Source organism: Arvicola amphibius, chromosome X (assembly GCF_903992535.2).
Source record: "Arvicola amphibius chromosome X, mArvAmp1.2, whole genome shotgun sequence".
Taxonomy (NCBI): Eukaryota; Metazoa; Chordata; class Mammalia; order Rodentia; family Cricetidae; genus Arvicola; species Arvicola amphibius.
In genome coordinates this window covers 24,115,999-24,175,120 of record NC_052065.1, presented here as the reverse complement: position 1 = coordinate 24,175,120, position 59,122 = coordinate 24,115,999, and the positions used below count along the sequence as shown (strand labels likewise).

General features: G+C 40.3%; 1 protein-coding gene across 2 annotated transcripts; it reads left to right on the top strand.

Moving 5' to 3' along the window:
• Positions 1–1,879: 1,879 nt before the first annotated feature.
• Rpgr (retinitis pigmentosa GTPase regulator) lies at positions 1,880–51,212 on the top strand. 2 transcript variants are annotated; one of them, XM_038316882.1, is made up of 18 exons: positions 1,880–2,027; positions 4,315–4,440; positions 5,155–5,247; positions 6,832–6,894; positions 7,796–7,954; positions 9,874–10,023; positions 12,197–12,355; positions 14,982–15,137; positions 17,780–17,904; positions 20,416–20,598; positions 21,658–21,814; positions 23,836–23,933; positions 30,042–30,107; positions 31,529–32,395; positions 43,550–43,765; positions 45,233–45,290; positions 47,349–47,425; positions 50,566–51,212. In XM_038316882.1, exons 1-18 carry the CDS (start codon positions 1,886–1,888, stop codon positions 50,770–50,772), a joined length of 3,102 nt encoding a protein of 1,033 aa, XP_038172810.1. In that variant the 5' UTR covers positions 1,880–1,885; the 3' UTR covers positions 50,773–51,212. The 2 variants fall into 2 exon arrangements, with proteins under 2 accessions (XP_038172810.1, XP_038172811.1); XM_038316883.1 differs by lacking the exon at positions 31,529–32,395.
• The last annotated feature ends 7,910 nt before the right edge of the window (positions 51,213–59,122 follow it).

Sequence of the window (59,122 nt, the reverse complement as noted above, 5' to 3'; positions counted from 1 at the left end):
CACCTCCATCAGTAGCCCAGGCTTCCGTGTGACCCAGTGAAATATGTGTAGTCATTGAGTCATGCTGGGTGTGTAGTGGGAATCAAAATGAAACATTTGCGCTATCATAGAGATGTGAGTGTTGTTTTTATAATGACACAGACAGCCTGGGTTTCCGGAGAGCATAGCCAACTTTGTTTTGTTGCTAATATCTAATAGTATTAAGGGCTACTTGATTCCAGGCACTCAAGTACCAGTTTATCATTCATTACCTAATACCTCTATGAGATTTTCCGAACTAGAGAATATTAACAGATAATATAGAATATGTATGATCTAAGGCACCGTCAGAACTATATATGTGTGTGGTACTATATATATATACATATATATATATGTATATATATATCATAGACTATATATGTGTGTGTGCATGTTTGTGTATTTATAGTATGGTATATAGATATAAGCTACATATATAGATGAATCACAAATATCAGTCATATATTGTATGCCAAAACACCTGACTCTAAGCTGCCTGACCACTTTTGTATGTAAATACCTGTAATAATCTTTAATTCTCTCATTGCTCAGATTTCCATGGCAGGCAGAATGACTTCAAGAACACACAAAACTGATCTTTCTCTATCACTGCACTGCTTACAGCTCCGTCATGATTTCCTGTGGTCTTTAGAATAAAAATTCAGAATCTGGCCTGGCCTTGGTGGCGCACGCCTTTAATCCCAGCACTCGGGAGGCAGAGACAGGCGGATCTCTGTGAGTTCGAGGCCAGCCTGGTCTACAAGAGCTAGTTCCAGGACAGGCTCCAAAGCTGGAGAGAAACCTTGTCTCAAAAAAAAAAAAAAAAATCCGGAATCTGGAACATGCCCCAAATCCTGCCATCTCGAGTCAGCCTCATCAAGCTGCTGGAAAGAGCAAGCTCCCCGAGAATCTGCATACAACTGGCTTTGTCCAGAGTGCTCTAATCTGTTTTAGTTTCTTTTTCTTCAGTCTTAACATTTACCATGTTTTCATTTGACAAGAGTTTGTTTCTCGTAAACGCCTGTTCCAGGCCTGTGCTCCTAGTTCCATTTTCTATTGGCACCTCACCCTCAATTTTAGCTTCTATACAAATGATTGGGTTCGATTCCTTCTTTCCATTTTAATAAAAATGCCCCGAGGAAATGTAGAAATACTCTCTAAGAGTCATTCAAGGAGCCTTAAATCCAGTTCTGCTTGGTTAAGACCAACTGCCACAGGTATATTTCTCATCCTGGAAACCAAGGTTTAGCCAGAAATACATAATGTTTCACAGGGAATTATATGTATCTTCTATAGGAGACACAGGCAGACTGCTCAGAGTTCAGGATTGACTACTTGAAATGGGCCTCCCTTCCCATGTATAATCGGGCATAAATCTAAAAACAGGAGTGACATTGCCCATCTTACATGATGGTAAACAGCATTCATTCATTTAGTAATGTTCTAATGTGTGTATCTAGTTTTATTTCTGGGAATACAAACGACATTTCGGACATAAAACACTTAGTGGCTAGCTCTGTGGCAGATTATCACTTATTTGTGCTTGCAAAGCTGGGCGTTGACGTTTGCTTGTGTCACAGAAGTTATGCTGTCACTATCCCCTCTAGGTCCCTGCATGGCCAATATCTCTGCAGAAGCACGGGCGCTCTCAACACCTCGCAGTGTGCGGCGTGGCCGCGCTTCCAATCACGACCGCTAGAGGGCGCGCGGACACCTACGGCCACGGCTTCCGCACTAGCGCCACAGTGACATCGCTTCCTCCTCCCACCTTCCAACCGCCTTTCGCCCCGCCCCGCGTCTCAATGCCCCGCCTCCGTTGCCCCTAGCGTCTGTTTGTTGACTTCCGGGAGCACAGAAGTGGTCGATGCCAAGAGGGTCGCAATGGGGCCCCCGGGGGCTAGGGCAGTACCTTAGGCCCAATCGAGTCGCCCCTGCTGTCTTTCCGAAGCAGGGACAGATTCCCTTCACAATTTTCGGCATGGCGGAGCCTGAGTCGCTGGTGCCGGGTGAGTCGCGTCCGGATGGCGGCGGCTAGCCGGGAGGGAGGGAGGGAGGGTCGGCGGGCGGGCGGAAGGCCAAGCCCCGCCTCCAGGCTGGCCCTGGCAGAGTGCAGGCCGCAATCTGATCCGTGGTTAGAAGGCAGCTCTTACCTTGCCGCTGCGAATTAGAGCCTTGTTGGGACCCGGAGGAAGGGACAGGGAACGAGGGGAAGAGGGTCCTTGTGTTTTTAGTAAGCTTTCCGTGACTTTTCTCGGAGGCTGCCGCAGCCATTAGTCTCTCGCTAAGCTTTCCAAGGTCTCTACTTAACAACCGCCGAGCGAACGAGATGCCCCTAGGACCCACTTAGGTACTGAGTTCAGTAAGGAGTGAGTGAACCTGGAGTGAGAGGTTAAAAAGAATGGAAGAAACGAACTGGACAAGGCCTTAAGCGAATTTTTTTTTCTTAAGCGCTGGTTTGACGTAAGTTAAAATTATGACCTAGTACGGCTTCCGTACCGCGTAGTACAGGTAGCCATTTCCTGAAGTAGCACTTAACTACAACTATTTGAAACGTAATCTGTTAAAATGGTGGTCATAGTGCACTGAATTGATTTTCACATACAGTCTAATGAGTTCCGATTAACACTTTGAGAAATAGCCACAGTATTAGAGCAGAATTATACATTTAAATATATATTGCACTTTCTGCCATGCTCTTGCCTCAAAGGGGTTTTGAGTTTATGCCTTCTGGAGTTCATACCTTAGTGAGAATACAGGAAAATAACGTGACGATAGGCTTGACATTAGAAGCCAGAGGATAGAATGGAGCCACCAAATCCTGGTTTTGGTTCGGGCGGGGGGAGGGCTGTCTGGAGAGGCTTTCTGGCTAGCCAGAATAAAACAGTTAAATGATTCCTTGTAGGGAAGTCTTGAGTCCTTTCTAGGCCCTGACCTCTCAAGGCTCAGTTATTAAATTGGAACTGATTTGCCTCACAGTCGTTCTTAAGTGGCTTAGACCCTCGCACGTCCACTATGCTATCTCTGAAAATTTCCCAGAACCTGGGTCTGGCTTTCTATTTGGGGTGTGTGGGGGCGGGTGGCGGGGGGGAGGTTAAATAGTTACGGGGAACTGGGAACTGTTAATGGACTTTTTAGTCTTTTGAAAATGGTCCTGGTCTGTCTTTCTGTTTGGGGTGTGTGTGTGTTTAGTTACTGGGAACTGTTCATGGATTTTTAGTCTTTTGAAAATGGTGCTGGTCCAAAAAAGCCATTAACTACTCCTCAGATCAAGTGATGGCAATTTGAGAATGTCAAATCTCAGCATCCACCTGCAGTCTCCGTGGCCTGATCTAGAAATCACAGTCTCATTCTCCTCAGTAGGAATAGGAGAGCTGAAGTGTTCAAGTGTTAAAGCCTGGGTGATATGCTGCCTTTCATACTAAAAGAATTAAAATCTGCTTGACTTTCTAGGCACCATTATAGTGACGTGAAGACAGTCATAGTGTAGAAGGGAACTTTTCTGTGTGAAAATTAGAACCAACTTCAATGTAACTGGTGTTTATTAGAGGAGCACCCTGTGCAATGGGTATAAGTAGTAATATAGTTGAGAAAAGAAAATACCCATCAATAAACATTTGGGTAATCATTTGAGAGATTGCTTTGTGGCGCATAATTGATTTTTAAAGCCTTATATGGCCATGGTGCAAGTAAGACAGTAGGAAAACAATGTGTTTATTTCTGCCCTGCCCTAGTTTTAATGATAGTCACTGGCATTTTCAACAGTTTGACATTTTTAGTACCATTCCTTCCTTGAATGCAAACACTGGCAGTTCCTTGGAAGAACTCAAGAAAATCCAAATTCACTTGAAGAGGTACTCTGCACAAATTTTCTCTGATACTAAGGGAAAAAACACAATGCTGTTTTGGTTCTGACTGGAAAAAGATCCCCAGTCAGAGACCAGACTATGAGGCCTTAGCCAGAGGGAGTAGAAGGCAGAAATTGTACCAGCTCATTCGGGACCTGGCTGTCTATCCAGGGACAGCAGAAGAATGAGTAATGGATGGTGGCTTTCCTTGTCATTGTGTCCATTTACCTCAGCTCACTGAATGACTTACCAGCCGTCACAGGTGACACAAAGTGAAGGTTGAGGAATAGGACTGAGTTAAGGTGAGAGAAGGAAGGCTGAAATGAGGTTCAGTCAGAGTCAAAGCTGTCGTGGGGGAAACGGTTTATATACACGCAATAGGAAAATGTGTTTTCATAACAGGCAGCATGGTTCAATTTGTAAAATGAAAAGTGTTTTAAATTTGCAGATACGGGTGCTGTGTTTACATTTGGAAAAACTAAATTTGCTGAAAATATCCCTAGCAAATTCTGGTTTAAGAATGACGTACCTATATGTCTTTCATGTGGAGATGAACATACTGCTATTGTTACAGGTTAGTATTACAATCCTAGATGACGAGAGTAATTCTTAGAGAATACTAAATGTTATAAGTGTGATGTTAATAAAAGTTGTTGTTGCCTGATGTTAGGAACTCTTTATGCTTAATAGAATCTGCTCATATATAGAAGGACAAGGTAACCTGCTTCAAAACTGACAGATACATTTTAAACATCTATTTTTATTGCCTATAATAGATTTGTTTTGTGACTAAAAATGTCATTGATTTGGAACCCAGGAAACTCAAAGGGAGTGATGATCTTATAGCATTACATTTGACCATATTTTTGCTTTTTTAAAAAAAATGACTTAAATGTTACTGTTTTGGTATGTGGAAAGAACAGGCTTTATCATGTTTTAAACATATTGAAAATGTATAGAAAGTGCTTTATATTTGTCAGAAAATTCTTTATGCATCAAGAGTCTTTTCAGTTTTAAGTTACTTTAATAAACGTTAATGTTTTTCTACATGTGAAACTTCTTTGGAATCTATTCATTGCAATAAAAAAATTGTTAACATATAATCTTAAAAACTCTTTACACCGAATGGGATGTGCCCATACATGGACAGAAAAGGTAACCCACTCCTATTTCTTGTTTTTTGATATTTTTAAAAATGTATGTTTTTTTGTTTCCTTGTGATTCATTCATATATTGTTATCTATGTGAAGATCGCTTTAATTTGCTATTTCTTTTTCCCTCCCACTAGGAAATAATAAACTTTATATGTTTGGCAGTAACAACTGGGGTCAGTTAGGATTAGGATCAAAGTCAGCTATCAACAAACCAACATGTATCAAAGGTTTGGAGCCTTTTCTTCTTTATATTATTTATATTCTTTTTTAATATTTTCCAGATTATGTTAAATAACTTTAGTACTGATTCTTTGACACTTTAATATCATAAATAAAATTCTTAAATGTTTTTATTTTATAAAATTTACTTGACTATTATTAATACCTACTCTTCTTCTTTCTGTGAAACTCAGAAATACTTTTATGGTGGAATCAAAAAAATTTCTTTGACTCGAAACCCAAGGACCACTAAGGAAGGAAAGATCCTCTAGTATTTAGTTTGACTTTCAAACAATTATTTGTTTGCAAACTGGTTTAAATATTACTGCTATTATATATGAGGGAATCAGGCTTTATAATGTGCTATAATTTGGAGTTCTGTCTTTTCACAGTTATATGTAGTTATTGGTTATTAAAATTCTACAATGCTGAGTAATGAACTAATCAAGACATCAAGGCTAGTGGTTAATGAATAGAATACCAACAGAGCAAAGTATTTGACACGAGTGTTGTCTCAAGAGTATATGCATATATATCACTAGAAAATTTTCTCACTGTCTTATGAAAACTTCTAGGTGTAGCTTATGAACATTAAATTAAAAAGATGGTGTAGAGTCCTGGGGGTGTGGTAAGAACAGTGTTCTCTAGCTTCAGGGCCCAAATTGAAATTTCAGGTTAAAATTTCAGTGTGATTTTGTTATAACCATGCTATTTGTAGGCATTATTATGGATCCTTTAATGTTATGATTAGAAAGTATTTAATTGGGCACATACTACGAAACACTTCATATTCCTAGTGACATGACCTTCCAAATACCTGATAGAACATTATCACAGCCTGTGAGAACCATGGAAGCAGAGACTCATAGCCAGCTGTGCAGATGCTTTGCCAGTTGTTTAGGAGGTATTTCTAAGTGTTAAAAATATGCAGATGAAGCCAGGTGGTGGTGGTACACAGTTTTAACCCCAGCACTCAGGAGGCAGAGGCAGGTGGATCTCTTGAGTTTGAGACCAGCCTGGTCTACAGATCAAGTTCCAGAACAACTAGGGCTACACAGAGAAACCCTATCTCGAAAAACTATAAATATTTGTAGATGAACAACTTCAACCCATGTATGTGCCTATAATTATTAGTTTTAGGGTTTTTGTTTAGTACCTTAGAAGTTTGTGGCAGGCTCAGTAATAGATAAAGTTGATGAGATACAACATAACAAAATTACTAGCTCTTGGTGTATTAATTTTCTATAGGTTTTTAAAAATTGGATGCCTTGGCCCTGCCTTTGACTCCACATCTCACTGTTTGCCACCCTCCACTGGTTTTTATGATGCACTGTGAATAAACTTCTGGATTAGTAATTAGTAATTAGTTGATTTGGAGTCACATATACCAGGTTTATCCTAGGTTTTAAATTCCATCCTGGGTTACAGATGTTTCAGAGTACATGCTTAACATGCTAAAAGTCCTCGATTCCATCCCCTGCAGGACAGTCAAGAAAGACATTTCAGTTTTCCCACTTACTTACCATTTAGCCTGGATTATTTATTATTTTCATACCCATAAAATATTGTAATTGTCATATTCTCATGTCTAGCTCTTAAGCCTGAAAAAGTGAAGCTTGCTGCCTGTGGAAGGAACCACACCCTAGTTTCAACAGGTACAGTGTTCACCCATGCGCCTTCTGTCCAGCCTTGAGAACTGGTGTCCCACTTCAGCAGTATTTGTGGCTTGGTAAAATTGCTAGGCACGATCCTTTGGTGGTAGTTAGAATAAACTTTTATCAGTATAAGTGTGTCATGCATGCATTTGCCATTGGGAATATACAAATTATTGCTGAGTAGCTACAGATTAAGGGCTAGCATCTTTTTCGCTGGGAGCACGCCTGGGGCTGCTTCCTCCTGTTTCTTGCTCTTCCTTCTTTGCTACAGAGATTGAGCGGAAGCCGCAGGAAACGCCCCTGATAGGAGTCACGTCAGTTTCAATCAGAATCTAACTAGGCAATAGAATGTGTCTAGAAGTTGATAAAGTAATTCTGAAATTTATATAGAAAATCAAAGGAGAGCCACAATAGTCAGAACAGTTTTAAAAAAGCTAGCAGTTTTCTGTTTCTAGTCCCTATCAAAAAGTTACAGTAATTCTGGTAATGTAGTATTGACAAGGGGTAGATAAAGTTTAATGAAATAAAGTAGTGTCAAGAAGCAGGCCAACACATGTATGTGTGGCTGATTTCTGCTTTCAGGGTCTCTCCTACTGAACTGTAGCCCCAGCGGCTGATTTCTAACACGGGTTTGAAGACTGTTCAGTGGAGGAAAGTGTATTTTTACCACACGCTGCTAAAGAGCTAGCAGTGGCATCTTTCCTGGTCCCTCCCGTTCCCTATTCTCCCCATCACTCTTGTCTCCCAGCTCTTCTCCCTGCCTCAGCAACTCTATGCCACGCTCACTTTGCGCATCCTTTTTTTTTTCATTGTTCATTTAAGCAGTGTCTGCTGTTTTCCAGCATGTCTCAGAAGCAGGGTGACTACAGTATGTTAATTGACATTTTTTGTTTGTGTACAGATAAAGGCGGTGTGTATGCAGCTGGAGGAAATAATGAAGGACAGTTGGGGCTTGGTGACACTGATGACAGAGACACTTTCCATCAAATTTGCTTCTTTACATGTAAGGATTCCATTAAACAGCTCTCTGCTGGTGCTAATACATCAGCTGCTTTAACCGGTAAGACTTGTTTGTGCTTCTTTCTGGACACGTCTTTTCTATTACGGATATATGAACTCAGTAAATATGTGACAGTATTAGCGTTTGTGTACCTTCAGAAGACTTTAGAAATAGAACTTTAAATCTGTATGTATATGTTGAGTGGGAGATAAATACATTAGAGAAGATGATTGATAAATAAATTCTCGGCTCTGCTAGCTAGCTATTCTTTTAGCTGTTCTTTTATTTTCGTTTTGTTTTTGTTTGTTTTGGGTTTTTTTGAGACAGGTTTTAACTGTGTTGTGTAGCCCTGGCTGTCCTGGATCTCACTCTGTGACCACGCTGGCCTTGAACTCAAAGTTCTCCCTGCCTCTGCCTCCTGAGTTCAAGGATTAAAGGAGTGCGCCACCATCACCTGGCTAGATATTCTTAAATGTTATCTTCATTGCATATTCTGAAAGGTACACTTAAGGACTTTAATTAAAGTTGCTACCGGAAGTATTGATAGAAATCAGTTGGGATGTATGTTATTAAAGTGTGGGTTATAATGATCATTAAATATCTCTGTCTTCCTTCTCAAAGTAGATCTGAGAACTTTTGTTTAAACGTCAGAGCCATGATCCATGTAACTCTCTGAAGCTGCTAGCTTGCAGCTTTCTTCAGAGAAGAGATAAAAGTGTAGTTTTATCACTTATGTTGTTGATTATTCAGTGTCACTCCTTCGGTTTTTATTTTCAGTTTTAATTTTGACTTTTTATTAAACCCTGGAAGATCGATTTTTTAATTCACTAAGAGAAGTTGATGGGTATTGTCCCACTGTTAATCTCCGTAACTTCAAGGTCAGAGGCATGGTGGTCATGAGTTCATGGCTAGCCTATGCTACACAGTTAAGATGCTTTTTCAGGAAAAAAAAAGAAGTAAACAAGTATTGATAAAGCCTGAAATACTTATCCTGCATTTAGCTTAACTATTCCCAACACTGAAACCTTATCAGAAACGACATAAGTTAATGGTGTATGCTAATATGGCTCATTCTCTGAAGCTAGGAAGACTGTATTTTCAGATATATAGTAATAAAAAAAAGAATAGTGAGTCATTGTATGTTTTGTTATGTTTTCTTATTCCTTTGAAACGTTTCCATGGTGTCCCCCAGAGCAAGGTTTTTTTAATTTGGGAACTTGCTCTTTACATCTGGAGATATGTAGGTGCTTTCTGTGATCTCTCAGTTTGGTGGTAGACAGACTACCTGGAGGGAGGGGACCATTTCTGTGTGGAGACATTAAAAGGGCAAAAAGTGAATGTAGGAAATGGCATCGTGAGTTTACTGTTGAGGTAAAGATCTGGGCATAACTTAAGGGATTGAGCATCCACTCATTCTCCACGCTTCATCCTTATAGAGCGTATGAGAATAGAAGTTGAATTCCCGGATGGAGCTAATGGCTTGGCACTCTTATGGCACACCATTTTCAGTGCGGAGTTAGAGTTTATAAGGAGGAATATCATAATGTTTTGTGTTACTTTTTATCATTTTTGTTTGTTTTGAGACAGTCTTACTTTGTAAACCTAGCTGGCCTTTTGTGTATTATAACTTCATTCACAGCAATCCCCCTGCCACTTCTCCCTGAGCTCTGGGGCATGAGCACATGGCTGCATTGTTCATTTCTAAGCGGCTGGCAGAGAGTTTGAGTGCTCTCAATCCAACGAAAGGATAAATGTTTAAAATGCTAGATAAATCACTCTGAGTTTGTTATTACATGCTATATGTGCATTTTAAATATCATGTTGCATTCCATAAATATCTACAGTTATTATGTATCAATAGAGAATAAAATAAGACTAAAAGATACAGGCCAGAAAACAAATGATAGTCTGTAAGAAATGTCAGCTTGAGAGCCCGTCTAGGCCTTTAAAGACCTTTCTCCCTTGTGCTTTCTTTGTAGAGGATGGAAAACTTTTTATGTGGGGTGACAATTCTGAAGGGCAGATTGGTTTAAAAAATAAAAGTAATGTGTGTGTCCCTCATGAAGTGACCGTTGGGAAGCCAATCTCATGGATCTCTTGTGGATATTACCATTCAGCTTTTGTAACAAGTAAGATGGATGTTTTGATTCATTACATTATCTCTCATTTCTCAATCACTACCGCCAGTAAAATGAGTTATAGTTCACATGGTTGCTCAGCTACTAAAGTAGTGTATGTTTTACCGACTATAGAAATGATCACTGAAAGTATAGTCTTTCATGTATGTTTTAATTCAGAACATTTCTCCATTTCTATATTGACAGTTTATAATTTCAAATTTTCTCGGTCAACTTTTTATAAAGTGAGTATTAGGTCTGTTATAAAAATTACATTAGTATTTTACAAACCTTTCTAAATTTTGGTTCTCAAACTTGTTAGCCTCAGCCACTCTCCCCTGGAATCATTTGCTTCCATGCTTTGGCCTGCTCTATTCCTCCTGTCCTAGTAATTCTTTTTTATTTTTTCAAATAAGTGAGTCACAGAGTATGCTTGTGAGAAGCAGGATGAAGATTAGATGGAGAAGGATTAGCCTTAGTCCTGTGGTCAGTATCTGCAGCCTAAAGTTTCTGGGTTCATTAGCAGTCTCTGCTTGGAAGTGTCAAACTGTTGGAGTCTGCGTCTACGCTGACGTCTACATTCGACAGCTCCGCGAGAACCAATGGAAGGATGGTTGTGATTTTCTTTCTAACTGACCATTTAGTAATCAGATGTCCAGATGAAAGTTTAGTGGATTCTCTTAGAACAGCAGTTAATTCAGAGACCCAAAAACAGGCAAAGTGCTGAGCCAACATGATTGCGGAGTGCTCAGCTCTAAGCAGGATGCCTATCCATATCACCCCCTCAAAAACGTACGGAACATCCCAGAAAACAGGAGGAAAAATGCAAGAGCTGGAAGATATGGAGGAGTATTTGAAGTGCTGTCTTCTGGCCATGAAGTGACTGCTGTACACATGATGTCACAGTACTGTGGTTACTCACACAAGACCTGCACAAGATGGGGTACCCATCGTGGATGGGGGCTCAAGAGGCCCCACCCCCTAGGCTTGTTAATGGTTACAGAGGGAGGGGAGCCCTGGTTTTTCAGTAGAATAGCCACTTGTAGGTTGTTACTACTCCAGTAGATACCCTCTACCAGGGCTCATGCAAGAGGCCGCAATTAGTGGACCACAGAACGTGAAACAATTGATTGAGTGCAGGGTGGAGCAGAGAAAGGTTTGATGGGAGGGCTGTGAGAGGAGGTCATACAGCCATGCAGTTGTCAGAAGACTAAACGTGTTTAAGAGTGTTTTGTAGAAAGGTACGTTGATAAAGGCATAGCACTTCTCTTTTAGAAGTCTATAGCTCTAAGATAATAATAATAAAGGCATTTTGAACTACAAAGGCATTTTCTTTACTCTCCTAACAACTGTGGTGGAGAGCTGTTCTCTCTGTGATTTCATGTACTAGTCAGAACCAAGGTGATGCTGCATCTGAGTCAGAGACCCACTTTCCAAACCCTGGTTGATATTTGGACACCTTAGCCACACCCAGGAAGAGGAAGGTGTAACAGCAATGTGTAATCAATAGGCACTGCCTGTGTGTCCTGGGCACGTCTCTAGTCACTGTGTTGTTTCTTTGTATGGAGCAACAACCTCATGATGTGGCAGGCTTCCTCCAATCCCATAGCAGCACTGATTACTAGTGGCTTCAGCAAGTAAGTTGTGGGATTACAGATAAGAATATGAAAGTCTCTGCTTTCAAGAAACTCACAGTGTTAGTGTGGACAAGGTGGAAATAGTTTATAGTGCCATCTAACCAAAATGTTATCTTCACAGCAATTCAACTTACGCATTGCATACATAACCGAGATTTCTAGAGCAAGGTTTTTTTTTTGTTTTTTGTTTTTTTTTTTTTTGAGGCCCTAGACTTAATCACTGGTACCATGAACGCATATGCACACACATGCATGACATAAAGGTATAAAGAATGTGTAAGACAGTTTTTGCTGTATTTTCTGGAAAAGCTAAAGTGATTGTTTAGTTCTTTAGTCATGAATTCTTGGTAAAGGGTACGAGATGAAATAGCTGAGAGGGAAAAACATCCAGCTTTGTTTTCTTACCTTGTAGTGAAACATACCCGAAGAAAGGTCAGATTTACTTCATTACTGGCTGAGCGTTTAGAGAGCATGAGAACATGTGCCAGAGGACCAATAGTCTGTTTACATTTATGTCCCCATTAATCTTTCTCCTTTTCTTCTGACAGCGGACGGGGAACTGTACACGTTTGGAGAACCTGAGAATGGGAAGTTGGGTCTTCCCGACCAGCTGCTGATCAATCACAGATCACCCCAGCGAGTGCTAGGGATTCCTGAGAAGGTGCTTCAAGTAGCCTGCGGTGGAGGGCACACTGTGGTTCTCACAGGTATGTGTGGAGCCTGCTGTACTCTTCTCTGTACTCGCTAGTAGCTAATGCCACTCTCACGGTCCTTTTTATTGGGGTAGGATAAGAATACTTGGGGCTGGAGAGGTGGCTCAGTGGTGTCGGATCACCTGGAGCTGGAGATGCAGATGGCTGGTAGCTGCAGTGTGGGTTCTGGGAATTGAACCCAGGTCCTCTGGAAGAGCATCCAGTGCTCTTAACCACTGAGCCATCTCTCCAGCCTTCAGGCATTCTATTAGAGAGAAAAATGTAAAATATGTGGCAATAGTTGAGTATTCTTTGGTACCCTTCATTCTCAGATGAGCTAAATAGACTCTTTTCAGAAAATGAATTCTTTACAACTGAATGTTTTTAAAATTGCCTGGATGGATTTCTTTAGGATTTATTAGGTAAGGTATTAACATCAGATGATGTGAGGAATTTGCCACCTGGCTGCAGTTAAGGATGAGAAAATTCATATCTGCCTTTAAAGAGGGATTCCTGCTCTCCTTCCTAAGACTCCACAGAAGACAGTAATGTGACCAGCATGTCACTCAGTACAGTGATGAGCCACATTGTCACCAACTTGTCTCTCAGTACACAGACCAGCAATGTTGTCACCAGGGTATCTCTCAGTACACAGACCAGCCACATTGTCACCTGCATGTCTCTCAGTACACAGACCAGACACAATGTCACCAGCATGTCACTCAGTACACAGACCAACCACATTTGTCACCAGGGTATTTCTCAGTACACAGACCAGCTAAGTTGTCACCAGCATGTCACTCAGTACACAGACCAGACACAATGTCACCAGCATGTCTCCCAGTACACAGACCAACCACATTTGTCACCAGGGTATTTCTCAGTACACAGACCAGCTAAGTTGTCACCAGCATGTCACTCAGTACACAGACCAGACACAATGTCACCAGCATGTCTCCCAGTACACAGACCAACCACATTTGTCACCAGGGTATTTCTCAGTACACAGACCAGCTAAGTTGTCACCAGCATGTCTCCTAGTATAGGGACCAGACAATTGTCACCAGGGTATCTCTCAGTACACAGACAAGCCACATTGTCACCAATGTGTTTCTCAGTACACAGATCAACCGCGTTGTGTTCCTCAGTACACAGACTAGCCACATTGTCACCAGTGTGTCTCTTACTACACAGATCAGCCACGTTGTCACTAGATTGTTCCTTGGTACACAGACCAGCCACGTTGACACCAGCATGTCTTTCAATACAGAGACCAGGCACGTTCTCCCAATGTGTCTCTCAGTACATCTACCAGCCATGTTGTCAGGAATGTGCCTCTCACTACAACGACCAGCCACGTTGACACATAGTACACACCAGCCACGTTGTCCCCACTGTGTCTCTCAGTACACAGACCAGCCACATTGTCAGCGGTATGTCTCTCGGTACACTGACAAGCCACGCTGACACACAGACCAGCTATGTTGTCTCCAGCGTGTCTCTCAGTACAGCGACCTGTGTCATTGTCACCAGCATGTCTCTAAGAACACAGACCAGCCACGTTGTCACCATTTTGCCTTTTAGTACACAGACCAGCCACATTGTCACCAGTGTGTCTCTCAGTACACAGACCAGCCACATTGTGACCAGCGTCTCTTTCAGTAGAGACAAGCCACATTGGCATGTAGTACACAGACCATCCATGTTGTCACCAGCGTGTCTCTCAGTACACAGACCAGCCATGTTGTCACAAGTGTGTCTCTCAGTCAGCGACCTGAGACATTGTCACCAGTGTGTCTCTCAGTACACAGACCAGCCACATTGTCACCAGTGTGTCTCTCAGTACACAGCCAAGCCACATTGTCACCAGCATGTTCTCAGTACACAGAGCAGCCACATTGTTTCTACAGTAACTCTTTTGTAGTCAGCCATGTTTTATGCTTCTCAGCTTCCCATCTCTAGATGATAAATGATCTCAAATTTCCTAAGTATTTATTGAAAGGGCTTTGGTGACTCTAAAGGTCACCTAAATCATCATATAATGGGAGGCCTCCTGTATTGTAAAGAAAATTTGCTTATGAATACATTAACATATCTACTATAATTTTTCATTCTTTTGAAAATTATATTCTGGATTAGGTGTGTGTGTGTGCCACTGTGTTTTACAGTGAGATTCTCTGGCTTGTGCATGCCAGGCAAGTGCTGTACCTCCTGTTCATAAATTGTATTTTGTAAAATAGTTTTATTGAACTACTTTTAAAGGGGGATATCTTTGTAGAATTTTTTTTAATTGTGGCAGTGGATGGAAATTGTTTAGTAACATTTGCGACTTTCTGAGATGATGTAATTATAAATATATGTCAGGGAGTTCTCTGAATTATTCATCTTTTAACATACCTAATGATTGCAATAAGTCCTTTTATGGATATTCATAAAAGGCAAATCAAACACAGATAGTTATTTTGTAACACCCAATTTTTCTCTTCTTTTGTCTCTGAAAGTTTGCACTTCATGTCAGTATTTTTCTGACAGCTCTGTCACAGACAATTCATGTCCATTTTAAAAGTTGAATGTTGCAATTATTTCAGCTATGATGCATCTCCATGCAGCTCTCTTCATGTATGTGTTCATTTCCTTACAGAGAATGTTGTATATGCCTTTGGACTGGGACAGTTTGGCCAACTGGGCCTTGGCACTTTTCTTTTTGAAACATCAGAACCCAGAGTCATTGAGCGTATTAAGGATCAGAGAATAAGTTATATTTCCTGTGGAGAAAATCATACAGCTTTGATGACGGGTATGAGATAATTTTTCTGATTTCTCAATATATATATATATATATATATATATATATATATATATATATATACTATTATCCTTTATAAAATGAATGTTATGTGGGATAAATGTATCTAACATCTATGGAATTTAATATTCTAAATACAAAGTTATAAATTAGTTTAAAAGTATAATTCCGATGAAAACAAATGTGGGGACTGGGTATAACTCAGGGGGAATACATGTTCCTAGGCTTATGAGGCCTTGAGTTCAGTTCTAGCCTTAAACAAAAATGATCCACGTTTCGAATCTTAAATTAGACCTTTGGAGAAGAGTAAGATATTAAAATCTTTTCCAACTTGTATCAAAACTCTCCTCAAGCCAGAGAGAAAAATCACACAGGAAAAACTTATCTTTACCTACTCAGTATGGAAGAGCTGTCTTCATGCTGAGGGACATTTTAGGATGCTTTGACCACCAGGGGGCGTTTCACCACTTACTCCTTCCTTCCCTTTGCAAAGTAGTTGAGAGAAAGGTGCAGCGATGACCACCAGGGAGCGTTTCAGGACTGACTGACTCCTTCCTTTCCTTGAAGGCCACCACAAAAACCACTGAGCAAATTCATCTCTTTGTTGCCTCTGCATTGCACAAGGAGATGTTCTGTTGGCCTGTTTACTTTTTAGTCTTATAAACTAGATGCTGTTGATAATGTAAGACTTAATAAAATTATCCCTTGAAGTGACTTAGCCATTCACTGTAGGGAATTTATATCTTTGAAAACTTACATGCTTTGTAACAAAATGCTTCATCTAAAAACAAAGTAAAACATGGAAAAGTCAGAAATAATTCTAGTATATTTGAATAATTCAGATTCTTGTATTTGTTTTCCTTCCTTCTATCCAAAACAGCTCCAAAAAGAGCAGAGCTCATGCAGTGGTATCTATTTAGAGAAGTAGAACTTAGAAAATGTGAGCTACTACCACAAATAGTTCCGTCTTTCCCACAGACCCTTCGAGAAAAACGAAGTACTGATGTTCTCCTTTGCGTAGCATGTAACAACACTATGTCCCATAGGAGACACTATGGAGCTGTTGATATGTGTCCCGTACTGTGCTGCCCTAATACTGGCTTCTCTGTTCATAGTGCCGTTTCTCATCAACCCTAAATTGTCCCTGATGGTGAATGTACGTTTTCTGAATGGTGAACCTTCTCATAGATTGTTCAGTTGTTTGCATAGTACTTTTTCTACCTGATGAAAAGTTATGCCACTAATAACTGAATATTAAGTTTGTTTGACTTTTTGCTCATCTATCCTCCCGAAGGAACAAGTTTTACAGATTTTTTTCTCTCTCTAGTTTATCTAGTACAATGACATATATTGAGTTTTCTTAAGATCTTGCCAGTTCCCTATCAATAGCTCATATTTCTAAATGTTCTTTGAGCTTGGAAGTTCAATCAAGCAAATGAGATAAGGGTTACTTTCTCAAGCAAAAGAAAATCATCTTGGAAAAGCACGCATTAAAGGAATTTGCTCACTTTTGTAAATTAGAACAGTAACTTAGCATCTTCCTGAATTCTCTTCTATTACTTAAGTCAGTCTCCAGTCAGGAGATTCCCTCAGTGTGCAGCCGCTTTGTCTTCTTCAGTCAGAAACCGCAGATATAAGCTAATCATTTTCCAGCCTAAAGCCATTCACTTAAAAGGCTTGCTGCTCTTCAAATAGAATTAAAAATGTACAATCTAAACAAATTTCATCCTCCTTAGTGCTCTTGCCTTCCTGCTTTAGATTCTGATCTCTCCGAGTTCTCCATATTCGGCTTGCTGATGACTTTCTGGTCTTTTGCCTGGCCTGTTCTTGTACAAGCTTTCCCTTGTACTGCTGATTCTGCATGGAGGGTGCTTTATTTCCTTCTTGGAACTAAATTCTATCTTTTAGGGTTGACTTTGAAAGCCTTCTTTAATGCCCTGACTAGAGGGAATGTCCGCTCGTCTGTGCCCTGATTGGCCTCTGCTTCTGTGGCACTCACCACGCGCCTTTTAAATGCAGGGTATGAAGGAGGGGCTTGCAAAGAAGCGCAGAAGTTAAATGCAACTGTGGTGTCAGTGTGTGACGGTGGGGGTTAGAAGTGGCAGTATCGCTCATCATCATGTGCTAATCAAGATATGACCCAGATATTGCTATGGGGATTGGTCGGAATGCTTGATTGACTCCAGCCATTGGTTTGGCAGTGTCCCACATCCCAGGAGCCAAAGTAATAAAAGAGACGACTGTATTCTAAGTATGTAGTTCTCTACCAGTGACAAATTTACACCCCTGCGAGAGACAGATGATATCTGGAGACATTTTTCATTCTCACTGCTTCAGAAAGGGATTCTCCTGGCATGTAGTAGACAGAGGCCAGTGATGGTCCTAAATAGACTGCAATGCGTAACAGACACACACGACTTTGACCACCAAGCTTTAGTGTTCCGTTCTCATTTCCACTGCCTGCTCTTATGTAAAGAACCACCAAATACTGTACTTTGCGCAGGCCAGTAGACCAGAGCCAGTTCAATTCAGAATTCTGTGAAAAGCTAACTGCAATAGAAGTGAAGATATGAGTCTACAGCTAGATCTGTACAAATGGAATGCGAGTAACTTTGATTTTGTTTGCGTTTTAGATGTAGGCCTCATGTACACTTTTGGCGATGGCCGACATGGAAAATTAGGACTCGGGATGGAGAATTTTACCAACCAGTTCTTTCCTACATTGTGCTGTAATTTTTTGAAATTTACAGTTCATCTGGTAAGAGTTTCCCATTTCCTCTTGCATATTTTCATATTTCTAGATTTGAAACTTTTATTTCATAAAAACACATGTTTTTACATCTGTATGAGCATTTCATAAAAATAGCTAATAATGACCATAACCAGTTATGTAAGAGGCAAACGTTAGATGTTTCCGGTTTTGTTCCTTCAACAACGTTTTTTTACAAATACTGCTTTTTCTGCTTCATGTTCACTTCTCTTGCAAACCTGGAGCATGCCATGCCTGTAAGCTTTGTGTCCCATGTAGCAAGTACCCAGTAGAATGCCTTGCTCACACGGCTAACAGGGCAAATGCAACAGACCTGGGGGAGGTTGGGCACTCTTAAACCCTGCACAAGAAGCGACTGGATAATATGTAAACACTGTTGCAAATGATTTATTGGCTGAGCACTCAGATAAGAATTTATCTTTTCAGTGCCACCTCATGATCAGTCAATCTTCTGTTGCATTGTTTCTAATATTTTCACCAGCTAAGAACTTGGACATGTAAATGCTGCTTGCTTGCTAGTGCTCATGTTACTTCTCCAAAGGCATTGCATTTCATACTATGGAATCCTTCTTTTATTAATCTGATAGCTGTGATGGTTTTAGTTGCCAGCTTGACACAGTCTAGAATCACCTGGGAGGGGCCTCAATCAGGGATTGTCTAGATTGAGTTGGCCTGTGGGTGTGCCTGTGAGGAATTTTCTTAATTAGGTTCACTGAAGTCTGAAGTCGATGCTGAATGTCAACAGCATCATTTTCCAGACTGGGCCTTGGACTGTGTGCACAGGAGAGAGCAAGCTGAGCACTAACTAGCACGCATACATGCCTTTTGTCTGCTCCTGGCTATGGATCTGATGTGATTACCTCCCTCAAGCTCTGCCACTGTGACTCTTATTATGATGGGCCTCAACCTGCAGCTGAAAGCTAAAAGAAACCCCTAGGCTGCTTTTTTCAGGGGATTTTTTTTTCTTTTTCTCATTTTTTTATTCAAGATTTCCATCTCCTCCACTCCTCCTCCCCCTTCCCTCCCCTCCCTTCCACCCATACCCCCACTCCACCCCTCTCCAAAGACAAAGAGCCATCAGGGTTCCCTTCACTATGTTAAGTCCAAGGTCCTCCCAGCTCCCCCTAAGTCCAGGAAGGTGAGCAACCAAACTGACAAGGCTCACAGTGAGCCCGTCCATGCTGTAGAGTTCATGTTCATTTTTATCATAGTATAGGGTCTTTTTTCAATGGCTTTCATTGGTGAGTTAAGACCATTTGTATTTAGGATTATTAGAGATAGCTTTGCTAATTTCTGCAATTAAAAATCAAAACATAATTGCATTACTTCTCCTCCATCCTTCCCATGCCGCCTCTCTTCCAAATTCACATCCTCACCTTTATCCATTTTTACATACACATAAAAACAGGTGCACACATATCCCCTCCTGTGTTCATTGTTGCCCACATGTGCATGTTCTGGGGCGGCCCCTGGCATTGGATAAGCAGTCTGAGGACTCAGTTCTCTCTCACTGCAGTTATTAGCATAGGGGTTTTGTTAACGTTTTTGTGAAAAGCATTTACAACTTCAAACTCCTTAGTGTGTTTATTTTTTATTATTTTGTTCAGTGTGCTTGTATTTTCCTCTGAAGACTTGTAAGCCTTTAATTTAGAAAGTGTTCTTTGAAAGGAAAAGATTTGGAGACATCATCTTTTTTATTTTTGACAATTTCATATCTATATATGTGTATGTATTATGATTTCGTTCATCTCCTCATTACTCTCTCATATCCTTTTCCTTCTCCCTCTCAATGCTTTCTTCTTTTCAACTAGCATGTCTCTTACTCTCATGCCTTTTTCTCTTTTTGGTTGACTGGATTTAGGATTGCTTACATGATGAGAGGCTATTTGCTAGAACATGGCCAGTGCACTACTGGCTACACCACTAAAGAAAATGTCCTCTTCTCTGTCTGTAGTAGTTAACTGCCAATAGTTCCTTAGAGCAGGGTACCTAGTGGCTGTCCCTGTCTTTCATGATAGAATGTTGAAGGCCCCAATCCTGTGCAGATCTTGTATATTTATCGTTATAATGGTCAGAGACTAGTTATTCTTATTAATTTACATACCTATTATTCTCTAGATATTTTGTGAAGTTTTTAATGTTGTTTAAAGATTAAAACATAACATTTTCTAAGTTTTAATGAGATGCATACTGTGACAAGAACATTTTCTCTAGATTATATTAAGTTGAAAGGAAATGTTGGAATAGATTGGTTTTAATTTTCAATCTGTTTAAAGAATTATGTTTAATTCATGTAAATGTATACATCTGTACATGTATACATAGATACACACATATATGTATATGCATACTTGTACCTATGTGTAGAAAGAAGCCATGAGCAAGACCATCTCAGAGGTTTGCCTCCAAGTAAATGTCTTGTTGCTGATCTGATAACTGTTAGTCCATTTGTGTTTGATGTTAGCATTGATCAATTTTTCTGTGGATTTACACTTGCAGATTGCCTGTGGTGGATGTCACATGCTAGTTTTTGCCACCCCACGACTTGGTTCAATAGATGAATCGGAATTTGAAGACGCGTATGAACCTTACCTAAGTACAGGTTCTATGTCCACTATTGACCTCAGCCCAGGAACTCCACTGAATAGATCTTTATCAGCACGTCTGCGGCGAAGAGAGCGGGTACAGTTGTGGTCTAATGTATGTGATAAATATTGTCAACCACTGCAAATAAAATAGCAACAATTCTCTTTTTAAGGGAGGGTCTTTTAAGATGAAAATGATCAGAGATAAAGGCTTTTGAACTTATGACATAAGTTCGGAGTTGATATTAAAGAATACAAATGGGAAAATTCAAATTATCATGATTATCCTTTGTTTATAGATCATTATCATACACACAGCACATTTCGTATAGATCTTTCTTAGCTCTAAGTAAGTGGTCCCTTGATCTTTCCTTAAACTGTGTGCTGATGTATGATGACTATTTGTTACATGCGTCTTTTTGGTAATACTGTGATAAGAACGTTTTTATCCGTGTAACACAGCTTTAAGAATATACACCACAGTATTAGTTTAAGAGATAGTGTTCTATTGTACAGCAGACATGGGGCACATAATATTTAGCATAATGCTGCCTTCTTTTTGTTAAACGTCCTAAACAATGGAAGGTTATAGTTTATAAACAATGAAATATGGGTAACAAAGAAGTAAGTCCTTCACTTGGAGACAGAATGTTTCCTACTAATTACGTTTAGAGACTCTCTTCTATGCTTTAAAATTGCTATATAAGTTACATGTCTTTAAAATGAAAATATTTAAATACTTAAAAGCTTTGAAAATTATTTATTTTAAGTTCTAAGATGTATTCCTTTTGAAGTTATGTCTGTATTTTATTATGAAACAATATATACGGAATAATGAAGACTGTCCCATCAGCCTGTGGTAATAGTTGTTTCTTATGAACAACTTTTTGTTTCTCAGGGTAGATAGCTGAAACACAAACACACTCCCTAACATAAAAAATAGACTTATAGACTTTGATAGAGACAGTTTAGGGGACTGACGATACAAAGACAGAAGTACAAGGCTTTTGAGACCTTGGGAATGCTTATGCGCATGTTGTGGAACAATGGCAGACTTGAAGGCTTTTTCTCTTCAATATTTTCAGTAACTACAGGAAAGTGTATGCAGCTGTTATATGTAAGATCATCTGACAGTTTGTTTAACCTTTCTTTAAAGGAGAAACTGCCAGGTCCTGCTTCACTGATGGGAGCACTGCCTCCCTTAGAGGGAACTTCTGCTGGTTTCTTTTCCCCCAGTTCAGTCCCTTTCCGCTTGTCTATGAATAACTTCTCAGAGCAAAGCCCCTCGGACTCGGTGGAGCCACTGGACTCAGGTAAGGTTGGTGTGCTCTCAGTGGAAATGGGATTGGCACTCCTCTCATGTTCATGCTTGTGGGCTAGAACATAGGTTGGTGGGATAATCAGAGTACTTGTTTAGTGTGGGTAAGGCCCTGAGATTCATTCCCAGAACTAGAAAGAAATGAAACACCTGGTTTTTACAGTTTGCTCTATTATCTTCCCTCTAGTTAGAGTGTGGCATTTCTAGTTGGAGCGGAAATCTATACCCTCCATACACCACTCATAATAGCAGCTACTCTATGGAGCAGTGGGCAGTACACTGCAAATTCCATGACTTTGGTGGGAAAATAGTCTTTGTTTTATGGCTAAGAAAAGCAAGGCTCAAAGAGATGTGACCTACCTACATTCAGTTGGCGACTGCAGTGGACAGGGTGTCAGTGGAAGTCTGTGCTGCCCTGCGGTGCACTGCTGTGCTCATGTGCTTCAGCGTGCAGCTATGTAGCTCAGCTCATCTAAATCACATGCCAGGTTCTGCTATTTCTAAACTCTGGGACCATCTTAATTTTTCAATGCCCCGGGTTCTTTATCTTTGAAATGTGTTTAATAATACTGAATTAAAGGTCTGGCAAGATGACACAGAAGATAAAGACCCTTGCTAAGTATGAGTGAGAACCTGAGTTTGAGCTCTTGAACCCACATTAAGGTTAAAAGAGAAATGGCTGACTAACTATTCTGCACCTCTTCTACATAACTTTATTTGGAGATATTAGTGTATCTTAGGAGAATGTGTCCATTACTACCAATGTATACCTGAATATAAGCTCATGACCAAGGGATCAGAAAAACAGTAGTTTGGGGACTAAAATAGGAAATAGAAGCAGATGAGATGGCCCAGAGGTTAACCGCCTTTGCTGTGAAGGTCTGGTGACCGGGGCTCGTTTCTGGCTGTCACATACAGGTGGAAGAAGAGAACTGACTCCACGACTTGTCTTCTGACCTCACACACATGCCATGTACATATCACACACACACACACGCACGCACGCACGCACACACACACACACACACACCAGTAATATTGAAAATGAAACCTAGGGGTTGGAGATAAAGCATGGCAGAGATGACTTTTATATCTTTGAGGAATCTAGGCAAATGGCTGATTTAATAAAGAGCCAGGGACCCTGGCAAGAGCAGGCCATGGAAAAGGCATGGTAAGCAGGACATCAGTAATGAGCTAGTCACGTGCACCTTTCATAGGGCATACTTTGAAATATGCATCAGCGTCAGTTTAGCCTTAAACATAAAAAAGTTAGGAAGTTGAGAGGGAGCATGGAAAGGGTTAGAGAACGATGTATCAGATCGAGATGGTCATATTTCACTGTGTACATGTTTGAGATTCTCAAAAATAAAAATTTCAAAAAAAATTTAAAATGTTGAAAATCGTAGCAGATTGTGCCAAAGAGTGTGTTGAGAGAGAGAGAGAGAGAGAGAGACAGGTTTATAGCGTAGGAAAGTTATTTCACACTTCAGGAGATTTCAGTGTGGAGTGATACGTAATTCTATAATTTTGTAGCTAGAGTCAATAAGAATTTCTTCTAAAGTCTAAACTAAACTTTTTATAACTAAATTTAATTTAAAAGTAAAGTAATTCAAGGAGTCAGAATATATGCATCCCAGACAAAGAAAATAGAGACAAAGATTTGGAGGTAATGCCTTAGAAAAGGGAACCAGTGTGATTAGAAGATGGGGGTGGGAATTCGGGTGGGTATATTGTTGGAAAAAGAAACAGTAAGAAAAAATATTCTTCATTTCATAGATTAGAAGATACTTATTAGGACTGAATAGGTAGTCCATATTTGTCAGCACAGAAAACTCTCAGTGTGAGATTTGAAAATGTGCTGCTACTATGAATAACTACTGTTCATCTCCAATCACAAGACTAGAAGGCCTTGGATGCAGTTATACCCCATGATGTATTATAGAGTGATTTTTTTGTTCATTTGCTTTTCTCATTTCTGTTAGATCTAAGTCTGACTTTTTGCTTTTATTCATTCAGATTATTTTGAAGATAAAATGAACAAAGAGACAGAGACGGAAAATTCTTCGGCAGTGGATTCAGAAAACCTTGGTGAAACTACTGATGTCTTAAATATGGTAATTATTTTTGGTCTATTTAGATATGAGTTCCCCATGAGCTTGAGTGTATATACTTTGTATATTCTTTTATGTCTAAAATGCTGATTTTTGCTAATATTTAATAGTGCATACTAATATCAGTGGGTTTCACTGTGACATTTCCATACCTTCATAAGTCAAGCTTTGATCTCGTGTACCCTCCCTTTGACCCATTTTTCTCTATGCTTACTTCCCTCTGCCAGCTCCCTCCCCTTCCCTTAGCAACCCACCTTCTGCTTCTAGGTCATCTTTCCTTTTAGTTTCTGTTTATGAGAGAAAACATATAATATTTGGTCTATGTTACATTTATTTTGCTTAACCTGTGTCCTACAGTTACATCCATTTTCCTGATAATGACATGAGTTAATTATTCTTTCTGGCTGAATTAAACACTCTGGGGTGTGTGTGTGTGTGTGTGTGTGTGTGTGTGTGTGTGTGTGTGTGTGTGTGACAGAGAGAGGGACAGGGGGAGAGAGTGTATGTGTATTTTTCTTTATCTATTCACAGAATCCATAATTTAACTAATGACTTTTATTGCACTAAACATGGGTGTATATAGGTTTTTGGTTTTGGTTTGGTTTGGTTTGGTTTTGGTTTTTGAGACAGGGTTTCTCTGTAGCTTTGGAGCCTGTCCTGGAACTAGCTCTTGTAGACCAGGCTGGTCTCGAACTCACAGAGATCCACCTGCCTCTGCCTCCCGAGTGCTGGGATTAAAGGCGTGCGCCACCACCACCCGTCTTTACAGGTATTTCTTTTGTATGCTCACTTCATTTCTTTCACATATAAACCCAAACAGTAGAACTAGATTATTTTTAAATAATAGTTTTGATAATTAGTAATATTTAATAATTAGTAATTTAATAATAGTTTAAATAGTTATTTTTAAATAACAAATAGCTCTATTTTTAGCTTTTGAGAAACCTTTGCACTGTACATCATGGCTATACTAGTTTATATTCCTACTAAGAGTTTTAAGTATTCCTTTTTCTCCACATTGTTCCATTTTTATCTCTTATTTTATGCATTTGGGTTTTTTTTCTTTTTGGTTAGTCTTGCTAAGGTGTTGTCCATTTTATTTATGCTTCAATGATGTAGTTCTTTGTTTCATTGACTTTTTATGCTGGTCTTTTAATCTCCATTTAATTCATTTCTGATATGATCTTCATTATGTATCATTTCTTTCCTTCTACTGATTTGGGTTTTGCTTTATTCTTGTTTTTTAAGGCCTTGAGATCATTGTTGTTTTTGTGATCTCTCTGGCTGTTTTGTGTGTTTACTTCTTCACTCAGTGCTATGCACATGCCTTTTTCTACAGCTTTCTCTGTAGCCCACAGGTTCTGGCATATTATGTTTCCATTTTCATATATTTTACTATTTTATTTTATTTTTAAAAAAAGAAAACAAAGTACCTTTTTTTACTTTACATACCAATCCAGTTCCCACTCTCCCCTCTTCCAATTCCCTCCACCTTTTCCCCCCACCCCACCCTCCCGTTTACTCCTCAGATTGATGGGGAAGGTCCAAAGCCCTCCCTACTATATCTAGGCTGAGCAAGGTATCCATCCAAAGAGAATGGGTTCCAAAAAAGCCAATACAAGCAGTAGGGATAAGCCCTGGTGCCAGTGCCAGTGGCCCTTCAGTCTGCTCCAGCCATGCAACTGTCACCCACATTCAGAGGGTCTAGTTTGGTCCTGTGCTGGTTCTTTCCCTTCCTCACCAGAGCTCCCATCAGCTCCCATCAGCTCAGGTAAGCTTTTTCAGTGGGTGTCCCCATCATGGTCTTGACCCCTTTGCTCATATTCTCACTCCTCCCACTCTTCCACTGGACTTTGGGAGCTCAGTCCAGTGCTCCAATGTGGATCTCTGCCCCAGTCTTCATCAGTTGCTAGATGAAGGTTCTATGTTGACATTTTAGATATTCATCAATCTGACTACAGGGCAAGGCCAGTTCGGGCACCCTCTCCTCTATTGCTTAGGGTCTTAGCTGCTGTCATCCTTGTGGATTCTTGAGAATTTTTCTAGTGCCAGATTTATGCTAGGCCCCATAATGGCTTCCTCAATCAAGGTATCTCTTTCCTTGCTCTCATATCTGTCCTTCACCTACCTCGACTATCCCATTCCGTCAAGTTCTTCTCCCTGCTTCCTTTCTCAGGTCCTCCTCCCCTTCCGCACTCCTTTCTCCTTTTACCCCCATGCTCCCGATTTTCTCAGGAGATCTTGTCTATTTCCCCTTCCCAGGGGGATCTATGTGTGTTTCTCTTAGGGTTGACGTTGTTACTTAGCTTATCTAGGGTCCTGGACTATAGACTTGTTATCCTTTGCTTTACAGCTAGTATCCACTTATGAGTAAGTACGTACCTTGTTCATCTGAGTTGTTACCTCACTCAGGATGGATTTTTTTCTAGTTCCCTCCATTTGCATGCAAATTTTAAGATGTCGTTTTTTACTGCTGAGTACTACTCCATTTATATTTACCTCTTCTGAATTTTTCAGTGGTCTGATCGTCACCGAAAACTATGACTTCCATGTGTTTGTGTAATGGCTATAGTTTTTCTTTCTATTGATTTCTGTTATTTTCTTTTTATCCCATGTAGTCTGATAATATGTTAGAAATTAAAATGTGTTTGAATTTTGTAAAATTTCCTTTATGGTCTTACATATGTTCCATATGCTGATGTCAAGAAATGTGCATTCTACATCTGTTGAAATATATGTAACATTACTGTGTTGCATTTTTTCTTGGATAAGAATACAGTACTGAAGTCACCACTATTATTGTGTTGGAGCATATCTTTCCCTTCACCTATAGTTGTATTTTTTCATAAAATCGAACACTTCATATTTGGTGAATGTATATATGTATGTATGTATGTATGTATATGTATTTTAATGTATTTTTCATGGATTGTTTCCTTGATCAATAAGTAGTGACAATCTTGGTTTCTAATCCTGGCTTTCAGCATATTTGTTGGCTATTAGTATAGCTACTCCTGCTTATGTTCAGATTCCATTCACTTTGAAATAAATTTCCACCTCTTTCAGTTCTCTGTATGTATTCTTGATGCAGTTCTTTGCCTAAAGTATATAGCTCTTTGTTTTCAAATACAGTCACCCAACTGGTGTCTTTTGATTGGTAAATTAACCCCATTTACATTCAAGTTATTATTGAAAGGTGTGTATATGTTACTGATTTAGTTCTTTCCAAAAATCTGTTTATTTCTTCTTGCTTTAGCATGTCTTCCTCTCGTCCTAGAAGTGGTGGCTAACTGCTTCTCAATTGTATGACTAGTCTCACAGTGAGAGGTATTCTTTTCAGTGCTCTCATGATTGTGTTTGGTCTCCTTTCTCTTCTAGGTGTAGGATTGCTTTAATTGTCTTCTGTGATTCTAGTCTATTAGTCATGGCTTACATTGGTGCAAACTTATCTTAGAAGGTCTTTATTTCTCCATTGAATTTGAAGGATAACCTTGCTAGGTGTCTTAGAGTTACTCTTGTAGTGATGAAATACCATGACCAAAAGCAACTTTGGAAGAAAGGGTTTATTTCACATTTTACTCAGTTCTGAATAACAGTTCATCATCAAAAGCAATGAGGGCAAGGGCTCACACAGCACAGGAACCAGGAGACAGGAGTTGATGCAGAGGCCATGGAAGGGAGCTGCTTACTGGCTTACTCCTCATAGCTTGATCAGCCTACATTTTATAGAACCCAGGACCACCTGCCCAGCAGTGGCCCCACCTACAATGGTTGAACCCTTCCACATTAATCACTAATTTAAAAAATGACCTACAGGCTTGCCTACAGCTGGATCTTCTGGAGCCATTTTGTCAATTGAGACTGTCGTCGCTGATGACCCTAGCTTGTGTTAAGTTGACGTAAAACTAACCAGCATACTAGGTGTGATAATCTTGATTGGCAATTATTTTTATATGAATTGAAATACATCATTATTCCATACTCTCTAGTCTTTAATTTAATAAATCTCTTATTCTAATTGATTTGCCTTTAAATGGAATCAAGTGTTTCCTTTTATAGCTTGTATGTTGTTGATTGCCTTTGAGATTGCAGTCTCATTCTGTAACCGGTCAGTTTTAGAATTCACTCTGTAATCCCATCACCTGGATTTGAACTTATGATGGCCTAAAGGCCACAGCCTTCATAGTGTTTCTATGTTGAGATTTGCACGTTTGTTGGAATGGATGTGTCTTACACTATTATGTGAGATACTCCTATTTAGCGCCTCTTTCCTTCTGGTATACATGGTATGGCTATCAGTTTGTTGTGTAGTGTTGAGTGTAATTACAGCTGGACTTCCTGCTAAAATGTTTATGTGGAATATTTGGCAGTGATCTGTAAGTTTTGACATAATGTGCACAATGTCAGTCTGGTAAGCCCACTCTCTGTACACACACACACACACACACTCACGACTATCATGCAGAATCTTACACAATTCTTTGCTTTAGTTTCTGAAAGTTGGATTCCTGAGGCTCCTGTCAAGAAAAACACCTTCCTTTCCACTCAGCATTGCATTCTAATTTCCCACTGCACAGAATTCTCTGGAGCATTGTGTCAGAATTTCTTCCTCCAAGCCAACCTGTCTCTAGGCTGCTACCTACCAAACTCATGCAATATTGCCTGCAAACTATTGTGCAGCTTTTGTTTGGGGCACATAAACGAACATGTAGCCATCCTATACAGGGAACCAACAGACCAAATTAACAATACCACCAAAGTCCAACTTGATAAGCCAATGGTTCATTGTGGGCTACTTACAGGAATGTGAGAGGGGTTACATACAAGTGTATAGATGACTCTAAGGTCATCTATGAAAATCTTATCACTGAAAATCCTGTCCTAGAATGTGTGATGCTGCCAAAAACATACCTCCTTGGAACCCCCTGTATACCTTGAAGGCAACTCAGCTGATCAAAGAGTCTCCTCTCACCAGTAGTCCTCACTGATTATATATCCTGGAAGGAGGGACTTTGTGAATGAAGCTTACATGTTTCCGTGACTCTTGGTACTTGTGATTTGTCTACTTCCTAAGTCTTAGCGAGCTTCCCTTCAAGATAGAATGCTTCAATTAGGAGGAAATTGCTACACAATTTGGCGGCAAAGATACGAAGATAGGAACCTTCAGTTCTAAGTGCAGTTAAGTTTAGATAGTAAGACCCACTGCAGGATGGCTCCCCCGTTGCAACACCCTGATAGTAATCTTGGAAATCCAGAAAAATACTCCAGAATGAGTTTCCAGTGTGATTTGAGGTCTCTTGTCTTATCTAGACTGTGTCTTCCGCAGCCCACAGTGTAATTTCTTATGGTCCTGAAGCTGTTTGGTGTGTGGAGATCAGTGCCACAGCGCAAAGGAAACCAAATAGAAGCTTATGGACTCAAACACAGATATCACATTTTGTGGAATTCATGCGTGGAATCTTGACTGGAAAAAAAATTCTGACAGGAAAATGGATGGAGAACTATGTAGGGGGGCAGGGACAACGGGGTGAGAAGGGGTGGTAGAGTAGGAAGTGTGGCTGAAATACACACTGTGCTTGTACGGAAATGTCCTGAGACATAGTATTTTGTTGAATAAATAAATGATTTTATCTTTTTAAATCTAGGCCTACAAAGACTAAATTCAGAAATCTTTTAGCTCATGCCAGGATTTCTGTAAAGCCTGACTACAAAATTCTGCACTAGCGGCGCTCACTGAAGCATTTTGTCTCTCGTTCTTACCATCCTTTAACACACGTTTTCCCCTGCCAACTGCCTTGGGACACCTCTTTCCTTGCAACTCTGTTCCCATGCTCTAAGAAGGCCACTCCAGTATCACATTCTGACACTCCATCCACCTAAACAAGTAGGAAGGGCTCCTGTTCTGCGTCTAATATAGAGAAGCTGAAAGGTATTGGATTGCTTTAAGCAATCTTGAGTATCAGGCTTATTGAGTTCTCGGCAGCTTTTCTGTCTTGACATCATTAGTTGGCAGTTGTAAATAGATTGTAGTAATGCCTGAGTTTCTTCGCATTTATTATTCATATATAATTTTTCCATTTTATCTAGAACATATGTTTTTATTTATTTCAGACACATGTGATGGACCTGAGTTCCAGTGAGACATCATTAAAATTTTCACCAATTCAAAAACCAAAGGTATAATATAGAGTTATTATTATTATTACTATTATTGTGGTAGGTAAGAACAGTTTTAACTATCTTTCTTTGAAATTTTTTTGTAAAGAGGACAAAAAGGTAATCATTCACTTGTAGTAAAATTTCAAAGACAGGAATCCAATGTAGATGACTTCTGTTTGCTTTCTTTTATTGGTATATATTTTCTCATAGAATTTCATTGCTAGAATTTGCTCATCCACTTATTCACCTAAGTTATTACAATTCTTTTCGGCCAAGTAATAGTCATCATAGCTGTAACTTGAGGGAAGAGGCTGCTATTTATCGACTGTAGCCCTTGATTTGGCTCTATATGACTGCGTGAGCCACTATGAGACTTTGCTGGATAATGTTCACATCTTTCTAGCTCTAAAGTTTTGTGAGTTGTTTTTAGTGTAAAGTGTTTGATAATCATTTTACAATATTTGGATTGGACTTTATTACAGAAGGATTAGCATAAAGCCGTGATTTAAATAAAAGTTGGAAATTAGTAAGCAGCTGTAGACGAGTGGAAAAGAGGCACTTTAGTTCGTCACAGTGTCAGGAGTAACAAACAGCATGGGATTTCCACAACCCTAGATAAATGATAAATTCATTATTTTTGCTTCTCCTGACTTTAAGGGCCAATGAAATAAAAATAGGAGGTATTTGGAAGTTACTAAAATAAAGCAATTCACTTTGAGGTTTGGTTTTGGAAATCACTTAATGTTTCTACTGCCTTTGCTATATTATTAGGTTAAAAGTCTTAAAACCAGATCCTACAAAATGCAGGAGGATCTTGCTGAATTATAAAAACATACAGGTAGTGCTCTAGAAGTGCGAGACACAGCGAGTGACAGCGTGTCTTTGAACACAGGAGAGCTGGTCTCTTGACACTGCTGGCGGAGCATTGAGTGCCTACTACCTCGGTGACTCACTCTGCCTCAAGCCACCATCTTTCCTGTGTCTCTTCTTCCAATGTCTTAGATGCTTGGCTTGAAGTTTTCTGGGTTGTTGACAAAAGGAAAGGCACATGCAATTAGAAATAAGTTCTGGTAGTTGGGACTGTCTCTCTTAGGATTCAAATTTCAAAACTTTCTAAAGAGCAGACCTGGAAACAGTAGCAATGGGAACCCCTTCTCTTTAAATGGATGTGCACCCCATATTTCATATGCTGCTTTTATGTTAGGCTCAGTCAGGCCTACTTGAGTGAGTAAAAATGATTGTATTTGTTATACTGTTTCTATTAGCTTGTTAATTTGTGACTCATGTTTTAATTATTTAATCTAATAATTTATGAAGTTGGAATGTGAGCCTTCCCTAGCTGTTATAGATACAAATGTAAAATCTGTACAGTGATTTATATAACTTGGATGCCTTTGCCAATTAATAATAGTCTGATGGTTACTTCAAAAACTTTACAGAGTCAAGACTTTACAGAGGAAGCGATGGAAAGTACACCTTGTACTGAAAATGATGATAGTTATGACTATGAAGAGATATCAGAAATAAAAGAAGGGACAGTATACAAACAATATCTAGCAAAAGGGATCTTCATGATACGACCAACCGAGATTATGGGAACACTTTCAGATGAGGAAGTAGGTAATGGCCTAGACCAGGCAGGGCCTCAGGTCAACACTGCTGAGAAGGGTTTACCAAAAGAGGAACTAGAACAGGAAAGTACTGCAGAACTAGCCCCTGAGAAGAAAACTGAGGTGATGGAGATAACAGATGTGAATGATATCATAGATGGGGAAGAGAGTGCAAAATCAGATCCAGATCCATTTTTCGATGACTTACAAGACAAAGACATGAATTCTGAGAGCGAAGAGAGTAAAGATACTGCTCAGGAAATGAAGATCAGTGAGCAGAATTTGATCTTTGACAGTGAAACAGAAGTGGCAGAAGAACCAGACAGTTATGTTGAATGCGAAAGAGAAAGTCAGCCAGGCAGAGCTGAGATGTTGGAGCAGCCCGAGCCAGTAGAAGCTAGTAGTGAGGAGAAAGATGACGATGAAGTGGAAACTGAGCACTGCCAATGGTACAGCAGGAAATGTGCTGAACAAGAGAGTGAGAGCGAATCCAAAGCAGATATAGTCACTGCAAAATACGATCTTAAGTATGACCACTTGTCAGGGATACCAGAGGAGCAGGAAGGACCAGAGGACCCAGAAGGAAGTGCAGTAGTGGAGCAAAAAGTTCAGGTACAAGAGAAAACTGTGGAATTGGAAGGAGAAGGAAAGGAGGAGAAAACAGAAGCCCTGCCAGATGTCAGTACAGAAAAAGAGGTGAGTGAAAGTGATGGAGAGTCAGGGGGAGAGGTAGAGGATGGGTCTCAGGGTGAAAGGAGTCAAATCTGTGAGACGGGTAGTTTAGGAGCAGAACAGTGGCAAAGGGTGCAGGACAAACTAGAGAGGAAGATGAGAAAGAGGAAGGGAGAAAGGCACATCTTGGTTATGGAAGAGAAAGACTTAGAAGAGGAGGAAGGAGGGAAGAAGGGGGCTGAGGGAAGAGGGAAGATGGAGAGGGATGAAGGAAGCCGAGAGCAAAGAAACCAAGAGATGGGAGAAAGAGAACCAAAGGGTGAAGGAAATGAAGAGGAGGAAGAGGAGGAAGAAGGGGAACAAGAACCAGAAGAGGGGAGGAACGAGGAAGAGGGAGGAGAAGACACATCAGAGGAGCAAAGTGGGGAGGAGGAATGCGAGGGAAACAATAAGGAAGGAGCTAGGAAAGAGAAAGAAAGAGAAGGGGAAGTGAAAGGAGTGGAAGAAGAGGGAGAGGAGGAAGGGGAAGGAGAGGAAGAAGGAGAAGGGGAGGAAGAGGGGAAAGGAGAAGAGATAGTAGAGGAGGAAGGGCAAGAAGGAGAGGAAGAGGGAGAAGGAGAGGAGGAGGGGGAGGGAGAGGAGGGAGGGGAAGAAGAGGAAGAGGAGGAAGGAGAAGAAGGGGAAGGAGATGATAAAGGGGAGGAGGAAGGAGGAGGGGGGAAAGGGCAAGGAGAAGAAAGGGAAGGAGAGGAAGAGGAAGAAGAGGAAGAGAGGGAAGGAGAGGGGGAGGGAGAGGAGGAAGGGGAAGAAGAGGAAGAGGGGGAGGGGGAAGGAGAGGAAGAGGGGGAAGGGGAAGGAGAGGAAGAGGGGGAAGGGGAAGGAGAGGAAGAGGGGGAAGGGGAAGGAGAGGAAGAGGGGGAAGGGGAAGGAGAGGAAGAGGGGGAAGGGGAAGGAGAGGAAGAGGGGGAAGGGGAAGGAGAGGAAGAGGAGGAATGGGAAGGAGAGGAAAAGGAGGAAGGGGAAGGAGAGGAAGAGGAGGAATGGGAAGGAGAGGAAGAGGGGGAAGGAGAGGAGGGGGAGGGAGAGGAACTAGAGGAGGAAGGAGAGGATGCAGAGGAAGGAGATGAGGAAGAAGAGGGACAAGAAGGAGGAGAGGAAGAGGGGGGAGAAAGAGAACACAATGAGATGTATGGTGATGACAATGAGGAAGGAGCCTATGGTGGGGAAGAAGGGAAATATAAGGAGATAGGTAGAAAAGAAGATGAAAATGAAAGTAAGGAAGACAGAAAACAGTCTCAAAAAGTGAGTAAAATTAAGGGTTCTATGAAAAATGGCAGACATGGAACACATTCGGAAAAGCCTGGTACTAACCTAGGGAGAAGGGGGAAAGAGCAGAGGTCTAAAATGCCAGTGGAGTCAAAACAACTTTTAGAGAATAGACTCCCAGGTTCCAAAAAATTCTGGAATAATGTTTTACCACTTTATTTGGAATTGAAGTAACAGACTAAATTTGACCTGATTATGGACATTGAAGTCATTTGCATGCCTTATGCATAATAAATATACTCGCTACAGATTAGTAAACTGATTTGTTATTATGGTACTGTTACACATGGTTAAAAACAACTGATGTCAGTTGTACTAAGAAGATATCAAAAGCAACAAGAGGAGTTGTTAAGTCTTGATTCCTCCTAAACTCACATCTGTTACCCCCAAATTACTAATCTATAACTAGAAAATACTAAAAGGCTGTTTGTTATAGTTAACATTGTATATTCCTTATGAATGACAGATTTATATACTAGAAGCATACTGTAAGTACTCTGTATATAAAACTCAATCTTTAAGAAACAGTACAGATGCTTAGGGGCTATCAAAACTTGAGGTTTTAATCAATATTTAAGTACACCTTTTTAGTCTCTACTACCTAGAATATTTTAATAAGAATTGATGTTATTGCCAGGCAGTGGTGGCGCATGCCTTTAATCTCAGCACTCAGGAGGCAGAGGCAGGTGGATCTCTGTGAGTTTGAGGCCAGCCTGGTCTACAGAGTGAGTTCCAGGACAGCCAGAGCTACACAGAGAAACCCTGTCTCGAAAAAAAAAATTGATGATAATTGAAGATAATTGATGATAACTGAGGTGAGAAATTTATATTTTAAAGGAATGACATTTTTGTCCCTTTTGATAAAAATCTATAAGGCAACAGCTGTTTTTAGGCCTTAGAGGCTAATAATTTTATCTCATACAATTGCTATCTAGGTATATGATATTATAGCTCATGAAATGACAGTCAACTTAAACGTATAATATAGGGGTTCGTAGAAGTTTAAATGTTTCAAGAAGAAAGTTTTATATTAAAATTCATTTTTCTGCTCTTTAGAGTTTTGATAACTTTAATGTCTCTTGTCTTTTGTGATTGTAAATTTCTGAACTCAAGTCATTTCTATTTTAACTCTACTGTAAGTGCTTTCATTCTCCATGTGTGTTGTGTCCTCAGTGTATTTTCATTGACTTTTGTAATTTTGTCTGTTGCTTTTCAGAATTTTTCAAGTAAAATAAAAATTAAATGTATATACTCAATATTGTTTGTGGAAACAAGAACTGTCTAACATAAGATACTGAACTTTTGAGAAGCCAGGTTCACTAGATTTATATAATATAGCTAGTTTGATTGTCTATTCTTTATTTCTTTTTTATGGATTTCCTGTCTCATCTTTTCCATACCTTGGGCATGAGTGATTTCTTATACATTTTTCAAGGAAGAGTTTCTTGGTAACTTTTGTGAATTTTGTGTAGTTGAACTCCATACATTTTATTCTCTGTGGAAATTAGCATGAGATAGATGACAAGAATCAAGTGAAGTAGCATTTCCTTAGAGCAATCTGTAAATTATAACTTGCTGCAAAGATAGTTGCCAGTGTTCCCTGAATACTGGACTCCACTATTTTAACACTGTAATCCTTGGCCAAAGTCTACCATATTCATTGTTGTAGAGTAAAATTAAGAGTGTGATTAAGTATGTATACCAAAGGTAATTAATTTAAAATTAGATTTGAAAAGATTAAATAAGAGGTATGGCAGCCGTGAAGGTCATAAAGGAAATTCATATGAGAATGACCGGGAGACAAGAATCTAAACACCTAGTAATTTATGGCAAAGGCAGAGGCATTCGTCTTCCAACAAGAGCAGTACTGACGCATTCTTGACTTCTAATGGCGCCCGTCTTACCATTTGAACTGATAGAGATATTCCCTTTCGAGCAGCATTTCTTACCAATTTCTTTGCATTTCTCTACCCCCAAACTTGGTGCACCCTTTAGAAGTAGTAATTCCTACAAGTTACAGTCAAAAGAGCATTTGCATAGTCTTTGAGTTCAGGGCCCTACTTACAGTGTATGAAGTTACACCAGCTTCTTCGACTTTGTAGGTGTCTGTTTTTTTAATTGCATACAAAATTAGAATGGGAGACCTAAGTGATGGGAGTACCTATAAAAGCCTCTGGCTACAAACAGCTTTGTTATAATTTGCCACACCAGACTTTCTGCTATTCCTGTTCCTCGTTTTTAAAAAAAAGGCTTAAGTCTAGTCACAAAAATCACCCAGGCTTCACGCAAATGAAGTTATATGGAAGTGAGCAGTAGCCCTAAATAAAGCATGCTGACTTTCTTTGCCCAGTGTTCAGCTAACACATTAAATCACACATGTGGCAGGCCCAATACTCTCTAAAGCTTATGGATAGGAGTTTTGTGGTGGTTAGTGATACATTGAGACAGCACATAAAAGAACATAAGCTTTCATAAGTAGAAGTTATTCCATATGTACAAATGTCATCATTAGAGAAAAAGACAAGGGAAGGATAAGACCACTTGATCCCTTGTGACTTGACAGCTGCTTACATAGATTTCAAAGGCTACTTCTTATTTATTTTGTTTTTGAGACAGGGTCTCTCAAAACCCAGGCTTGCTTAGAAAGTATTTTGCTCACTACATAGTCAAGGATGGCCTTAAACTTTGGATCCTTCTGTCTCCACCCCTCCAGTGCTGGGATTCCAGGCACAGTATATCTGCTGATTACTCAAGTGTTTGCTCTAGTTTGCTAGTCATTACTGCGGGGAAGGTGAGGCATTGTATATGTAGAATCCCTTGAGGTACAGTTTCCTAACGCGAACTGTGGCAGAATGAGACGTTCAGGTAAGCTGCAGAGAATTTCTGCAGAGCATCTATGGCTGCTCAACAGCAGCCATCAAGGTGAGTGGCCCTGAGATGTGTTTTGAGTGACAGTGACTCACTGTAGAGATTGGCTTACGTGGTGTGCTCTCTCCCACCAATGCAATAGTGAAGGAAGGTCCTGGAATCTTTTCCTTCGTTCTTTTCATTATGAAAATTTGGTGTCATATAGCATGATTAGTTCCTAACATACAGTTTAATGTCTGGCACTTATTACTGGATCAAGTATTCATGTATCTGGCACCAAAAGGTGAGTGGTCTTCCTCCAGTCTGATAGACCTCAAGTGAGGGCAGGTTACAGTTGGCTTCCCATGGCCCTCTTTTCCCTTCTCCCATCACAACTGCAGGAAGACTAAAGAAATATTTCTCCAAAGAACACTTGGAAACACCAAGGAACCTCTGCTATGATCTCTTCATTTTTTAGCATGTTTTTTCTTAATTGTATGCTTGACTATTTCTTTTTTTTTTTGTTTTTTTTTTTGTTTTGTTTTGTTTTTCCTCATGGTTTATTTTTTTTTATATTTAAAAATTTCCATCTCCTTCCCTCCTCCTCCCCCCTCCCTCCCCTCCTTCTCCCCCTTCTCTCCCCTCCTTCTCCCCCTTCCCTCCCCTCCCCTCCACCCATACCTCCCCTCCCTCCCTCTCAAGGCCAAGGAGCCATCAGGGTTCCCCACTCTATGCTAAGACCAAGGTCCTCCCAACTCCCCCCAGGTCCAGGAAGGTGATCGGCCAAGCTGAGAAGGCTCCCACAGAGCCCGTCCATGAAGAACAATCAGAGCCCAGAGCCATTGTCCTTTGCTTCTCAGTCAGCCCCCGCTGTTGGCCACATTCAGAGAGACGGGTTTGGTCGCATGATCCATCAGTCCCATTCCAACTGGAGTTGGTGATCTCCCATTAGTTCTGTCCCACCGTCTCCATGAGTGAACGCACCCCTCTTGTTCCTGACTTTCTCCCTCATGTTCTCGCTCCTTCTGCTCCTCATCGGGGCCTTGGGAGCTCAGTCCAGTGCTCCAATGTGGGGCTCAGTCACCTTCCCCATCTGTCGCCAGCTGGAGGTTCCCTCACGGTCCTGACTTTCTTTCTCATGTTCTCTCTCCTTCTGCTCCTCATCAGGACCTTGGGAGCTCAGTCCGGTGCTCCAAGGTGGGGCTCTGTCATTTTCTTCATCTATCGTCAGGTGGAGGTTCTATGGTGATATGCAAGAAATTCATCAGTATGGCTATAGGAACTGGCCTTTTCAGGCTCCCTCTCCTCAGCTGCCCAAGGAACTAACTGGGGGCGTCTCCCTGGAAACCTGGGAACCCCTCCAGGGTCAAGTCTCTTGACAACCCTCAGGTAGCTCCTTAAATTAAGATATATGCTTCCCTGCTCTCATATCCACCCTTCCTCTATCCCAAGCACCCCATTCCTCCGAGCTCCCCCCGCTCTCCCCTTCACACTTTTCTCTCCCCATCTTCCCTTGGCCCAGTCTTGCCCAACCCTCAAGTTCCCAATTTTGCCTGGCGATCGTGTCTACTTCCAATATCCAGGAGGATTACTATATCTTTTTTGGGAGTTCACCTTCTTATTATCTTCTCAAGGATCCCAAACTTATAGGCTCGATGTCCTTTAATCATGGCTAGAAACCGAATATGAGTGAGTACATCCCATGTTCATCTTTATGGGTCTGGGTTACCTCACTCAGAATAGTGTTTTCTATTTCCATCCATTTGCCTGCAAAATTCAAGATGTCATTGTTTTTTACCGCTGAGTAGTATTCTAGCATGTATATATTCCACAGTTTCTTCATCCATTCTTCCACTGAAGGGCATCTAGGCTGTCTCCAGGATCTGGCTATTACAAATAATGCTGCTATGAACATAGATGAGCATATGCTTTTGTTGTATGATTGGGCATCTCTTGGGTAGATTCCCAATGTTTTTCTGCTCCTGTGTCCTTAGCCAAAGTCAGGTTAAGATGAAAATTCAGTTCCAAAATGCATGGGTGGCTTGCTTTTTTTAAAATAGACTAATTAAGGATAAGTTTTGTGTCTTGGTTATGTAAGGCTTAAGATATGGCCCCTGATTTCAGAGGACTCTAGAAGCCAGCAGGAAAAGTCATTAGCACAATAGAGTATGTTAGCAGAGTAACTTCAGCTCCTGTGTGAAAGGGTTGAGAATGAACTTACCAGGAGTGAGCAGGGAAACTTTGAAATGAATCATGTTGATTAAAACTTAACCAGCAAACAGCCTTATATGCTCGTACAAGATGTTACAGGGAAAAAGAGTAGAGTGGCTACACTTGAGGTTGTGTACAGTTATTCTGGTGGCAATTTGAAGAATGATTTGAAGCAGGAAGGGGCACAGGTATGGACGGTAGGAGCCGGTGATAGTAGCCCAGGTAAAGAGTGAACTAGGCAGTGGGGATGAGGATGGGGGATATCTATCAGGGAATTAGAGAGTTTAGAACAAAGATGTAGCTAGGAGGGAAGAGGAAAGTGAAACCTTGCTTTCTTCTGGCCTAGAGAACTGGGCGGAAAGAGTGCTGCTCACTGTGACTACTAACAAGGGAGTAGAAACAGTCCAGGACGACAGTTCTGCATTTGCTAGCTTGTGATGGTCTCCAGATGTTCAGTGTACAGGTCACCATGTGTGTCTGGAGCTCAGTAGAGGTTGCTGGCAATCACTAGCTTATGTATCGAGTTAACTAGATCTAGTGAAAGCATTCTTGTGAAACATCGGTGAGTGAGGAGTTAGACACAGTGGTCCGCAACCTGTGGGGTTGTCGTAACACATTTGGGGACCACATATCAGATATCCTGCATATCAAATAATACATATATGCATATACATTACTATTCATAACAGTAGCAAAATTATAGTTATGAAATAGCAACAAAATAATTTTATGGTTGGGGTCACCACAGCATGAGGAACTGTATTAAAGGTTGCACCATTAGGAATGAAAGTTGAGAATCACTGAGTTAAAGAATAATAATGAAGTTGGAGTAAAACTTAGAGAAAAGATGTAGGGTATATTCTGGGAAAGAATTCTACCTAACCTAAGAATTGGTTTCAAGGAAGAAGAATTGATAGCATCAAAACAGTGCCAGGCGGGGGTGGGGGATGGTGGCCTGATGGAAGTCTACAGCTAACACAGCAAAAAAGAAAGAAAGAAAAGGAGAAGGAAGGAAGGAAGGGAGGGAGGGAGGGAGGGAGGGAAAGAAAGAAAGAAAGAAAGAAAGAAAGAAAGAAAGAAAAGAAAGAAGAAAGACTGCCTTGCACAAAAATAGAACCCAAACTACATTTAACATTCTGAAAATTATCATCCAGAGCTGCTGGCATGGTTCTCAGGCAGGAAGGAAGACATACAATGCAGAGATTTGGGTACTTAGGATAAGACTTTTAACTTGCAGTTGATGCAAACAATGACACATAAGAATAGGATGTCCTTGTTGGAAACTTAGGAAATAAAATCATCTGCAGTGTTTAAAATTTCAGTGAGTGGTGAGAACATGGCTCTTACGACCTTCAAATTATTTGAACAGATTTGGGGAAGACCAGAGCCTTTATAGTCCAACAGTCATGACCTCAAAGCCAGCCCTCACTGATGACCCTGGTAAATACTGGGAAAGAGTTTAGCTTTTAGTGCCTGAAGCACAGAGAATTTGATCCCACTCATATGGTTAGCATAAAATGTACGACTACAAAAGGACATGAAATTTCTATCTAAGGAAAGGGAAGGAGAATGGCATAGAATAAATGTAAATCTGAGAATAAAATGCCTACCACTGCAGTGTACAGTACTCTGAACAGTACATTCCCCTTTTGCAGGCTTGCTTCTCAGTCAGCCTGGAATGTATAAGTAGCTACAGTAAAAGATGAGGAATGAAGTAAGAAAATATGTGCAGAAAGAAACAAAACTTTTTTATGAAGTCATGTCATAGGAAGATAAGAATCCAGAGATGAAACTGGTAACTTGTAGGCATACCCTGGCCTGTAGACTTTATTTTTGCTTCCTGTGCAAATGATTTGGTTTAATTCAAATTGTTTGCCAGTATTGAAATAAAACAGTTTCTATTATATATATATATATATAATTTGAAAAACAGAAAAATATTTAAATATATTTGCCTGTTTTGTTCTCAAATAAAACATTGTGATAAATTGAGTCAAATTATTTTAAAGACAAAGCCCTATAGATCACCTAAGCAAAAAATAGTTAATCAAGTAAGATAACTGTTTGATTTAACTTGCCATCCGAAGCACTGTTTGCAGCAACAGTGAGATGATACTGAGACTTGTTACAATTTCCAGTCGTTAGAAAGCATAATGCTAAATGCTAGCAAAGATGAAAAACCATAGGAACTTTGATTTTTTTCCATTAAAATACAGAATTTAATATGCACAATTAGATATTTTTCTGAAATATCTAATTTGTTACCTTAAGCATCAAATCCACAATGGTCAGTTAAAAGAATCTCTAAGATCTTTTTTTTTTAAAGTAATATTCCATAGTTACACTCCAAAAAGTCTACAATGTTTGCTAGCATGCTAAAAAGCTTTAAAAGAAACTCTGTAACTTTGCCCAAACTGTTTTAAAATTTTGATTACAGAATGACTTTTTTGAGATTTTAATAGAGTCACAATATTTCTCACTTCCCCTTCCTCCTAAACGTCCCATGTACCACTCCTTGTTCTCTTTCAATGTCATGGATTCCTTTTTCATTAATAGTTATCATATAGCAGCTATGTGTATGTATATACATATGTATTCCTAAATATAACCTGCCAAGTCTGCATAATATTAACTCATATGTATGTTTTCAGGGCTGACCATTTGGTACTGGATAACCAATCGGTGTGCACTTTCCTTGAGGAGACTAATTCTCCTACTCTGAGGATTTCTTAGCTGCCTCTTGTTTGTGTAGAGTTGAGGCCTCACGAGCCTGTTCATTTGGGCCTGTCTGCTGGTATTTTTTGTTTAAGGTGTTGTGTTAATTAAACATTGTGGATGCCGCTTCTCACATTACTTAGAGGCACAGTCTCAGAGCGGCCTCCCTGATCCTCTAGCTCTTCTGGTCTTTCTGTCCTCTCTTCCAAAATGTTCCCTGGGCCTTAGGTGTGGGAGTGTGTTATAGATATACCTGTTGGGACTGGACTCCCCAACACTGGATTTTGATTGGTTGTGGTTTTCTGTAATAGTCTCCATCTATTGCTAAGAGAAGTTTCCTTAATGAATGGCGAGGGCTGCACTTGTCTGTGGGCATAAGGACAAATGTCTATTCTACTGTTAGTGATGGTTCGTTTAGTAAAGTAAGGTTATAGGTTGCCCTCCAGTATCTATGACTTCACTAGCACTGACTGGTTCACTAAGCTTCCAGTATCAGACATGGTTTCCATCCTGTTGCGCACGTGCTATTAGAGACTGTTGGTTGCTTCCCTCCTTTGGAAACTTGCCTGGTTCCTTCTGGTACTATGAAAGCTAGTCCTCAGGGAGTGGACATGCAGATTAGTTCAAATTCTGAGGCCTCTAAGGCCTTGAAATTCTGGTGTCTTCAGCAATAGGAACATTCCACCTCTGGGGGGCAACCAGGGGAATTAGCAATAGCCTAAATGTTTTGGGAGTCTTTTGGACAGGCCTGAGCAAAAACTCAAAGGAGAGCTGGTATTGGGGATTTTATTAGGTGATCTTTGACTCTCAGAGGGAGCATTGTCAGCCCAAATGAGAAATTTTCATTTAATCTATGTAAGTATACATGTAATTACATGTATTGTACCTTCTTTTGGATAGTAGTATTCTTTTGACTTTTTCAGACATCCTTATCGTTAGTTTACCCTCCTTTCTCCTCATGTATTTACCTCTCCCTCCCCTTCTCCCTAGAGAACCCTTTCTTGGGGGGGCCTCAACATCATTGAACACTAAGTTCTAACCCTCACTGTCCTAAAGCTTTAGCCCAGGGTACCCCATCTTCATTGGTCACTGCAGTGCCATGGCTGTTTCTGGTAGGCACAGAACAGCCTTCTTTGTAGAAGAAGATAGAAAAAGTGAGTCGGTACGTTGACCCATTTTATAGTGATAAGATCTGGGACATTGTGGCCAACTGAAACATCACAAGGAATATTGATTTTTGATACCCCTCACAAGAAATACAAAGAATATTGGCCTGAGACAAACCAAAGAACAGAGCTCACTATGGTGTGTGACCAATGAAGTGATGGTTGAGTTGCATTGTCTGACCCATTCACTTCTTCACCATCGTCCTAACATAAGACATAGACTTGAGCATTCCAGACTATCTTTTTCAGAATGTACTTAAACTTTACCTTTTCTTTCTATAAAATGACAGTATTCTGCCAGTCTCTCCTAAATTATCTCAATTTTAAAGGTAAGTGTTTTCTGTGGTTTACAGTAGTCCTCCAGATGTGTTTATAATACGTTCAAAGTGCTATAATTTATGTGACTTTTAGTGAAAAATACCATGTTTAATAGCATTTAAAATGTGTTCATTATCTTTCTTTCTGGGTTATAAATAGCTTACCTCACTCATAAATATGAACAAAGTATAAAGTTGGTGTGGAGGGGACTCTAAATCCCTGTTGTAGAAAATGAGTATAATACATAGATATGATTTTATTAGAATGCTATAGTAAGGAAAAAACTTTTTAAATTTCTTTCAAGCTTAAGATCATTCTTTGGAAAAAGTCAAGAAAATGTATTTCACGTTACTACCAGATTTTTAGGAACACTGGGCATTGTCATACAACAACAGACATACACAGAGCAACAGCCATAGAATCTTCAGTGATGTAGTATCTTCATGTTCACTGTGGATTCTACAGTAGTTCATGTATGCATCTTCTAAATGTGATTTCATAGTGGAAACATTCATTGAGCGCATATAAGTTACAGCAGCAGCATCTTTATCTATTCATTAACAAAAGGAAATCTTTATGATCACCTTTCTCACAGGATCAACTGCTTTCAGAAACTGTGAAGCCAGAACCAGGAGACGTGGATGAGCAAATTAGTGCCCCAAATATAGAAGACATTGTAGAAGAAGAAGGGAAGGAAAAAGAGAAGGAACCTGGAGAAGAAGAAAGTTTACCTGAAGATGGGCTTCCTGAAACAGAAAGCTCAGAAACTATTGATGCTTTCGATGACAACCCAGATGATATCGTTAAAGAGGTATGATGACAAGGGCTTATGTCCAGAGATCGCACCTAAGAGAAAAGAGATGGTAGGTCGCAGTTTCCTATGGGAGCAGAAATATATCTATGTGTCACTTCATTCATAAACTGAAAAGGTAGTTTTGCCTAGTCTAGGAACTAAGCAAACCTTGTCTCTAGCACACTTGCTACACTGTGATTAGCATTTTATTCCTACATGAGTGGAAATGGGCACAGATAGTATACTCTTGAGAAGTGAACCAGAAAGTTGTGTATCTGTCTTTGAAATGCTTATGATAAAAAGTTGGGAACCTAGCTGCTGGTGGCAGAAATGGCATGTGTTATGTGCATATATTGATACATATACACATGTAAATGCATAAGGTTACAGCAATATTTGAGTTCATAACCTGTTTGTCATTGATGCAGTCCAGATTCTGCCAACAATGATCAGATTAATTTCAGATGTGTAAGATGCCGACACCCAAATGGAATGGTGTGTTCGTTTTCACCTTTCAGACTATTTTCATAAAACACTGAGTTAGTTATGGATTCTAGTTAATGAAGTATTCATTCCTGCTCTGTAAAACTCGTTAAAAAAATCATTCTCTTTCTCCTAACAGAAACAACTACCAAAATATAGTTAACCTTATATTTAAATGTATACTTTTAAGATAGTGTATTTCCGTTTTTCTTATTTTTTCAGTAGTATCACATAGCTCAGGTTAGCATCAAGCTCACTGTATAACTGATGACGGCCTTGCACTCTTCATCCCCATGCCTCTACCTCCCAAGTGCTGGGATTAAAGGAGTTTTCAACTATGTGCCTGCCATTTTTAATTTAAATACTATCGTTATGTAGAAGTCATTTTTTTCTTGGTTTCTCTAGTTCTCAAGACTCTTTATTTTCACTGAGGGAAAACTTCTTCTGGCAGTTATTGGTTTCCTACAGAAGGAAAAAAATGATCCTGTTTGTGGAAATTTTTATTAGCCTAGGTTTTGGTGATCAGTAAGAAAAAAGCATTAAATATCCATTTCTTGTAAATTTTTGAGAGACATTGTGTGCTATTTACCAATCTTTAGTCATCTTATAGAGGATAAAGTCATACAGTTTTCTTAAGTTCATAAACTTAGTTTTATTGTTTTTTAAAGAAAAGATTGCACTATATAGCCATAGTCATTCTTAAACTTGCTATGTAGACTGACGTTGAGCTGTAGGAACTACCTGCTTCTGCTTCCCGAGGACTCTACAGGCATGTGCCTGCTTTAGAGTCACTGAGGACATTAGCAGTCACTGAACATCTGAGGCTTCCCATATCATAGGAGCCCAGCAAAGGAAAGCATTTATCACATGCCTGTGTTATTGAGAGGCAGGCTCTAGAACTGCACTTCTAAACCAAAAGTAGGTTTGCCAGCACAGCACAGATATGGGCGGAACGTTCTTTTGTTCATGTGTTTTGACATACTGTTTCTTTATTGTTTATAGGAAGAGAGTGTCAGCGTGATGCAAAGGAACCTTCGTGAGTACAATGAAAATCCTAAAGGTGTGAACACATTTGGCTTTAAAATGGCATTTTAAATTCATCTTATTTTTAATTACATGTATATGTGTGTGGGTCTGTGAGAAAATCCCCTGGACCAAAAGTTTCAAATGAGTTGGAAGCTGTCTGATGGGAATGTAGAGAACTGAATCTGAGCCCTCTGCAGGAGCAGTGTGCACTCTCAACTGCTGAGCCGTCTCTCCAGCCCCTCAACCCGCTTAAGAAGATGATGTTTTTATCATCAATGAGATATAAGATGTGGACAAAAATGATGTTCTAATATTACAGCTGTTTCCCATATTTCTCTCAGACCTTGAAATTGGGAGATCCATGATCTAATTCTATGAGAAGGAATGGAGAAAAAGTGGTACATGTCATGCTGGTGTTAGAAATGCAAATGATAGTCTTACTTGGCCAGGACATTTGAGTGAATACGTGGAAAGCATTTCCATTTTCTTAAGTAAGCTGAAATGTATATAGAATGGCAGAGGTCAGAAGTAAATCAGAGATAGCTTTAAAGAGGGAAGATTCTTACAATGTTTTTTTAGATGACCCATGAAGTAGGCTTTTCCATTTTTCCTTTTGCCTTCTCAGTCTCCTCAGGGCCACCACTCTACACTCTTTGCCATGGGTGCTTATGTGCCACTCTTCAAGGATTTAGAACTAAATCTATCTCCCCCACTCAACTAGTATTGTTGGACCTTTGCCTCAAATCCCAACCTAATCTCTGTCAAACTAGCGACAAGGTAATATGACTGGGCTATCCTGGAGTCCAGTTATTTCCCCCAGGACCTGGTCCTGTGTCTTTAATGTCACCATAGGCATTGAAGAAATAGCTTTTCTTAAGCCTATTAGTGTAGCAACAGGTGCTCATAATAAAGAGGCTGTGATTGCACCTTGTGTTTTCGATGCAAACCATCTGTGTTTGTGCTGTAAGACTGTCCGTTAGGTTTTTATATCACCGCCTTACTGTGCTTATTAGAAAGAACTGGTCACGGGCTTGGCATGCAGCTCTGTGGTAGAACGCTTGCCAAACATAGTCAAGACCCCGGGTTTGATCCCCAGTACCTCAGAAATGAAGAAATAAAATAAGAACTAAAGAGGAAAAAAAATAGTTTCCTCAGTTGTTTTGTTCTTTTAACTTCTACAGAACACTAAGTTTTAGATTATGTTTAGTAAAATGCTAAAGTATTATCATCTTTAAGGATTCTTAGAATGTAGGCAGTTGTATCAAAAAATAAATATAAGCTTCAAATGGTTGCCCATATCCAACCAAAAGGATACAATGCATCATGAGTTTTCTCTTAAAGATTATTATTCAGCTGTATAATATATGAATTAACTTGAAACATCAAAAGTAACATGTTCATTTTAGTCCAAAGAATCAAAATAAACCAGGGTTAATAAAATCAGTAATGTAGGGGCCAGGAAAATAGCACAGTCATTAAAGCCCTGGCCATGTAATCATGAAGACCTGAATTTGTACTCGAAGCACCCACATTAAAAAGTGTGGTGACATACCCCAGTATTTCTGGCGCTGGGGTGGGGGTGGGGGCAGATGCAAGAGGATTCTCTCAAGCTCTCTGGTAGCTAGCATTGCCCAGTCAGTGAACTTCAGAGTCAATAAGAAACTCTGTCTCAAAACCTAAAATGGAGAGCATAGAGGAAGACGTGGACCATTGTCCTCTGGCCTACACACAAGCATACATACATGAGCGGAAGCCCCCTGCCCACAGGTCTTTAAAAACACTTTAGATCTGCATGTTTTGTTCTAGTATTTCTAGTACACATTTCACATCGCTAACATTTCCTGATAACTCTTCATAATAGGAAATATTTGGATACTCATAATCTAAATATTTTTGCCCTGGTTAAGTTTCTGGGCATCTAACCACTAAGACTCCAGTTTTCAGAACTGTGTGGTATAACATTGCCCACTTCTCCAGTGGTGAGCTCTTTTTGTATTATCTCACAACTCAGAGTTAATAGCGTTTTCCTGAGAACATTGAGCCACTGCTTTCTCTTCAGTTAGGATAATATTTTCCATATATCCCATTGTAGGACACCTGTATGATCGCATAAAGAGCAGTTCTTCAGAAATTCTGGGAGGTAGTGAATCCATCAAAAAGTCCAAGAAGGTCAGTGAAATGAACTTTGTGTTTCGGTGTTAGGACTGGAGTATTGAAGTTCCACTCTACTTTTCCTAATCTACACCCTATGAGTTCTTAATGAGTTCTGTAATTTTTCTTAATGAGTTCTTAATGAGTTCATGTATTTTTCTCAAATAATAGCAGAATCTTCGAATACTTTTCTGCCTTGCCACCCCTTCGTTCCCATTTTACAACTACTGTACCGCAGTGTTTGATTTTATTCGTGTCACACACTGTGTTGTTACGTGCTTTTCATACCGTGTGCTTGGCTCACCGTTGCTTTTTACTTCTCAAATGTTCTCTCTGGGATCCTTATGCACCCTGAAGAACCTTTTGGAAGTTCTTTGCATAGATGTCTTTTGGTACTTCACGCTTTCCATTTTCTGTTGACTTGAGTGTATTTGTATTTAATCCTAGTTCTCGAGTGATATGTGGTATGGCTAGTTGCCTATTATTGTACCTGTTGCAGTTGCTGCTGTAAGAATATTACTTTAGAGGTAGATTAAAGGTATAGCTCAGGTAAAACAGTTGTCTCGTATGCTTGAGACCCCGTATTCCTTTCCTAGCACTGCAAAATAAATATTATTTTTGCATAACTGTTGAGAGCTTTGTATATAACCTGTAGTTTTATCTATGCTTGTTTTTTAAATTGTCTTTGTTTGTTATAGCATGCCTATATATGTATTTTTTATTTTAGTTTAGTGGAAATTTATCATGACTCATGAATTTAAGAAGTCATTTAATTTATATTTTTAAAATTTGTTATCTATAAAAAAATTTATGTATTTGAACATTGTACCTCCGTTCAGAATGTGACATAAATATTTTCTTTCTCTTAGTTGTGTTTTAATATCAATTTAATATTATTATGTCTCTTTATACATTGAGCAATTTACTGTTTTTTATTGACTTTATATTGCCTCTTTTGCTGAGACTGTTCTGATTTTTAGCATACCTTTTGGGTACTAATTTCAATGTTTTTTTGCATTTTAAAAAAGATTTTTCTTTTCTGTGTATGAACATTTTACCTGCATGCATCTTATGCATGTATTGTCCATAGAGGCTAGAAGAGGCACCAGAGTCCCTGGAACTGGTTAACAGAGGATTGTGAGCCTGTATGGGTACTGGGAATTGAACCCTGGCCCTCTGAAGGAATAGCACATGTTCTTGAGTGCTGAGCCATTTCTCCAATCCCATTTCTTTTAAAGGTTTATTTTTATTTCATGTATTTTACATGCATGCATGTCTCTGTACCACTTGTCTTCAGTGCCCTCAGAAGCCAGAACATGGCATCACATCCACTGGACTGGTTAGAGACTTTCAGCTGCTATTTGTTCTGTAAGAACAACAAATGCTTCTTCACTAGCTCTCCAGCCTTTTTTCCTCCTTTAAGTGAATTTATGTTTATTCTACTTCAAAATTGTTATATTTTCTGCTTTAAAAAAATCAATCATGCTCATTTTCTATTTTTTACTTTTCAAATGTAATGTCAGCTATCCTCCAAAGCCAAAAATCTATGTGTTGCTTTGACTCAGTTACTAATAATAGTGATTTCTTTCTGTATGTGTTTTGAAATTTGGATTGAATGCATGTTCAATCAGGACAATTGCATGTAAATCCCAAGCCCAGCTAAGTGTCAGTCCATCCATAGAGAATTCTGATTCGCCTGTCTGTTAGATCTGAAACGGTTTTAGGCTAATATCTCTTTTAAGGGTTCCCTGCCCACGTTGGTCACATAAACTTCAAGCTTACCTCAGCAAAACATGTTTCTTGTTATTCAAAAGCCAAGTGGCATATGCTGTTTAGTTTTCGCCTGCTCTTTCTATGTGGACTTCCATAAACAGTCCTTTAAGGAGTCCCACATCATGAGAGGGTTGACTCTGTCCAGTCTCCCACATTTTGTGAACTCAGAGCTCTTAAAATCCCAGGAGCTAGGCTAAAAGGTTTACAAATGCTCACCCCTGAAGTTTGCTTCTTCCTTTTTTTAAGGCCCACAGGGATTGTCTTTAAATTTTTGAGAAATTACCTACATATTAGAAAGTTACACTTTCCTAACTTAGTGAGTTTTTTAAGATGGGTACGCTTCAGTATAGCAAGTAAAAGGGTACCTCCATTTTAATCCATAAACCCCCTGCTAAAAGTCTTTATAGATTGCATTTTACTCGGTTAACTCCATTTTAAGATTAAAAGGAAATTACTATTATTAGCTTCATTTTGATTTCTAAAAGAGGTGCATACAGCCTCATAAAATGTTCATTTCTTGTGTTTTTCCTAGTTTTGACATCTCATCAAAAGCATTATTTTTATGATAGCTCTTTGAAAGATGCTGATTTCTTCCAGGATAAATCTTCAAAGGTCCTAAGTCAGATGAGACCTTTGTCATCAGATGACGGTCTTCCCGGCTGTCCCCTGACACGACCCCATAGGCAATACCCTTATTAATATATTGTCCTTTCCTCCAAGCTGCCTTAGCTTTCCAGTTTGGGCCCTATAAACCTCAGTCCTCAGGGATAGCTTGCCACATCTGTCTGCTTCTCACTCATTGCTCCTCATCAGCCTTTCTTAAACACCCTTCTGTGTCTGCCAAGGATCCCTGGTATTTTTATCTGTCATCTATATTCTGCATGTCCCAGTGCTGGCATCCCAGAGCAGCCCCTCCCTCCTTCCCTCCCACTGATGACTCAGGCCTATAAGCATCACATAGCCTAACAGTTTCTGAGAGCTTGTGGTCTCAGGAATATGGAGGTATGCCCTCCTTTTCTAGAATATCACAGCAGAAATGATTTGTAGTTAAGGGACACCAGTGATACCAGAAGTCCCCAAATGATCCAGTCTTCTTACATTAAATGTTAACACTGAGTGATTTCACCCTTGAAGAAGCATGATGGTATGTTCTGGAGATATTGTTAGTGTTGAAAGGTATATCCTGAAAGGTCTACTTTTTGTCATCATGACTTTCTGATAAAAGGGGGAAATTTGTATAGATATTAAGGACATATTGTTGTATATGTGTGTACCTTAAAATGTGATTAATTTATGCTCATACCTGTTAATAATTATATCCCTGTGTGCTTTCTGAATACTTCACTTACTGAAATGAAATCTTTCTGTTTGTGTGTTTTTACTAGATTTCCTTCTTTAACCGGATGTCATTGACGGGTCAGAAAATGACACAGAATACTAATGACCCACTCCCAGAGATTAAGCCAATAGGAGATCAGGCTGCCTTACCAAGTGATAAGAAAGACGCCAACCAGAACCACATGGGTCAAAATCTTCGGAATACTGCAACACCAAACATGGAGGGCAAGTCCAAATCCTGTACAATACTATAAATGTATGTTTATGTTTCCATGGTCACCAAGCACATTTGTTCTTCATACTTGAAAAATGTTATGACTTCTGAAGGAAGTTTCCTAATAACACTGTTTTAAAAACATAAAAATCTATGTTTGGCTTCTTTTGAACAGTATGAACAGTTTTCATATTTACTTATGTTAATATTCTTAACAAGCAGTTTCCAAAATATTATACCTCCAACCCTCCTTGAAGTGTTCTGGCCTTAACTGTTCAGTGTTGCATAACACAATATATTTTTGTATTTGAAGACTGAATGAAGATATTCCATAGTTTTGCTAACATAACAAACCATTCTTTGTAATTTCCTAAGACAATGTTTACGATCTTACAACACTGGAACAGTTTTGAATATATTTACAACATTTTCAAGCAGGCAAAATTGTGATGAACTTATTTTAATAAATTATAACTGGTTGTTTGTGTTGTTAAAGTGGATGAGGTACTTGGAATTATTAATAAGGGTCAGAACTTCTAATTTTGACACTAAAAGGAGGAGGCTGGAGAAATGGGCATTTGAGGATCTCACACAGGACTTCAGTTCAGTCTCCAGCCCCCGGCCCCACCAGCGTGGGACTCACAACTGTCTATAACTTTAGTTCCAGCGGACCTGATGCCCTCTTCTGATCCCTGCAGGTACCAGGCAGGCACATGGTACACAGACATACTTGGAAGAAAGTAATCTTAAAAATTAAATCTAATTTTTTAATCAAAGGGCACAAAATATCTTGAACCCTTAACAAAGATGCGTATCATCTAGAAAATTTGACCAGTTTTTACCCCAAACAGTGAGGCTTGCTCATTTCAGCTGTCTCTGGCCACTAATGGCATGTGCTGCCTTGTGACCTGAGCAGCACGCAGTGCACAGTGATAATAAAGCTACAGATCCGCTCTGACAGCAACAAATGAACCCCTTTTCCCATCCTCTCTGTCACTTCCCCATATTTGACAAATGATATTGTCAAAGTATCTGAAACAAAATGTAAGAACTGAGTAGAAGACAAACTCAGAAATGGTACTAAGACATGCTATTTATGGTAGGTAGACTTCTAAAGTGACCCCTGAGATCCGTGTTGGTGCCGGATCCCTTGAATAATCCCTTCCCACTGAATATAGCTGAAACCAGTGACTGCTGGCTGTCACTTCCTCCCTTGTATTACCAGGTTTCTTAGAAAGATTTTGCAGATGTAATGAAAATCATAGTCACTTGACATTAAGTTAGACTTTTCAAAAGGAGTTCATCACAGAGGGCCCTGACCGAAGCAGGTGAACCCTCATCAAAGAGTCTTGAGCGGTCAAACATAGAAGCAGTCAGAACAGCTCAAAACAGCAGAGATGCTGTTGTCCTAGAAAACGCAGACTGCCATATTTATGGAGAACACCTTATACCAGAGGCTGTGGGCCAGCATCGAGGATCTGAGGGCTTGCCATTCTGCAACAGCTGGGAACTGGATTCTACCCACAACCAGTGAGCCTAGGAGAGGAGCACAGCTCTCAGATTTGATCCTAGCCCTGGCTGGTACATTGACTGCAGCCTTTGGAGACTGAGCAGAAGACCCAGTGGAGCAGGGCTCACACTCCTCACCACCAAAAATCCTGAAACCACGGGCACATAGAAGGAGTTTTTAGCTACTAAATTTATGGTGGCTGTCTTTAAAATTTTATAACACTCTCTCTCTCTCTCTCTCTCTCTCTCTTTCTCTCTCTCTCTCTCTCTCTCTCTCTCTCTCTCTGTGTGTGTGTGTGTGTGTGTGTGTGTGTGTGTGTGTGTGTGTGTAAACTTTGAAAGGGCTAAATCAAATTTGGTCAGTCAATTTGAGATCTCTGGTTGTTTTTCTGCTTTTCTCTGTTTTAAGTGAAGTGCATTGCTTTGGTAAGAAAATAAGTTTACAGGTAAATCATGTTGAAATGATTAGACCTTAGATTTATCTTGGATAGAATCACTAATTTGAAACTAAGTCTGAATCACGAAATTATAATTTAATAGCTAACTAGAAAAAGTTGGATTCACCTGCAATAATTTCACACTTTTCAATGCATAAAATACAGTGAGTTCCAGGCCAGTCAGGACTATATAAAGTGATTTCCTGCCTTCAGACCAAAGAAAAGAAAACAAACGTAGACAGTTTACCCATAAAGTCTCACCAATGTGATTGCCAAAATGGGAACTGAGCAAGGATGACACCAATGAATATGCCGAAGAGTACAGCGGAAAATGTCAGGAGGCCTTAACTCAATACACAATACTATATGCAACTGAGGAAAGCTGGGAGAAGAGGTGACCTTTCCCAGGGAAGAGCACACCAAAAGGTTGATTAGTGCCAGAGTCAGCCCTGAAAACATACATACAAGTAACATTGAACAGACTGAGCAGTTTATACTTAGAAATATGTATACCTATTCATATACATACATGCATGCAGTAACAATTAGTGAAAAAGAGGGGCCTTGGGTTTGAAGGAGAGTGGGGAAGGTTCTTTGGGAGAGTTTAGAGTGGGGAGAGGGAAGGAAGGAATATTATAATTAAATTATGATCTCAAAAATGAAATTTTTTAAAATCAAGAAAATGTAATGGCATTTAAATGTCCTGAAACAGCAGCTAAATTAGAATTCTGTAGACGGAAAATTTGTTTCATAAATGTGAATAGAAACATTTCAAGAGAAAAGGTGAGCTTTATCTCTAGCCAGTTCACACTAAAGTGATAGTAGATATTCTTGTGCTACTACGGCAATAGCTCTTAGTCAGGAGTATTCCCCTTCCCCAGGGGAGATCTAGCAACTTTTGGTTGGCACAGATCGGGGAAGGCAGAGAGATGCTCAGCATCTGCTGAGTACTGGTGGGAATGCTGAAAAGCAGCCCCCTCCAAACTCAGTTCCCTCCAGCACATCTATAATATTGACATTTCCAGTAGCCTGTCCCAGGGAAAGCAAGTTAGGTTACCACAGAAAACATTTAAATATTTTATAGCAGCTTCACTCACAATCCCTGGACACAGAAAGAACTCAACAACCTTCAACAGGGAATAGAAAGCAAACTGTAGAAGCTAATACTTCACTATAAAAAGACATACACTCTTGGCATGTGCTCCCACCCATTCACATGAATATGAGACGTGTCTTCACAGCTTCCTTTCTATATGCTTCTGTTTCTGTGGTGCTATCCCACACACGAAACTAGCAATGAGAAGCAAATTCGGGATCAAAGGGGGCTTAAGGATGTGACTTCAAAGAGTACTGGTCAGTATTTTGGAGAAACTGGCCCCCATTCTTACCTGGCTGGTTACTGCATGAAACTATAATGTGTGCAGTTCATAAAACTATAAAGCTAAACTGTTTCATTGGATTGCATATTGGTTTAAAAATCTATAAAATGAGTAAACCTTAAATAACCCAGTTCAATAAACAAATCAAATGGATCCAAAGCAATGAGGTAAGAGCCATAAAACTCAAGGAAGGGACAAACATGTATGCCTTGCTTGATTCTCATCCAGTAGGTCAAATGGGGTCATTTGAGGAATATGCACTTTTCATGAGCTTCTTATGATGCAGCAACATGAACAGAGAATCACCATGCTTTTCCAGAATGTTGTATCTCACAAGCTGACTCCTACTAGTAATTAACAAAATGTCCACATTCCTGTCCATGAGAAATAATTGTTGCATTAATGTATATTGTTTGAAGGCTGTAACAAAGTATTTTCAAAGCTGAGTTGTTTAGCGTTGTAAAATTTAAAATGTGAGATGTCATAATTCACCAAAGATAAAGAGCATGGCCTTGTCATTCAGGAACCTGGATTCTGATCATCCAGTAATTGTGGCATTTTCAATTGTTTTAATCTATAGGCCTGAAAGTAGCATGTGTACTTTTTTCCACATTCCATTGGAAATGTGCCCAACATTCTGCATGGAAAATTGGAAAATTTAGGCTTATTTGTGAGTTTAGGGAGACAAGAAATTTGTCATAATTAAATATTCTTATTCTATGTGCCAATAAGAATTGAATCCATGTGCGTTCACAATAAGTGGAATAAAGTAACGCAAAATTATATTCTTTATATAAACTTTTATGATATAAGCTTCATTTTAAATGATGAAAACTACTTAATTTCCAAGGCATAATTGTATTGTTGTGGTTTCCTCAAATTTGATTCTGAGATTTCTCTGGAGAATGGTTATAGACTTAGTCCCACCCTCAAACGAAGATGGCCATGGTTGTGTACAGTGTGCCTTTTACTGGATACTTCCTATTTGACCATGAACACATGAACACACCTAGAAGTGTGTGTATACTAGTAGACATTGTTATCATTCATAGCAGGACCCCTGGCGGGTAGGAGACCATGGCAGGTGAGAGACAGATGCGCCATGCAGAAAGAGCATAGGTATAGAGTTTATTTAATGGGTAAGTGAAGTGAGGGGCAAATGGACTGCGTTCCCGCTGCCCAGCTCCCGGTCACCGGCTAGCTTATACCCCGAAATAACAACACACAAATTGTATTCTTTTAAATACTGCCTGGCCCATTATTTTCAGCCTCTTACTCACATCTTGACTAACCCATATCGAATAATTTGTGTAACACCATGAATGGTGTCTTACCCGGAAAGATTCAGCATGTCTGACCTGGTTGCTGGCTTCATCGCATCTCGCTCACTGAGGAGAGTCATGGCATCTGTCTCACTTAGGAGAGGCGTGGCATCTGACTGAGCCATCTACCTCATTTCCTTCTTCCTGTTCTGTCTACTCCACCCACCTAAGGGCCGGTCTATCAGATGGGCCAGGCAGTTTCTTTATTAATTATCCAATGAAATCATCAGATAGATAGAAGACACACCTACATCAGGTAAGGGGTTTATAGAAGAAAGAAGTAAAGGAGGGGGATTGAGATCAATTTGCCTCAGCAGGAGTGGGGCTGGAGGAGCTTGTCTCTTAAAGGGACAGGATACCCAGGTGACAAGGAAGGTCAGCAAAATGATAACATTTACATCTTTCTCTTATAATAAAAAGGCGGGGAATTCTTCCGGCTTATTTATGGGCATCGAAGTCTTGGGGGACCTGAGAAAGCTGGGTGCTGGTCACATCCTGGGGTAGCTGATTGCTAAACTCCTGTCCAGGGTTTGGGGTGTGAAACTGTCCAGTGTCTCTTGGACCTGGCAAGGTGTTGGCAGAGCAGAGGATGAGGTTAAAGTTAAATGAAAAGTGAACAAGAGACAGCTGGCTTTTTATTTAGAAAGTAGAGTCGTTACAGGGGAGGAGCTCCACGGCAGCTAGGTCTCTGCGTGTAATGAGCGCCTTAGTGGGCCCTGCCGAGGTGAACCATAATGCAGATACACCAAACGCAATAGAGCATAAAAGTAACTTTTTAAAAGCATAGCTAATGGCTTAAAGGTAGCCGGTGACAGGTCATATAGCTAGGGGCAGCCAAGCCACTGGAGTGGTTGCCTGTTAGCAGGCTGCCTGCCCTGTTTGGCTAGGGGCGAGATCTCATGTGGAGAACCTGCTGCAGGCACTCTTTGGCTGGGGCAGAACCTCACAAGTCTGTGACTCCTCCCTTTCTTAAGCTCAAACAAAATGGCAGGTGGTTGCCCACGTGGCTTAACTCTTTACATTTAACGGTCCACTGGTAGAAGTTAGAGATGTATATGGTTTTGTAAGTCTCTTTCCCAGGGGTGAGGCAGAAAAATAGACAACTAGCTCAGGCCTTTATCTATTCATCCACAAGATAATGGGGGCTGAGAAAGGGCTGTTGTCTGAGAGGCACTAGGCCAAGAGGGGGATCATATCCCAAAAAGGATCCATAGATCCAAGGTGCCCTGGGCCCGAAAACAATGAATGCACTCTTCAGTGTGTGCAATACTAGAGCAGAGCCCGAGAGAACCTTGCTCGTGGGAAGTGCCAGCGGTGGTCTTACCAACTGTCCCAGCAGATGGACAGAAAGTTGGGAAGTGGGCAGGTAGAAGGTCCAAGTTCAGGAGTTTCACCCACAGTGCAGCAGTGGCAGAAACAGTGCTCTGTGAAAGGAAGAGTGACAAGATTCCCCACCCCCCACCCTCCCACCCCCCACCCTCCCACTCCCCCCACCCCCCCACCCTCCCACTCCCCCCTACCTCCTCCAGTCCCCCTCCCACCCCCACCCCTCCCCCCCCCCCCCTGCGTGGGAGATGGCGCGGCTGCTGCCCGGCACTGGCAGCAGCGGGACAGAGTGATTACATACTGAAACAAAAGGCAGATAGACAAACATTGGGAAAGTAGGCTGCATTTTCAACTAACAACCACTGGCAGAATGTAAGCTGATGATAGGCAGCTATGTGGGTGGGCACAAACCGAACCCCTATGTCGTCACGTGGACTTGGGGGCCCAAGCGTGGGGCTTTAAGTCCCATGGGCAAGCGGTTGACCAGTACTGGGCCATTTTTCTGTGGGAAAACCACTGCTGAGCAATTGAACGCTCGTGGAGGCATGGCCAGATGTGTGGAAGGAACCTACTGTTTGATGTTGGGTGTAGAATTCCAGTGATTGTTAACTTGTAAAGGTGACCTTATTGAGGGGTAGCGGTTTTCAGGATCCCTAGCAGTCCTCAGCTGTAAAGGATAGATTGCTGAGTTCACAGCACCAAAGAAAGATTTCATGGTGGAGTGACCCTGGCACATCCCCTGGCAGGTGGGAGACAGACAGATTATGCATTGTTTTATTCTGTATAAAATTATTTAATGGGTAAGGGGATTAAGAGAGAAGGGGAAAGGAGGGAGGCAGTAGTTGCCTCTTCAAAAAAGGAAGGACAGAGAGAGGTGGGGTGGATAGAGAAAAGGCCTGAGATTAGCTGGGGGGAGGGGATTGGGTGGGCGGAGCTTGTCTCTTAAAGGGACAGGGTACCCAGGTGACAGGGAAAGTCAGCAAAATGATAACAGAGTGTAAGTCCTGATCTCTGGCCATGGAGGCCCCATCCCTGTGCCTGCCAAACCTTGACCCCCTCCCTGGAAGAGGGTCAAGACAGCCCACCAAAATTTACCCGAGAATGCAGGAATCCCATTAAACCTGAATATTTTTTAATTTGGCTTGTGATTTGGCTTGATTGGGATTTTTGCGTCAGCAGACAGCTCGCGTTAGGAAAATTCCTAACAGACATAGAAAGTGTTGGGGTTGGGTTTGTAGCCTGGTAAGGCACAGGAGAGACAACATGACAGGGTGCAGGGCACATCACTTACACACTCTACAGAGAAGAAGGCAGTACACCCACGGATGGCCATCCAAAGCATATGTTTTGCCAGCAATGAGAGAGAGAGAGAGAGAGAGAGAGACAAAGGAACCTAAGGACCACAGCCTTTATCAGGATCTAGGACATAATCATCAATGCAGCGTTCACAAAGAGAATGTGATGGGTGGGGGTGAATAGGCTCAGACTCTTTGGAGTCCCCCAGTGACTGAGATGATCCCTGCACATTCTCTGGAGGACACATGGGTTAGTAGAGCCATTCAGCTGCTGCACCTAGAGGCCTCATAACACAACAGCTGTATAAGCAGATGTCTGGGCTGGCCACTCTGGGAGCTTGATGAGATAGACTGGAACTTTGGAGATTGTGGGGTCTGAAGCCTACTATGTAAGCCCTGATTATTTCCTAGTACTCAAGTGGAATCTTTTACCTGGCAGGGTGGTTTGTTTGTTTGTTTGTTTCCTAGCTCTTTTACTCCAGGGCAGTCAGTGACTATCCAAACAGATGTGTTTCCACCCTCTCTACCTCCCACAGTGAAGAATATCCCACTCATTAGTACTATAGCATGTGAAAATACCCCTAGTACAGAATATGGACCGTATGTCTTAGTGCATACAATAAACTGGATGTGGTCAATAGGATGAGCACCTCAGTGACACCCCAAGAAAATGCTTCCGGTACCCTTTACCTTATTCTTCACTCTCTACTGAACATCATAAAGACAGTTCTTCAGCTTGTTCACAACCCATGAATGTTGTGAAAAACAAGTCGGGGACAGGAAGTGCGAAAATGAGGAGAGACAGTCCTGGAAAGTGACTAGGCTCTATCAAGGAGGAACGAGAATAATAGAAATGATCTATTCTCTGACAAGAACATCCTGTGGCTTCCCTTGGCCTTAGGAGACAACATTCCCATCCATTTGAAACAGATTTTATATCTGTATTCCAGGTTGAAAAAAGAATGGACAGAAAGCATGCTCCACCCCCAGTTGACTGGGTTCCTTTATCAGCTTTCTCCAGAAGCGGGGAGATGACTTTTGTCATTTCTCATTGGCAACAACATGGTTACATTTCTACAAGGGAAAATGTAGTCTTTTGTCTTGAAATGAGGCCGTGTCCCT

Excerpts from the sequence above, each read along its gene's own strand:
- Rpgr (XM_038316882.1), top strand. The coding sequence starts at position 1,886 with ATGCCAAGAGGGTCGCAATGGGGCCCCCGGGGGCTAGGGCAGTACCTT. Across the intron at positions 30,108-31,528 it reads CACCAATTCAAAAACCAAAG|AGTCAAGACTTTACAGAGGA; the intron begins GTATAATATAGA and ends AAAACTTTACAG. Across the intron at positions 47,426-50,565 it reads CCATCAAAAAGTCCAAGAAG|ATTTCCTTCTTTAACCGGAT; the intron begins GTCAGTGAAATG and ends TGTTTTTACTAG.